We start from the raw sequence: 72,089 nt of genomic DNA on the forward strand, positions 1-72,089 counted from the left end.
CGGAACGACTGCCGCAGAGTAAAATAGATGTGAGCAAGATCGCCTTGCCAAAAGACGTAATTTTAGCAGATCCGAGTTTCGACGAACCGGCCGAAATTGATCTACTCATCGGTTCTGAACTTTACTGGAAGATACTCTGCGGAGCACCGAGAAATAGAGTAAGAGGCCAACCTGCATTGCAGAATACGAAGTTGGGTTGGATCATCGGTGGAGAAATGATTGAAGCTGAACCCAACTCATCGGAAATGTGTTTAACAATCACGAATGACATGTTGCATCAACAATTGGAGCGTTTCTGGACTCAAGAGGAGATCATCGAAACACAATTACAGTCAGAAGAAGAGAAAGCCTGCGAGAAGCATTTCATCGACACTTCCAAGCGAGATTCAACGGGAAGATTTATTGTGAGATTACCGACTCGAGCAAACATACAACTGGGAGAGTCAAATGAAATAGCCATGAAGCGTCTAATGTCCCTAGAGAGGCGTTTCGAGAAGGATCCGGATCTGAAAGCAGAATATATCAAGTTCATGAAGGACTACGTAGAACAAAAGCATATGTCATTGGCTGCGAACAACAAGAATAAAGGAGCTGAGTCCTACGTACTACCCCATCAAGCTGTTGTGCGATCGGAAAGCATGACAACAAAGCTCCGAGTTGTATTCGATGCATCGGCCAAGACTACGCTCGGCACTTCATTAAATGATAAGCTCATGGTGGGCCCGAATTTACAAAGTAACCTAATTGACATCATTCTTCGTTTTAGGGCCTATGAGTACGTCGTGACAGCAGACGTCGCTCAAATGTTTCATCAGATCCTTGTCGATGAGAAAGATCGACCATTGCAGCAGATACTGTGGCGAGAAAATTCAAGGGAAACGGTGAAGCGATTCGAGTTGAACACCGTCACATATGGAACGAGTTCTGCACCTTACCTGGCAATACGGTGCCTTAGACAGTTGGCAGAAGAAGGCAGCGACTTACCACTGGCAGCGAAGGCAGTCTTCGAAGACTGCTACATGGACGACGTCTTAAGCGGAGCAAAGACCATTGAAGAAGTTGCGGAATTACAGAAACAGCTGTCTCAGTTATTACGCCGAGGTCAGTTCCATCTTCGTAAATGGCGTTCAAACGATGCACGGATTTTGCGACATCTCGCTGCGCAGAGCAGGACAGACGAAGCGCTGGTCATAGAAAAGGAAGAAGCGCTTAAAACGCTAGGACTTTTGTGGAACGCTAAATCTGACAGTTTGCAGTATGAATTCAAAATAGAAGAAATACGATTGATAATGAAGAGAGTCGTACTATCGAAAATAGCTCAGGTTTTCGACCCGCTCGGCCTTGTGGCACCGGTGTTAATCAACGGAAAGTTAGTCATGCAAAGACTATGGATAGATGAGCTCGAATGGGACCAGGCGATACCTCGAGAACTTTCAATTGCATGGGAGGAGCATTACAATTCGCTGGCAAAAATCAACGCGCTTCAGATACCCCGGAACGTGGTTCCTGCAAATAAATCAAGGCAGTTCGAGATCTACGGATTCGGAGACGCCTCAGAGCGAGCATATGGAGCTTGCATATATGCGGTGAGCGAAGATAAACGAGGCGTGGTACACTCTCACATTATCTGTGCCAAGGCAAAGGTGGCACCGCTCAAAACGATTTCCAGTCCACGGTTAGAGCTAGAAGCGGCTCTCCTGCTTTCACGTCTGTGGGCTGTAGCGAAGAAGGCATATGGCGGACAAATCAGAGGCACAAGATTATGGAGCGATTCAACGGTCGTACTTGGATGGATAAAAACTCCACCCAACAAATTAAAGACGTTCGTAGCGAACCGCATCTCCAAAATTCAAGACATCACGAAGAGCATCCCTTGGTATCATGTGCCAACAAAGAGAACCCGGCGGATTTACTGTCAAGAGGAGTCAGCACCGAAGTACTAATTGACAGCGAACTATGGTGGCACGGTCCGCGTTGGCTGACGGACGGAAGTCAATGGCCGGTCAATATGAAGGAACCTGAAGCAGAATTGCCGGAGCTAAAAATGCAAACGGTGACGTTAACAGCAAGCGAAGCATCGAGTATATTAACGAGATTTTCGTCATACCAGAAACTCAAGCGAGTGATTGCCTATTGTATGAGATGGAAGCGTAACGTGCAAGAAGCTAGGATGAAAGGCCCGTTGACAGCAGAAGAACTCAACAACGCGGAAGAAATTATAGTCGGGATGGTCCAACGGGAGGCATTCTCACAGGATTATGAAGATCTAATCAAGAATAGAAATTTATCAAGTAAGAGCAAACTGCGGCCACTAGACCCCTTTCTTGACGAGAAAGGGCTGATTAGAGTCGGCGGCAGACTCCGGCATTCAAGTCTATCGGTGGAACGGAAGCACCCTATCATACTGCCAGCTAGACATTATATTACAAGCTCGCTTATGCGCGAAGAGCACAGACTTTTGCATCACTGCCCCCCGGAACAGCTTCTCAATGCAGTGCGGTATCGATTTTGGCCGCTAAGCGGACGTCGAGAGGCACGTAAGATAGTGAAAAATTGCTTAAGTTGTTTCAGACTTCATCCAACGACTCCTGGAGTTAAAATGGGAGACCTACCGGAGCTGAGAGTAATCGGGTACAAGCGACCTTTCACGAGCACCGGTGTAGACTACGCCGGTCTCCTGCAGGTGCGTGAAAGTCATCGCCGAGGAAGAATACATATATCGAAAGGATATATAGCACTCTTCACCTGTCTTGCAACACGAGCTGTGCATCTGGAGCTCGTATCGGACCTCTCAACAGCAGCATTTCTGGCAGCCTTAAGCCGCTTCACAGCGCGGCGTGGCATTTGTGCCCAGATGATGTCGGACAACGGGACGAACTTCGTAGGAGCAGCCTGAGAGTTGAAGGAACTCTATGAGTTTCTCAAGAAGAATGGAGAAATGATTCAAACCGCTCTCGCTCAACAGAAGATAGCATGGAGTTTTATACCACCCCGTGCTCCGCATTTTGGCGGTTCATGGGAGGCGGTGGTAAAAATCACGAAGCGGCACCTCTACGCAGTCACAAGAGGAAGGATACTTACCTATGAAGAGTACGCCACTCTTCTGGCCGAAATCGAGGCTATTTTAAATTCGAGGCCATTGACCCCTTTGTCCAGCGATCCAACCGACCTTTCCGTACTTACTCCTGCCCATTTCTTGATTGGAGATTCGCTTATCCTACCTGCACGAAAGGATTATCTTGAGATTTCAGAGAACCGTCTTACAAGGTGGCAGCATATCCAAAAATTGAGCCAACAATTTTGGGATCGATGGCAGGCCGAGTATCTGCAAGAGCTACAACGGAGAAATAAATGGACTGACGGCGGAGCCAACATCGAGCTAAACACGTTGGTTCTACTGAAGGAAGACCACATACCGCCGCTTCAATGGAGTCTAGGCAGAGTCACTGCCTTATTTCCCGGCCAGGATGGAGTTGTGAGGGTCGTATCCGTAAGGACCCGAGGTGGTGATGTCAAGAGATCGGTCAAAAAATTGTGCCCGATACCGATAGACGATTTAAAAGACACTGAGTAACTAATTACGAATAGTTAAGTTAAAAGGCGTAATGTGGCCAAGTTGAATTTAATTTTCTATTATTATTATAATTTTATTTTATTCTCGCCAAAGAACAATTTGTGTTATTTAGTCTTAATTTGAAATTGAGAGAATTGTTGTTTTATATTGAAAGCCTGACCTTCCAAGGGAGGCGGATAATGTTAACGAGAGCGGCTGCGCGCAGGCGGGTCGCGCCACGACCGGAAAAAGAAAGACGCGAGTGCCTCTGGGGCAATGCTCGCCGTCGAGAATTAACGCGAGATTGACGTGTGCAATGTTCGGATAAAAATAAAGCAAATTATTTGTGAAAGGTGCATACTAGCGATTTAACTACTATCCTAAACAGTAGTAGACTTCCGAAAAGTTCACGATTTAACTATAGGCGACTCATTCCTTCTGCCTAATATTACCGATATATTGGACCAGTTAGGGAACGCCAAATATTTTACGACGCTTGATCTAGCATCAGGATATCACCAGATACCGATGGCCGAACGCGATAAAAATAAAACCGCCTTTTCAACCCCCTATGGACACTACGAGTTCAACCGAATGCCGTTTGGATTAAAAAACGCGCCTGCGACTTTCCAAAGATTGATGAATTCGGTACTAACAGGGACACAAGGGTTCAGATGTCTCGTTTATCTCGACATCGTTATATACGGATCCAGCTTAGAGGATCATAACAGAAGACTCGCGGAAGTACTACAGAGATTACGAAAACATAATTTAAAATTGCAACCAAAAAAGTGCGAATTTTTACGTAAAGAAGTAATATACTTAGGGCATATTATTTCCAAGAACTGCATATTACCCGATCCGTCGAAACTAGACGCGGTCGAAAAATTTCCCGACGCCATGAAAAGTAAAAGACATAAAATCGTTTATCGGACTAGCGGGCTACTATCGCAAATTCATTGAAGATTTCTCGCGAATCGCGAAACCGTTAACAAAAGTAACAAGAAAGACGGAAGTTTTCGTATGGGGAAACGAACAACAAATCGCGTTCGACGCCCTAAAAGAAAAATTAATGACCGCGCCAGTGTTAAAATATCTGGACTTCAACGAAGAATTCAACGTGACCACCGATACCTCTGACTATGCAATCGGAGCCGTGCTGTCACAGGGACCGGTAGGCAATGACCGACCTATCGCTTACGCCAGCCGAGTGTTATCTCGCGCGGAGTAAAATTATAATACGACCGAAAAAGAATTGTTAGCGATCATATGGGCAGTTAAACATTTTCGACCGTATGTCTATGGAACATAATTTAAAATAATAACCGACCATAAACCTCTAATTTGGCTATTTAACGTCACGGACCCCGGATCAAGACTCATCCGCTGGAGATTAGAATTAGAAGAGTATGATTACGAGATAATTCACAAGGCCGGACGGGCAAACGCGAACGCCGACGTGCTAAGCCGACACGTAACTCGAGATGTCACCGAGGGAAGAAAGAGAGAAATCTTCAAAGTAGAAGAAGAGGAAGACGAGGAAGAAGAAAAACTCGCCGATAACGTAAGAATATATACTGAAGAGGAGAAGCAACAAATACTCTACGAATATCACGATGCGCCCACAGGAGGACATCAGGGTATCGAACGTACAATAAAAAGAATTCGATTAAATCATAACTGGCCAGGGTTGACAAGAGATGTCAAAAAATATATCTCGAAATGCGAATCTTGCCAGAAAAATAAATTATCGCGACGAGTAAAAGCACTCCTCATTATTACGGACACGCCGAGTAAACCATTCGAGAAATGCGCGCTAGATATAGTCGGACCGTTAACAATTACTAATAACGGAAATAAATATTTACTAACTTTTCAAGATAATTTAACCAAATTTAGCAAAGCGATACCGATCTCAAACCAAGAAGCTAACACGATCGCGAAAGAATTTGCCACGAAAATAATTTTTGAATACGGGATTCCCGAAAAAATTCTAACCGACCAAGGAACAAAGTAAGTGAAATATTTAAAAATACATGCAAATTATTTAAAATAGATAAAATTCAGACAACAGCTTATCACCCCGAAAGCAACGGAGCATTAGAGCGTTCACACCGTACTTTAGCCGAATATTTAAGACACTATATAAATGCCGACCAGACAGACTGGGACGAGTGGATTCCCTACGCAATGTTTACGTATAATACGATCCCACACACGGCTACGGGGTATACACCCTTCGAATTAGTATATGGACATTAAACGGACCTACCGACAGCCCTAGCGAGACCGCCTAAACTAACATATAGTTACGATGACTACTCGCAAGAATTAAAACAGAGAATAGGGGCGACAAACCAGCTCGCGAAAGAAAATATTAAAGAAGAAAAAATAAAAGCCAAAGAGTACTACGATAAATCCGCAAAGAAACAAAATTTAAGATAGGCGACAAAGTACTCGTATACAACGAGACGCTCCGACGGGGACGATCGAAAAAATTAGACGCGCTATGGACATGACCGTACGTAATAACCGGAAAGAATTCCGACGTAAACTACACAGTAAAAAAGGGAAGAAAAGCAGCGCGCATGCATACGAATAGATTAAAGCTATTTATAGAAAACTAATACTTACTTAATCGTCCTCCTCACCAGCGTCATGGCGGTAGTCGATGACTTTGACATACCAAGATCAATATTTAAAAAAAGTCAAAGTACTAGATTTTAGGAATAAAAAACGATTATAATACTATAGTGTAAACGGGAATTATAATTGTACGTAGTATTAGAAATAATTTTAACGTAAAATAAAAAAGAAAGCGAAAAACTTCGTACCTCCGTTTTTCTTTTTTTTACGGGGGAGGGATGTTATAGCCCGAACTATAACCAATATTAAAATAGTATTAGAACTAAGAATTTATTATAAAGTATTATAAAATATTTTTACTTATAAAAGAGCGCTCTCGCCAAACGCTCGTCGCGCGAAAACGCTAACGCAGCGAGACGCGCGAAGCACCAGAAATCGCGAGATGCAAGCGAAGACCTGCAACTTCGACCTGCTTCGCTTGCACTTAGACCAAAAACGCGTGAATATTATTAACCAATCAGAGACCTGTTTCCAAGGGCCTCTCCCAAAAGAAATCCCAGAAACAAAGAATATATAAGACCGAGAGTCAACCCGCGAGGGCAGTTGCTAACAGACTTAGCATCTAAAAGACTAAGACGAAGAAACGCTAGGAAAGACCTACGCTTGTTAATTAATCACCGATTATTATATATCTATTTAACTGGAAAGAAGAATCAATAAAGTGTAAACCTGTTCAACTCAAATAAAAGTGTATTTTAAAAGAACAAGAAGAGTACACTCCTAACTTCCTACGAAGTCCTGCACGACCCGAGAGTCCCTATCCTTAAATTCGGCGCAACCCCAGTGCCGTTACGCGGCACACAACAATATATACATCGCGGAATACAAGATTTCCTTCGCCGAAATAACAAATATCGTCTTCGAGCAACGACACAGTGGTGCCATTATCGTACGACGTTTCACAGTCGTATCCTATAAGAGCGTCGCTGAAACAAGCCAGGAGGATGAAACAAATTGGAAGAAGCATCTGTAACAAAGGAGGTATCATCCTGGTTCGCTATAGTACGCTTTTCTTATTTTATTCGTGTGTACAACTTTTATCGAATTTCCTATTTGAATTTTTTTTGACATTTCCGTTTTCGAGATTGTTATATGTTTATCAAGTGGTTTCGCAGACGGTCGTTCTCGTGGAACTGTAAAGATTTCTTCCGATGTATCAGAGTTTTCGTCTGGATCTTCGCAATGTAGTGCGGAAAGATTGCTCGTCGAAATCTTCAGTGGCGGTTCGAGAGCTTCTTCGTCGGTTTCTTCGTCAAAATCTTCGAACATTCCAGTTTCGAATAGGATTCGGGATCGTTTCTCGACAGTACATATTGAAAGATAAGTAACGTTATCTATCGGGTTTCGTGATAAGGCATCTGCGTTTTTATTAGAGTTGCCTGTTTTGTATATCACTGTGTAACAGGGTTGGCATGTTTTAAACAATTTGTTTAAAACTGTTTGATTAAAACATGTTTAAAACAGTGGACACTGTTTTAAACATTTTTGTTTTAAACAGTTTTAAACTACTGTTTAAAACTGTTTAAAACATTGCAATTAAAACATATGATTATTTGAAAAAGAAACTGTAAAGAAAAACAAACAAAAACTAATAGACGTGCAAAACTAATGTTGCAAAAAGGTTTTTGTTTTAATTTTTTTAGTTTTTTATCTATATTTATATGTAATATATAGATATAAAAATATAAATATAAATAATGAAATAAAAATAATAAGATAAGTATTATTTTAACAGAATATTTATTTTTGGATATTAAATATATTAAGTAACAATCAATATTAGATTAGAAACGTTTATTGCTGCCCCACTTGAGGATTACAAGGCGCTTTTTTCCTTAAGGAGCGGTCCCAAACCTTTACAAACTCTTTACTTCCACTTATAATCTATCCTTAACCTATGACTTAGCCTAAAATATACAGAAAAACACAACGCCACGCAACCCCGCCTTACTCTCGCCCTATCTCTTCGCACCATTTACCTCTCTTTCATCTCTCTCTTTACGCTCTCACTACCCCTACACACACACTCTCACCCTCCCTCTCCTATCTTACTCAATCCTATTATTATCTTAGTCTAATGTGGGACCTCCGCTTCCGGCTCCTTCCGTCTTTCCTCCTCCACTTTCTCTCTCTCTTTCTCTCTCTCTCTCTCCCTCCCTCTCTCTCTCTCTCTCTCTCTCTCTCTCTCTCTCTCTCTCTCTCTCTCTCTCTCTCTCTCTCTCTCTCTCTCTCTCTCTCTCTCTCTCTCTCTCTCTCATTACATCCTCCCATCTATCTTCTACCTTTCCTATTACATTAACATTTCTCATTTCTCAATACATCATTTCCACACTCCTCTTCTTCTCTCTTCTCCTCTCCCGTCCTCCTTCCTTCCTTCCTTCCTGTCTCCCTGCCTCTGCTTCTTTCTCCTTCTCCTCTCCACCCTTCTTCTCTCCCTCACACTTTTTACAATTTTCTCACTTCCCTATCCTGGCCAATTATAGACCTCACAATAATCTAACCTGACCTCCCACCCTCTTCCCCCTCTCCCCTTACTCCACTTCCTCTTTCTCCCCCCTCCGTTCCTCTCTCCCTCACTCTTACACAATTTTCCATTCCCCTAACCTGGCCAATTTGAGACCTCACAATACTCTAACCTGACCACCCACACCCTTTTCCCTCTCCCTCTTACCCATCTATCTTCGACCTTTTTTATTTACCAATCTCTTTCCTCACCATACATCATACCTCCACCCTCTTCTTCTTCTCTCTTCTCCTCTCCTGTCTTCCTTCCTTCCTTCCTTCCTGTCTCCCTGGCCTCTATTTCTTCCTCCCTCTCCTCTCCTCTCCCCCTTCCCTTTTTACAATTTTCTTAATCCCCTAACCTGGCCAATTAAAGACCTCACAATAATCTATCCTGACCTCCCGCACCCTTTCCCCTCTCCCCTTACTCCACTTCCACTTTACCCCCCCTCCGTTCCTCTCTCCCACCCCCTTTTATACAATTTTTCATTCCCCTAACCTGTCCAATTGGAGACCTCACAATACTCTAACCTGCCTCCCACACCCTTTTCTCTCCCCTCTTCCTCCTCACCCCTTCCACCTCCTCCTCCTCCCCCCTCCCGCCCTTCTCTAACCTTCCTACCTCTCCCTCCTCTCATCTTATCGCCTCCCTGCCTCCCTACATTTATCTTTTAACCCACTCTCCTCCCTCGCTATCCCACCCCCATTCCTCCCCATCTATTTCTATTTTCCTGTTTCATACCCTAACCTCCTTCCCTTTCCTTTCTTCCTCTCTCGCCCATTCTAACAATTTCCATCTTACTCTCCTCTCCTCCATCGTCAAATCCTCGTCTATGCCTACTCCCCACCTTCTCCTAAAATCCCACCTTCTCTCTAACAACTTTTCCCTGTCCTTCTCCTCTTCCAATTCCACTATAAGCACTTTCTTCCCCCTTTCCCCCGTTCTCTCCCTAACCCCCCTCACCCTCACCTCCTTTCCTAATGCCCATGCCATCAACCATTCCATCATCAGTCTTCTTTCTTCCTCATCTTCCCCCTCTATCCCTCTCCAAACTATATTCCTTTCCCTACTTCTTCTCCTCTCTATTTCCTCTTTCCTCTCTCTCTCCTCTCTTTCTCTCCCCCCTCCCTCTAATCTCTTCCCTCTTTCTACCGCTATCCCTTCCCATTTCCTCCCTATCCTATCCTCCTTTCCACCCTCCTCCCCCCTCCTTTCCCTTCTTTTTTCTCTCCAACTTCCCTCCTTACCTCTTTCCCCCCCTATCCTTTCCCCTATCCTCATCATCCTCTTCCACCAACTTCCACCACCATTCCCTTCTATTTCCCTCCGTATTACCCCCCGCCCCTTTCTCTACTCTTACTTCCCTCCTTTCCTCCCTCCCGCTTCTTTCCTTCTCCCTACTATCCCTACTATCCCTTTCTGTTTTACCCCTCTCATTCCCCCCTTCATTCCCCTTCATCAATTTCCCTTCCCCCTTCATCTTCCTCCCTCTCATCACCTCCCTCACCCCCCGTCCAGTGCTCTCTCTCCTCCTTTCTCCTCGACCCCCCTTACCTCATCTCTCTTCCCTTTTCTCATCTTCCCGCCCGCGCTCTCTTTCTTCTCTCTTCCTCCGCTCTCCTCCTTCCCCTGCATATCTCCACCACTCTGTCCTTTACTCACACATCCTTCTCCTACCGCCATCTCTTCCCTCCGCTGCACTGCCTCCTTTTTGCCGTCTTCCATCCGCTCTCCTCCAAATCTTCTCCCGTCCTCTCCCGCAGCTCCTTTCCATTCTTCCACTCTTTCCTCACCTTCCTCCTCTTTCCTCCGCTCTCCTTTCACCACCTCGCTCCACCTCCTGTCAACTCCTTTCTCCAACTCTTTCTCCCCGCACTCTTTCCTCTCTCTTCTCCTTTCTTCTTCTCTACTCTCCACCCCTAGCATGCTCATTTTCCATAACCTCTCACTCTCCTCCATTCTCTCTAACCTTTTCTCAATACCTTTTCTCCTTTCCTCCTCCTCACTCTCTCTTTCCTTGTTCCTCTCCATCAACTTTAACATCCTCTCCATCATCCTCCTTATCTCCTTTATATCACTTATACCGTCCTTTATCCACTCCATCATTCCGTTTCTATTTCTATCCTCTCTGCTATACTTTTATTACGTACACGTGCCACTGTTCTAACCACCTGTTTCCGTTCTTTCTGCCGCTATCATAGCGCCCTCGGTCCTGCACGTGCTTCTCCTTTCCCTATCCAGCGCCCTCTCTGACAACGCCTCTTCTCCAAACTACCTCTCTCTTCTTTATCCTCCTTTTACCGACGTTTCTCCTTTTCCGCCACGTCATCCTTCCTCATCCCGTTCCTATCCTTCCTTCCTTTCCACGCTCCAATTTTCCTTTCGCCAGTGCACCTTCGCCTTATGCTCCTTTTCTTTCCCTTCGCGGCCACTCACACCATTTTTCTCACACCATCTCCTCCACACCCAATCTCCTCCTCAGCCCTTCTACAACTCCACCACCTTTCACCTAAACTCGGAGCACCGATCGACTCCTGTCACTACTCTCGCGGCCATCTTTCTCCTCCGTAACAATCAATATAATTGAATATATTAAAGACTACTTATAAATTATAAAATTATCTGCACAAACTATTAAAATCTAAATTATAACACATTGCATTTTACATTTTATCTATTGCAAATAATTAAATAATGTTATTCCTTTAACTAAAAAAATAATAAACATTTAAGTACGAAAAAATGAACGGTAACAATAACATATTGAAATTGGGAATTGCATTGCAGTCATTGCATATTGGGTATTTTTTTAATACCTACTTTTATAAATTTAATTAAAATTAATAACTCAAAATAAAATAAAGAATATATAATTTTATATATTAATAAAGAATTATTACTCAACTAACAATAAGTCAAACGTTACAGTATTAACATTTTCTTTTAACGCAAGCCACCATGTTATCGGTTTAACATTTTTAATGGATTCCTCAGAAAAAAGACGCGAGTGGTCGAACATTACATTACGATTGCGGTTACATTACATTACGATTACACAGATCAAAGCTATCAAGTGTTTTTTTTACTTGTTTAAAACATGTTTTTTTTGTTTAAAACATGTTTTTTTCTTACTTTACTTAAAAACACGTATAAAATAAAAAAAACATGTTTTAAACAAAAAAATCAATGTTTTTTGTTTAAAATGAAAAAAACAAGTTTTTTGCCAACCCTGCTGTGTAATCATATTCTTCTAATTTCAGACGCCATCTCATGAATCGAGAAGTAGGATCTTTAACTCTGTGTATCCAAGTGAGAGGTTGGTGATTCGCGACAAGAGTAAATCTGCGCTCATGTAGGTATGGTTGAAAATGACTAACGCTGTATACTATAGCGAGAAGTTCTTTTTCTATAGTCGAATAATTTTTTTCAGCTACATTGAGTACTCTTAATACACCGGCTATTGCATAATCAGATGCGTCTGTGGTAAGCACAAAATCTTTATTAAAATCGGGGAACTGCAATATTGGTTCCTTGCATAATAATTCTCGTAAAGTCGAATGCGATTTGTGTTCTTTCGGTCCATATAAATTTCTTGTCCCTTTTCAGAAAATCTGATAGTGGCTTGGCGATCCTTGAAAAGTCTGGGATAAAGCGTCGATAGTATCCAGCTAAGAAATTGTCGTACGTTCTTCAAGTTGCGTGGAACGGGAAAGTTCTTGACTGAAGTAATTTTCTGCGGGTCTGGTCGATCTCCGTCATCCGTGATTATGTGTCCGAGGGAAGCGACTTCGTGTCGTAAGAATTCGCATTTATCTGGTTGTAGAGTTAAATTAGCTACTCTGAGTCGTTGCATTAATTTTCCCATTTTAATGTCATGTTCGCGTAAGGAGCTTGCATATATGACAATGTCATCCATGTAAACTAATAATTCTGTTCCTTCCAGGCCGGTCAGTATTTGATCCATCAATCGTTGGAACGTCGCGGGTGCGTTTCTGAGACTGTTAGAGCATGCACTACTGTGCCGTGGACTGATATAATGCCGTTACTGCGTAATGAATGAGACAAATAATCCGTGAATATGCGTTCTTTATTCTCACGTGTACATTAACTAACTAGACAGACTCTTGTCATGATACGGAAGTAAAAAAATGCGCTCACACGCCATCTGTATGCGCGAAGCACGCACGTAGGCCATCTATAGGACGCGCGTATAGGCATGAAGCCCGAGTATTAACATATCTGCCCCCCTTGAAGGACTTAAAGTAGTCTTTCAATCAATACAAGGAGGTAAAGATAAAGAATAATAATGAAAATAAGAAATAATGAGAAAGAAAGAAAAAAAAAATTAATTATAACTGCCTGAGTTTGGCCTCTTACGAATCTATTATTGCGTTCTTATATTTACTTAGCATATATTATATTTTAACTTATTTAGATATAATATCACCGTGTTCGACATTTACTCTATTGGGAGAATGCATATTTTTGACAATGCTCGCTTAGTTAGTCCTAACTTGGTGCGTATGGTGATTACACGAATAATTCCATCCGCTCCGGGATGTACTTCGCAGACGCGACCCAACGGCCAGGTCATCGGAGGAGTATTTTCATTTTTTATAAGAACCATGGTGCCTTCCTTTAAATTTATATCATTGTACGATTTCCATTTGAAGCGCTGTTGCAGCTGTGACAAATACTCCTTCGACCACCTATTCCAGAAATGCTGTCTTAGCTGTGTTAACAATTGATAACATGTCAAACGGTTTACAGGTACATTAGTAAGGTTGGAATCAGGAATTGCATTAATAGCATCGCCTATAATAAAGTGACCCGGAGTCAACGCCTGCAAATCTGTTGCATCAGATAAGGGTGTGATCGGTCTTGAATTTAGACACGCTTCAATTTGTCATTATAGTATGAAGCTCTTCGAAGCTTAATATATTTACGCCGATAATTTTTCGCATATGTGTTTTCGCGGACTTTACCGCGACTTCCCATATTCCGCCTATGTGTGATGAATACGGGGGAATGAAATTCCATTCTATATACTGCTCTGATAGATATTCGTGAATTTGTTGTTGTGTTGTTTCCTTCGCTAAATACTTTTTCAAGTCTATTAATCGGTTATTAGCGCCGGTAAATGTTGTGCTGTTATCGGAGTACAATGTGGCACATTTTCCTCTTCGAGATATAAATCTTTTCAACGCATTAAGAAAGGCAGTCGAACTTAACTCGGTTACTAATTCGAAATGGACAGCTTTGGTTGTTAAACAAATAAAAATAGCTAAGTAAGCTTTACCTGTCTTATTACGTGATATTTTTATATTAAACGGGCCCGCGTAATCTATGCCCGTATTGAGAAATGGCCTGGCTTGCGTTGTCCGAACTGCTGGTAAGCTCCCCATTAATTGGTTTACGCTAACTGGTTTTGTGCGAAAACACACGATACAATTCCTCAGTACTTGGCGAACCGAACCTTTGCCAGCTATTGGCCAATAATCATTACGCAATATAGCTAAAACCGCTTGGGGTCCTGTAAATTTCGGTAATGTACGTCTCTGATTATTAATTTTGTAAGATGATGCTTATTTGGTAAAACAATAGGGTGTTTTTGCGAGTACTCTAAAGGCGCGTGATACAGTCTTCCCCCCACACGAATGACGCCACTGCTATCTAAAAATGGATGCAAGGTTATGAGTCTGCTTTTAGGATCTATTTGTGTTTTATTATGAAGACTATGCAACTCCTTCGGAAATTCACTAGATTGACAGTTTTTATTATCGCCGTTATAGCTTGATTTATTTCTTGTACTGTCAATGGACCATTAAGGCGTGTAGCTTGTTTTGACGAATTATTCTTGAGTCGTAGGCAGTAGGCCACAACGCGCTTCAATCTAGTAAAGGATGAGAACCTTTCAATAATAGTCGAATCGAGTGAAGTAGTTGAAACGTGTGTGTTCAAGATTGTGGTTCGAGCTTCTGGTGTTTGTTCTTCTGCGCGTTGCCTCTCATATGGTTGTAGCTTTAGATGATCTTGCAAGAATCTTGGTCCTGCCCACCATATATTTGTGTTCTCCAGTTTGTCAGGGCTGAGTCCTCTTGACAACAGGTCTGCTGGATTGTCTTCTGATTTGACGTGATACCACGATGTCTTGTTAGTAATGCGTTGAATCTCAGCAACTCTGTTTGCCACGAATGTTTTCCATTTATTGGGTTCGTTATTGATCCACGCTAGGGTTATCGTAGAATCGCTCCAGTAATATATGTCATTTATTGGAACATCCAACGCCTGAGTTACCTTCTTGGTTAAAAGCGATAATAGAACTACTCTGCACAACTCTAATCTGGGCAGCGATAATTTTTTCAGTGGCGCTATCCGTGATTTAGCGCATAGGAGTTTGACTGTGTACTCTTCATTAGGTGAAATGCTGCGCATATATAAACAAGCGCCGTATGCTGCTTCAGATGCATCACAGAATCCGTGTATCTCTATCCTTGTCCAGTCGTTGCAGATTACTCTTCTTGGGATACTTATAGATTGGATATGTGATATTCGAGAGCTCCAATGTGCCCACATTTCGCGCACCTCGCCGTTGATTTCCACGTCCCAATCTTGATTCATTTGCCAAAGACGTTGTAATATTAATTTTGCTTGAACTATGACAGGTCCCAGCCAACCGATAGGATCGTATATTTGTGCTACCCGCATCAAAATATTGCGTTTGGTGACCTTTCCCTTTAAGTCCTGTATTTTTAGGCCGTAACGAAACGTGTCGTCTGTTGTGTTCCATAATAGACCTAGAACCTTTGTGGTTTCCCCAAGGGCCACATTATTTTCAGTTTTATTGTCAGCTCCCTGAAGCATTGGCGTATTAGAATTCCATTTTCTGAGTATGAACCTCGCATTAGCCAGTACTTCGCTGATGTTTCGTTTCAGTTGCTGGAGTGCTTCTATGGTAGGAGCTCCTGTCAATAGGTCATCCACGTAGAAATCCTTCATGATTGCTTTGCTAGCCTCGGGATAATCTTTTTGCATTTGTCTTGCTATTTCCTGCATGCATCTGATTGCTAAAAAAGATGAACTTGACATGCCATATGTAACAGTGTTTAGGTTAAATATACGTATAGGCTCGCACTTATTCCATCTCCATAAAATACGTTGTAAATCACGATGCTCATCTGCTATGTTGACTTGCCTGTACATTTTGGCAACGTCTGCTGACATGGCATACTTGTGTTGTCGCAAACGTATTATGATGTCAAATAAATCGTCTTGTATGGTAGGTCCTACCAGCAGGCAGTCATTTAGCGATGTACCTGACGATGTTTTGCATGAAGCATCGAACACGACCCTGGTCTTGGTCGTGTCACTACTTTCTTTGATTACCGCATGGTGTGGGATATAGTAGGATCCTTTGGTCGCTTGCTTGTCGGGCGGAACTTCTTGCATGTGATGTAGGTGAAGATATTCATTCATAAATTCATGATAACGTTGCTTTAATTCGGGTTGTCTGTCTAATTTTCGTTCTAGAGACCTTAAACGTTTCTCTGCTATGTTGTAAGATTCACCCAGTTTTTCTATCTTATCATTGAGGGGTAGTTTCACTATGAAACGACCATCACCGTCGCGAGCGTGTGTAGAGATGAAATGCCCTTCGCACTGTGATTCTTCCTGGGAGTGTGTTGAATCTTGCTCTAATTCTTCCACGTGCCAGAATTTTTCAAGTTGTTTATGCAAAATGCTGTTTGTAGATATACCGCAATATGATTTGCCTTGAAACTGCGATTTATTATATGGAATTACTCCTGATATAATCCATCCAAACTGCGTTTCTTGGAGTATGGGTGATCGTCTTGATTGCTTGATTTGTTTACTGCATAGAAGTTCCCAAAATACAGAGGCTCCTAATAACATATCTATGTCTCCAGGTGTGTAATAATTTGGGTCTGCTAATTGTATTTCGTGCGGGATATTTAATATTTCCTTGTTCATTTTAAGAGTCGGCAGTTGCTCTGTTATTCTATCAATAATCAAAAAGGGAAGCTTGATTTGATACGTCTTGACTCGTGATTGAATGGTCGCTTGAACTTGTTGAATGGCGTTTATTGATGTATCGCTGATGTCTGTGATAGTAGTGTTGATGGACTCTCGGTCGAGATTTAATTTTTTACTAAGCTTTCGCGTAATGAAATTAGATTGCGATGCGCTATCAAGCAATGCTCGGCACTCGTGTGAAGTTCCATCACGATCACGCACCAATATAACAGCTGTAGAGAGAAGGACCTGAAGAGATCCCTTAATGCTACAATGATTTAGAGTGGAGGCCGAGCTCGAATCTAAAGCAACAGCAGATTGTGCAGTCACAGAAGAATTATTGTTTACAGTTTTTTCATTGTTATTTGTTTTAAACTCTTTATTACTGCAAGATTCCGTAGCTGATATTTTGTCTCTGTGCAAAGTTGTGTGGTGATAGCCCTTGCATTGCTTGCAACCGGGGGCCTTACAGTTTCGTCCATGAAAACTTCTAAGACATTTGATACATAGACGCTTTCTTTTTATTTCTGCATGTCTGTCCTCTACCGACATATTTGTAAATGCATTACAATTAAAAATTTCATACTCACCGGAACATATAGAACAACTCGATTTACTCGAAGCAATGTAGGATTGCGACGTATTTTTACCGGAAGCTTGCATAGCTTTACTGCTGTTGCGAAAGTCGTTCGAATTCTGCGATACACGATTTACGCGTGACAATGTTTCTAAAAAAGAACTGCGATTCGCAAGAAAATCCGTGAATTCCTTTAACGTAGGAAATTCGTCTAAAGATGATCTTTTCAGCTCTCTACGCGACCCTTTATCAATCTTAGGTAAAATTATATGAATAAGTATAGTGCCCCAATTGTCGGTAGGTTGCCCTAATTTTGATAACGTTTGCACATATTGCGAAACATTGTCTACCAATATTCTTAATTCATTGCAAGATTCTCTAGTAACCGCAGGTAAGTCAAACAACATTTGTATAAGATATTGTACTATTAATTTTTTGTTTTCATATCTTTGTTTTAATAGGTCCCACGCAACCTCATAATTGTCGTTGGTAATTTCTAATGATGCTATTACCTTTGCGGCATCTCCACTTAATGACACTCTTAAATAGTGTAGTTTCTGTACCAAAGAAAGAGCTACATATGCTGCAATGAGAGACTCAAATAGGTCTCGAAAGGGAATCCAACGTTCGTAGCTTCCGTCGAATTTCGGCAGATCAATGTTTGGTAATTTTACAAGAGGCCAGTAGTGTTATTGTTTAACGTAACCTGCTGTACACCACCAGTCTGTGGTACTTGGGAAGCGGCAAGTCGAAGAGTCTGAGATTGAGCCTCATGTTCCTTGTTTGCCATGAGTAGTCGAGCCTTAGTGATTTGCGCGTGATATGTGTCCTCGAATGCAAGTCGATATTCCAAATGATCCTCCGATTCGTCAATATCTTCTATTTCGTTCTCAATTGAGTCAAATTCAGACCATAGAGCTTCTCTATTCGACTTAACAGCTCTATTTGTCTTGCAGGATCATTTTCTAGGGATGAAATAAAATTTTCGAAGGTAGTAAGTCTAGCCTTGAGTCGGCCTCTTTGTTTGACTAGCTGCGACAATTCAGACATTTTGTCGCAAAAGATCACACACGAACAAAAAGTAAATAAGTAAAAAGAAAATTGTGAATATAGAAATTCAGAGGGATTTAAAATTGTTTGTAATTGGTGCTTACCTTATGATCGTAAAAAAAAAGAAACTTACGCTATCGTTGTATATATGAATACGACCCTTATAACCTTACGACTCTGTTTATGTTCGTAATATGTGCTGAAATCCGTCGTGTTAATTATTGAGAATCCTTCAGCCGTCGTAAATCAATGCGTCCCTTCATGAAAATTCCACAGACTCGTATTCCAGCCTTCAGTCCTTGGAAGGTCCCGACAATGTTCACTGCGCGTGAGATTTGTCGCCGTGATACAAGGGGGAGAGGGGAATCCTGTGTGAGAGAGGCAGCAAATCTTGCGAGAGAGAGGCGGCAATTCTTGCGAGAGAGAGAGGCGACAATTCTCGTGAGAGAGAGAGGCGACAATTCTCGCGAGAGAGAGGCGGCAATTCTTGCGATGGAGAGGCCGTGAGTCTCGCATATAATTGATAGTGTGCCGTTGATGACCGCCAAATATTCCCTCTTATCGGGTCGCCATATTGCTACGTCGCAGCTAACACGTTGCAATTTCTTGAACACGTTGTAAATCTTAAAATTTACTCTTACTTGTCTATTTGCAGTGCTTATCCGGCTCGAAGGACCATATGTTAGAGCATGCACTACTGTGCCGTGGACTGATATAATGCCGTTACTGCGTAATGAATGAGACAAATAATCCGTGAATATGCGTTCTTTATTCTCACGTGTACATTAACTAACTAGACAGACTCTTGTCATGATGCGGAAGTAAAAAAATGCGCTCACACGCCATCTGTACGCGCGAAGCACGCACGTAGGCCATCTAGAGGACGCGCGTATAGGCATGAAGCCCGAGTATTAACAGAGACCAAACGGCATTTTTAAGAATTGATAGTGACCATGTGGCGTTGAAAATGCTGTCTTGTGAGCATCGGCTGGATCCATTGGTATTTGATGAAATCCACTGGCGAGATCGAGTACCGAAAAATATTTCGCTCCACCAAGTTGATCCAATATGTCGTAGATATTTAGTAGAGGGTAAGCATCTCCTAAAGATTTTTTGTTTACTTTTCTATAGTCAATAACCATGCGCCACTTTTTGTTTCCCATTGAATCTGATTTTTTTGGAACAACCCATACAGGTGAATTATACGGCGATGTCGATGGTTCCACAATCTTCTTCTGGAGAAGTTCATCTACTTATTTAGTTATTTCTTGACGATGTATCGGAGGAAATCGATACTGCTTCGTGTGTATCGGCACTCCGTAGCTGGTAATTATTTTATGTTTTATCGCGGTTGTTTCTCCCAAGTACTCGTCTGATAAGTAGAATCTATCGCTATTTTCTTTTACTAATGTAATGATATAATTTTTCTCTATAGCATTATGATGGTCGAGTCGTAATAATTGTAAGATTTTGTCTATTCTTTTGATATTACAATTTTCACCGGGATCTAAATTGTGTTTCGTGATTACAGTTTTTTTATCATGTAGATTATTACAATACTCGTTAGCCTTGATTGGTTTTATAATTTGTTCGTCATATGTATCGTTACTAAATAGCGGTTCGCTGAAATTATTAATATTATTATTATTATCGTTACTGTCATTTTGCAAAATTTCTTGATAATTACATGCATTGATATATTTATTTTTATTTTTATTTACTAAGATATTATCACCCTTTTTGCTGGCGGTAATATTTGTTTGATGTTGATTAATTTTCGATTCGTTTTCGACGATCGTTTCTGAAAAGGTTTGCAAATTCTCATTAATTATATTAGACTGATTTCCTTTTTTGTTTGCAGCCACATATGAAAAGGAATAGTTCGCGATTGCGAGTAGAGGGAGAGAGTGAAAAGAATAATTAATAAGAGAAGGAATGCCTGGATTCATCAGGTCATCACCTTGAAAAAGAGTTTGCACCAGAGCGAGTACGTCGGCGTCGTCTGCTGGCGTGATAGGGGGTGCCTTTTGCGGCGATAATTTGTGAAGAAATAGTAAGAATAGAGGAAGATTTGTTTGCATGTGTGGAGACAATTGTTGATTTGGAAATCATTTTTGTTTCAGGAGAGGATACGAGGAGTGGAGAGGTATTTTTGGGATGTGGATCTGAATCGACGACGCACCTTAATGCGGCAAAAGAAAAGCAGTGCTCCTGCCCGTGAAGATGCTGATCTAAATCAGCGGCTCGCGTTTGCGCGCCAAAAGGAGTAAGGTTACAATTGCATTTATTATTTAGTGTTTGGTTTTTGGTGCGTGATTGTTTAGAATTATTTTTATAGTTATTTTTATAATTGTTTTTAGGTCGATTGGACATGGTTTGCGTATTTGTAGCGGATTCAGCGTATTTGTGTGCAGTCTCTGCTACGGATTGAAATAAATTCTCTGAATTTTTATTATTATCATTATTATTATTATTATTATTATTATTATTATTATTATTATTAGGCGGATTTTTTTAGATTTCCGCAATTTCTAAAATTGTAATTGTTGGTATGAAAAATTTAATTGGATCATCTAGAGTATTGATGACTCTAATGTATGCTTTATACAGATTACAACCGATTCTCCGGCATAAACTCCATCACGATTTATTTTTAGTCGAGGGATGTAACCAGTTTTGATCTCTGAGTTCGAAATACGAATTGTAACTCTTGAATTTGTACGCGGAGGTACAATTACTGATTCTTTATTCTTAAATTCAAAAGAGCAATTGTGCCATGTAATTGATTACCGTAATTTATACATGCATTATGTTCTGCAAAAAAATGTTGATTCTAGAATTCCTTGTGTTATTATAGGAAATTCATCGGGTATAACGTGGAACGTCACCGATGCGTAAGAGATATGTGCTACTATGGAGCCTAAAGTATTGACAACATTTTCAGTGATACCGTTGAATTATATCTTTATTATTGATATAAACTTCTGGGTTAATACACCCTTTTTTTATTATATTAGACTGTGCTCCTGTGTCGAGTATAAAGGCAAAGAGTCCTCTAAAGGATGGAGATTCGAGTTCGACAGCGGGTACTGTTTCGTCGTCTCCCCTGAGGATATGGAGGGACCTGGGTTGCTCTCCATGTAATGCGTTGACAGGGCTTTGCCAAGGTCTCGGAGTGCCCTGTTGTCCGAAACCTCTGAGCGGTTTCCCGTATTTCGCGGAGGTGCGTTATAATGATCATTATTATTGTTGTAATTATTATAATTATTATTATTTCTATGATTACACTGGTCAACACTAATTTTGTCACAAAAGGAATGACAGGTGATTTCGATAGGATTTTTCCCGTAGATTACAAATCTGAAACCTAAAATGTTCCATCATGTCACGTTTTTGAAAAAAACGTGGTCAAAGTGTCAAAAGAACTCGTTTTTGACACTTTTTGAACCTCTGTCACAAAGAAACGGCACGTGATAGAATACTTTTTGTGGGCTCAAATTAAAGCTTGAACCTTAAACTTTAATATTATAAAGCAAAAAACATGTGACAATACTGTGAAGTTATGTAGCACAGGTTTTTTTGACTGGGCGCACACCAATTTTGATCTCGTAAGTAAGTAGAGTCCTAGTATGCTGGCTGACTACTGTTAGCTGACATTACCTTATTTTCCCCTTAAAATAATGCAATTTTTATTTGAAACATTTTTTTCTAGAAACAATATTTTTGGAAATAAAAATTTGTAACGTTTTATTTCGAACACCCGGTATATATTAAAAAGTATTAATATGTAGGATCGGAATTATTTTAAATTATAATATATCGCGTGAATAATTTTTCTTTAGAAAACGAATCGATAATAAAAGTATTTGTTTCGACCGTTATATTTACTCGAGACAAACTATTATGATAAGGACGCAAACAAAACAGTGTAAGTCGACTCGGATTGTTTCGTGAGACAGCTAAGTAAAAACAATATCTCCGATTATCTTGACGAGGTCGTAAGATAAAGTAATAACCGAAAATCCAAGAATTATCTAGAAGTCTAAGCGAAATAAATAAATACAGCCGATTAACTGTCGGAAGGGACAGTCCTCGCTCGAATTTAATACCGTTGATTGCCAAATTCTATTGTATCTTGAGCCAAATATATTCTATCTTATTTTTCACTGAGGGACTTAGAACAATTTCTTTACTGCCGTTCATGTGATCCTACAATTTTGGGGGGCTCGTCCGGGATATGACGTGAGTTGACGCTGCGAAGGGCAGTGAACGGCTGCGACGCGAAATCGATAATTGATAATTGTTCAACAAGTATTGATTTTTCGCGATTGTTGTGAAAATTGGCTGACGAGAGAGAATGGCAAGCACCGAGAAAGACGCAAACAATTTCACCGTCAACGAACTTAAAACGATACTGCGAGAGAAGGGCCTGGCGACTACTGGCGCGAAAAATGAATTAATAGGCAGACTTTTTGAGAGAGATCCAGCGGGAGGATGGATGTCGCGGGTGCCGAGTGAGGAGGAGGAGAGACAGGAGGAGAGTAACGAGGAAGTAGACGAACCGAGCGTGATCGACACTGAGGTCGAATATCTGCGACGAGAAATGGAGCTGTGTCGGAGAGATAATTAATTGATGGAGCGCGAGCTGCAGTTAATGCGGCGAGAGAATGACTTATTAAGACGCACCCAAAATGCAAATATTGACGGAGGCGAGTCGAGAAATGAAACGATAGCAAGGAGTCCGACGACCTCCCATGAAATAGGCGCAACCAACATCAACGCCATTGCGGGTCTATTAGGATATTTCGAGGGCGACGGCAGCACGTTTGAGTCCTGGATGAAGCGTGTGGGATCCCTGAGAAGTGCATATAATCTGACAGACGATCTAACGAGAATTTTGATCGGAGCACGCCTGAAAGGCAAGGCGCAAGAATGGTTTCATTCCAATTCGACGTACACCGAGATCGCTGTTGACGAGCTGTTACTCGAGTTGAAGAATATGTTCTTCCACGAGCCGGGAAGAGTGCATATGAGGAAGCAGTTCGAGCAGCGTGTCTGGCGAAGGGATGAGACGTTCAACGAATACTTGCATCACAAAGTAATTCTCGGAAACCGAATTAAAATTGAGGAAGACGAAATGGTCGAATATGTTATTGAGGGAATTCCGGATCCAGTATTACGAGACCAGGCACGAGTGCAGCGGCTGCGAACGAGGAGGGCGTTACTTGAGGCGTTCGAGAGAGTGTCGCTGCGAGGGAGAGAGCAGCCGGGAGCCCGTGGAAGCACGGAAGAGCGGCGCGCCCAGGGACGTCCCGAGAGAGAGGACTCAGTGGCGACAAAGAGTGTGACGCGGTGCCATAATTGCGGGGCGCAGGGACATCGTGCAGCGAACTGTCCTTCTAAAGCAAAAGGTACACGATGCTTCGAATGTAAAGAATTTGGCCATATTGCGGCGAATTGCGAGAAAAAGAAAATTAAAATTAATGAAGTTAAAAGTGCGTGTGATATCGCGAAAACGGAGCGTAAATATCTTAAAGACGTAAAAATCGATAACGAGAATTTAGTCGCGTTAATTGATACGGGCAGCGATTTGTCATTAATTCGCGAGGATCAATATTTAAATATAGTCATCGAATTTGACCCATCGAGAAATTGTGTTTCGCGGTATAGGCGCACAAAACTTTAAAACTAAGGGAAAATTCGACATTGAAATTAAAATTGATGACGACTATTTCTTAACAAGCCTATCGGTAGTGCCGAACGAATTGCTGCAATATGACTTGATTTTAGGAACCGATTTAATAAACAAAATTAATTTATATGTCGAAGAAGGGAAAATTACGGTGCGAAAACCTAGTGCGGAGATCCGAGCGGCGAACAGACTCCCTGAAATTTTTAAAATTGAATTAACGAGCGAGTCTAGCGATGTCGATTTATCTCATTTGACGAGCGAGCATGAAAATAATGTAAGTGACATAATTAATAAATATAATCCCACCCAAAAATGCGAGACCGAATATAAAATGACTATTGTACTTCGCGACGATGAACCGGTTTATCAAAGGCCGAGGCGTTTGTCTCCGTCGGAGAAAGAAAAAGTTAGCGCACATGTAAACGAATGGTTGACCGCGGGTATTATTCAACCTTCGCTTTCAGACTACGCGAGTCCAGTAGTCCTAGTAAAAAAAAGACGGGAGAAACGAGATTGTGTGTCGATTATCGGCAATTGAATAAAAAAATAATTAAAGATCGATACCCACTCCCATTAATTGATGATCAATTAGATACGTTGCAGGGGGCGTCGGTATTCAGTACAATCGATTTAAGAAACGGATTCTTTCACGTGCCGGTAGAAAAAGAGAGTAGGAAGTACACCTCCTTCGTAGTTCCGGATGGACAATACGAGTTTCTCTACGCGCCTTTCGGTTTATGCAATTCTCCGGCAGTATTCCGGAGATTCATAAACCAGATCTTTCGAGAACTGATTAGGGACGGCGTGGTTTTAACCTACGTGGATGACATAATTGTCCCGTCTGCGAATTTTGAAGCCGCGCTATCGGGCCTTGAGAAGGTTTTGTGCGTTGCTGAGAGATTCGGGTTAGATATCAATTGGAGGAAATGTAAATTTTTGCAAACTAGAGTTGAGTTTTTGGGCCTAATTATTGAAAATGGTTCGACGCGCCCAACCGAACATAAGACGGAAGCCGTGATGAAATTCCCGCAGCCGAAAACGATAAAACAAATACAGAGTTTTTTGGGACTGACCGGATACTTCCGGAAATTTATTAAAAATTATGCGCTAATAACCAGACCTTTGAGCAATTTGTTAAAATTGAATGTGAAATTTGAGTTCGGCGCGAAAGAAAAAGAAGCCTTTGATAAATTGAAATTTATAGGGGTGAAAAGTGGCCCCGCATACTCAGTAACTGGCTGGTATGCGGAAGGTCCCGGGTTCGAATCTTATTCGAACCAACACACCCCATATGCCTGCTTGGAACTGGTGGAAGAAAAAGGAGATACGGAGTCGATGAGGAGAGGGGGAGCAGGATGAGCTAAGGGAGTGGAGGAAGGAGGAAGAAGGAGAAGGGAGGTCGGACGAGTGACGAGGGAGGATAGGAGAGGAATCGGGATAGAGGTGTTCAGGAGGATGATGGAAGGAGGAAAAGGGAGGATGCAAGGAGTATGGAGGAAAGGGAAAAGAGGCGGAAGACGGTTAATGTGTATTGATTACTGTTACTGTAATGGATAAGTGGTATATGTATGATATGGTAAAGAGAAGGGGAGATTGTAAGAGGTTTGGGAACGCTCCTCGGAAAAAAGCGCCTTGTAATCCTCAATTGAGGCAGCAATAAAATTATAAAAAAAAAAAAATTGAAATTTATATTGAGCGAAAAACCGCTGTTGAGATTGTATAAGCAAAAAGCGGAAACGGAATTACACACCGACGCATCGATGTACGGTTTCGGCGCTATATTGTTCCAGAAGTGCGATAACGATGGTGCTTTGCACCCGATATACTATGCGAGCGGAAAAACTACGGACGCCGAGGCGAAATATACAAGTTACCAGTTAGAAACTCTAGCAATAATAAAGGCTCTGCGAAAATTTAGAGTCTATTTGTTGGGGATTAATTTTAAAATTGTGACAGATTGTCAAGCATTTGCGTTAACAATGAACAAAAAAGATGTGTGCGTCTGTGCGTTCGCGTCGCTAGATGGGCTTTACTATTAGAAGAATTCAGTTACACTATTGTACATCGTCCGGGTAAGAATATGATTCACGTGGATACCTTGAGTCGAAACCCGTTACCTCATAGTATGTTAATAAGTGAATCAGAAGAGAGTATTGTTGCGAGAGTTCGGAGGGCCCAGCGAGAGGACGTAAAGGACCCCGCACAAATCTTATGGAAAATGGGTCCCAGTCGAATTGGCTGAAATTTTAGTAGTATAATGTAGTTCATTGCATCCTGATGAAAAGTGTCCATGGGCACAAGGTCGAAAAATGGACAGTTTTCGAGTTATAGAGCGTCAAAGATCGGAAAAATGGGTTTATTTGCTCTTGGTAGTTTTTTTTTTTTTTTTTTCTTTTTTTGTTTGATTATTTGATTGATTCAGACGATTGATTGAGGAGAGAGAGAGATAAGAGAAAATTATTTGATTAATGTTAACTAATGGTTTACCTTTTATTATGAAAGATATAAACATCTTAGAATTCAATCGATTAAAACGGAATTTAAACATCTTAGAATTCAATCGATTAAAACGGAATTTTGCATATCTCTATCCACGCACGCACGCACACACGCACGCCAAAACACACTACCATAACACTATCATGACCGTACGCATTAAGACTACCAAGAGCAGATGAACCCATTTTTCCGATCTTTGACGCTCTATAACTCGAAAACTGTCCATTTTTCGACCTTATGCCCATGGACACTTTTCATCAGGATGCAATGAACTACATTATACTAAAATTTCAGCCAATTCGACTGGGACCTATTTTTCATAAGATTTGTGCGGGGTCCTTTGCGAGATATTTACACATTAGCTAATAAAGGAGAGAGAGACGGTTATGTAGTGAGAGGCGGACTGTTGTATAAAGAAAACGAGGGCGACCTACAAGTAATTGTCCCGAAATGTTTACAAGCGCAGGTAGCTCGACACGCGCATGAAAACGGTCACTTTGAGGCTGAAAAAACCGAAGCGTTGATTAAGCGAAATTATTGGTTCCCCAACATGCGTAAAATCGTCAAAACTATAATTCAGAATTGCGTAAATTGTATTTTAGCAAACAAAAAGACAGGTAAATTAGATGGGTATCTAAATCCGATATCTAAAGGTCATGTACCTCTTGAAACATATCATATCGACTACCTAGGACCGCTTCCTTCGACGAAAAAAAGATATCACCACATTTTCGTTGTCGTAGATGCATTCTCTAAATTCGTATGGCTTTTCGGAACGCGATCGACTAATACAGCGGAAGTAATAGATAAGCTTGATAAATTGGCGGTTAATTTCGGAAACCCGAGAAGAATCATTTCGGATCGAGGAACGGCCTTCACTTCGAATGAATTTCATGAGTATTGTCGAAAAAAAAATATCGAACACATATTAATTACGACAGGCGTTCCTCGGGCGAGCGGGCAAGTAGAAAGAATAAATCGAACATTGATACCGGTATTGACAAAATTGACCGCTCCTAAATCAGACGAATGGTACAAACATTTGAGTCAAACTCAGCAATATTTAAACGCGGTATCGAGTCGAAGCACGGGTAAAACTCCATTTCAAGTAATGTTCGGTACGCATATGAGAGATAATCCGCAATTGAGAGAATTAATTGAAGAGGAAATGGAAGCGATGTTCAGTATTGGTCGAGATGAGTTAAGAGAGCAGGCGCGAAAACGTATAATGCGCACACAAGACGAGAATAGGCGAAATTATAATAAGCGCCGTAAAAAAGCGAAGCAGTATCGCGAGGACGATTTGGTAGTTATTAAGAGAACACAGGCCGGACCAGGTTTAAAATGCGCCGCTAAATTTTTAGGACCATATCAGATAGTTAACATTTTGCGCAACGATAGATATGTCGTTAGAAAAATCGGCGACCACGAAGGACCGATCGAAACTTCAACAGCCGCCGACCACATAAAACCATGGCTAGGAAACGACTCTTGCGATGACGATAATAATCATGACGAAATCTGAGGACAGATTTAATTGTCAAAACGGCCGAATGTAGGATCGGAATTATTTTAAATTATAATATTATATCGCGTGAATAATTTTTCTTTAGAAAGCGAATCGATAATAAAAGTATTTGTCTCGACCGTTATATTTACTCGAGACAAACTCGGTATTATGATAAGGACGCAAACAAAACAGTGTAACAAAGTAAAAGATTCAAACGCCAGTACTTATAAAACAAGGTTAAAGAAATTTTTAAACGACCAACTGGCTAGTGATAATGCGTTTATTTATCGTTACGTTTCGACCCTATATCGGATCCTCTTCAGACTTACAATCTGCAATTTCTATAGATATAATGTGTCAGTATGTGAAATGACCGTACGTGAGTGGAAATTCCGTCATCATTTTACACAGTGACTAGAAAAGTCTAACGTAAGCTGGTGTAAAATAGTGTAAGTCGACTCGGATTGTTTCGTGAGACAGCTAAGTGAAAACAATATCTCCGATTACCTTGACGAGGTCGTAAGACAAAGTAATAACCGAAAATCCAAGAATTATCTAGAAGTCTAAGCGAAATAAATAAATACAGCCGATTAACTGTCGGAAGGGACAGTCCTCGCTCGAATTTAATACCGTTGACATTGCCAAATTCTATTGTATCTTGAGCCAAATATATTCTATCTTATTTTTCACTGAGGGACTTAGAACAATTTCTTTACTGCCGTTCATGTGATCCTACAAATATAACGAGCTAATTAAATTATAAAAATTAGAATAGCAATATGTTATAATACATTTGCCTCGATTATTATTTTTTAACAGAAATCAGCTGATTAAAACGTTAATTTGTTAATTAAATTTAAAAATAATAGTATGTAATAAAAATTATAAAATAAAAATATGCTTTAAATAAAATATTATAGTACTTTAAACTTGATTAATATTTTTTGACAGTTATCAGCTAATTTCTGTCAAAAAATATTATTCGAATTTATAGTATTATAACCCCCCCGATGGGTTCCCACCTTGACGAAGTCCCTCGACTGATGGGGGGGAGGGGTCCGAGGTGGAAGGATATCACCCGCTCAGGGGTGTGACCGACCGCAGCCTCGGGCCCCCCTCGCTCGTCCAGTCGTAGGGACGGGTGGAGGAGCTTGAGGGGGCACGCGGGAGCCGCTCGTTCAGGAGATGGCAATCGTGTGCATCGGACAAAGCGGAACCCCCCAAGCAAAGGTGTGTGCAACCGTGCCGAGGGCTGCGTGGTGTAAGGGGAGTTACGTTGCTAACGGTGCCTCTCGGATACCGGGCGACCTCCGAGAGTATCGAGCCAAGCCCTGGGCATCGCGGCTCTGCCCGGGTGAAACCGCGCGACCGCAGTACTCGTGGGAACAAAATGAACATTGAAAATAAAACACACTTTTCGGAAGTCCTACAGGGCGTGGCCACCTTAGGTGACGAACGACCTGAAGGAGAATGCCCGGGCAGTTCGGGGGCGGAGCCAACTAAGGCCCAGCCACCAAACGTTCGGGTTCGGTATAGCGGAGCGGCAACGCTATAAAAAACAAAAGCAGATGGAGGCGAAGGGGGAAGCTGCAAGGCCTACTCCAGAACCGACACCTGCTTTAACAGTTACTCCAAGGACGGGGGAGCGAGCTACTACTGGGGCGGTAAAACAACTCAGGTCAGAGCATAGCACACCCAGTCCTTCCAGTAACACTCAGTTGGGCAAAAGGCCGAAAGTCGTAACTGACCAAAGGACTTTTGGTCTCATCAGGGTTGCCTTGGTTCCCATGGCATACCCGGATAGAAGACTGGAAAAAGACGAGGCATCGCTTCTGAAAGAAATGGTGAGAAAGCGTATCCTTTGCCTAGCAAAGGGTACCAAAGCGCCTACTTTCAGAGGCACCTCGGATAGGGACGGGGCAGTTGTCTTCAACTGCACCGATAAAGAGACTGAGGGGTGGCTTAGAAGCCTAACCTCAGAAGTTAAGTTAAATGGGATCGAACTGCGTGCACTGCGGGTCGATGAGCTCCCTAGGAGACATCGAATCGTAGTGCACGTAGAGGATCCCACGATACCTGTCAAGGAAGCGCTGGAGCTACTTGACAGGCAAAACGAAGGCATCCAGTCATCGGACTGGGTGATAGTAGGGCGAGAGTAGGGACGCCACGAGCACCCACTTCGCTGCCCTTGTGGGGGATGGGGCGTTGAGGGCGCTAAGAGCTCTCAATTTTAAACCCTACTGCGGACTCGGGCAGGCGACGGTTAGGTTGCCTGCTGGAGACAGCGGTAAGGAAAGCGCAAAGGAAAAAGCACCGGGCCCGTCAGAATAAATATGGCGGACCGTGTTTACTTTACGCAGATTAACTTGCATCACAGCAAAAGCGCCTCGGCTGTACTAGCCAGGTGCGCAGCTGTGATGCACACAAGTAGATATATATTTTTAATACAGGAACCATGGATTATCAAGGGACATATCAGAGGACTTGGTAGCTGTGGAAAATTATTCTGGGCAGGTAACACGGACCGACCGAGAGCCTGCATCATGGTGAAAGGACTAGACGTCTGTCTACTGCCACAATTCAGCGATGGTGACCTAGTCGCCATCAGACTGAAGATAAAGCTGACTAGTAGGGGAGTCAGGGATCTGATAATAGGGTCAGTATACATGCCCTATGATTTGGATAACTTACTCCCCCATGAAAATGTAATCAAACTCACGACCTATGCGAAGCAGAAGGGGCTGGAGATACTCCTGGGCTGCGATGCCAACTCACACCACTTGGTGTGGGGAAGCACCGATATAAATCCCAGGGGAGAAAGCCTATTCAACTTTGTGGTAGGTACAGAGTTGCACATCCTCAACAGAGGAACAGAACCTACCTTCCTGGACTCTAGAAGACAGGAAGTGATAGACATAACCATATGCTCTGGTGGAGTACTGGATCTGGTGAGGGGATGGAGGGTCTCTGATGAGCCCTCAGGATCAGACCACAGATAGATCCGCTTCACCATGGAGCGGACACAAAGCCAAGGGATATGGAAGAGAAATCCCAAGAAAACGAATTGGAGGGGGTTCGAGGAAGATCTTGAGAGTCGACTCAAGGATACTCCCAATTCCACCAAATTCCACACCAAAGAAAATTTGGAAATGGCGGCGGACTATCTGAATGATCCCATCAAATACTCTTATGAGATGAACTGCCCATTAGAGACGAAAGATCCTACAGCCAGAACACCATGGTGGAACAAGGAGCTAGCTAAGCTCAGGACTGAGGGGAGAAGACTCTTTAACAGGGCTAGAAATGTAAATACACCGAGATCCTGGGAGGAGTACAGGAAATCTCAAAGAATCTACAAAAGAGCGATAGTAAAAGCTAAAAGGAAAGGAGAAGTTTTTGCTCAAGTATCGAGAGTGCTTCTGAAGCATCTAGACTGAGCAAAATACTCTGTAAAGAAAACCAATCACAATGGAGCTGCCTTAAGCTTCCCAGTGGAGAGTATACAGAAACTGCGGAGGAAACCCTACAGCATCTTATGGAAATTCATTTTCCGGGCTTTAGGGGAGACTCCACAGTCAATGACAAGCAGAGACCCATGACCGTTCATAAACCGAGAGCATGGAGACTGGCAGCCAAAGTGGTATACCCGCAAGCAGTGGAATGGGCTGTCGGCTCCTTTGAGCCTTTAAAGGCTCCAGGACCTGACGGCATATACCCAATCCTACTGCAGAAAGGGCTCAGCAACCTGCTAGGCCCACTGACGAAAATCTATAGGGCAAGCATTGCCCTTAGATACGTCCCTCAAAAGTGGAGAGAGACTAAAGTGGTCTTTATACCAAAACCTGGCAAGAATGGTCATGTCAGAGCCAAAGATTATAGACCAATAAGCCTTGTCCTTCGTACTGAAGACCTTAGAGAGGCTGGTGGACAGATTCCTCAAGTCCAACCCTCTAATACACCATCCTCTAGCTAGCGCCCAATATGCTTACAGGGAGGGCAGGTCTACCGAGACCGCCCTACACCACCTGACAGGCAAAATTGAAGGGCAGCTAGAGGCAAAAGGCTATGCTATCGGAATTTTCCTGGACATTGAGGGACCTTTTGATAGCACCTCACATGCAGTTATCAGGGAAGCACTGATCAGACATGGAGTTCAAGAACCGCTGGTGGACTGGATAGAAGATATGCTAGCGGACAGATGCCTGTTGAGTGCCAAGACATCTCCGTCAGAGGAAAACCAACAAGAGGCTGCCCACAGGGAGGAGTCCTATCTCCGCTGCTGTGGTGCCTGGTGATAGACGACCTACTAAAGGAATTACAGAGGAAAGGTTTCTCGACCTTTGGTTATGCTGATGACGTGGCCATCGTGGTAAGAGGATCATTTCTAAATACATTAAGGGACCAAGCAAAGGATACCTTAAGAATTGTGCAAAACTGGTGTGAGAACAGAGGTCTATCGGTAAATCCGAGCAAGACAAACATCATGGTCTTCACCAGAAAATATAAACCGGAACCTATAGAGCCGTTAAAACTCTGGGGGAAGGAAATACCTTTTACAGACTCAGTAAAATACCTGGGGTTAATACTAGATCCCAAGCTTAGCTGGGGAAAACATTTAACAGAACGAAGAAAAAAGTTCTACGCATCCATGTGGATGTGCAGAAAAGCAATGAGCAAGTCGTGGGGCATCAGCGCTAGTGCAGCAATGTGGCTGTATGGGGCGGTTCTGCTGCCGCGACTGCTCTATGCATCAGTTGTCTGGTGGACGAGAACAAGCAAGAGGGAGGCAGAGAAACTGCTGAGAAGCCTGCAAGGTAGCTACCTAAGGGCTGCAGTAGGGGCCATGAGAACCACACCCACAGAGGCGCTTGAAATAGCCCTCAATGTTACGCCACTAGACCTGGCCGTAGTCAAAACAGCCAACACCACGGCATACCGCCTAAAATGTCAGGGTGAATGGAGAGACACTGGACTAGGACACACTAGGCTGGGTCTACTCCGAAAGAAACCTATCGAGGGCAAACAAGACAGAATAACAAGGAAATACCAGCTGGTAAAACATTTTAAATTATGGATATCAGAAAGAAACGAATGGCTGAATCCGGGGGGAATCACGAACACAAATGTGGACCGGTGGTTCACGGACGGATCAGGCATAAACAACTGCTTCGGAGCGGGAGTATATGGACCTAGGGAAAACTATAGGGAAAGCATTCCTATGGGAGGCGACTGTACGGTCTTTATGGCCGAGATGCTTGCCATCCTCAGGTGCACCGAACACATCCTAGCTAAAGGAACAAAACGCAGAAAAATATATATCTGCTCGGATAGCCGGGCAGCTCTTTTGGCGTTGGCAAAGACAACCACTGAATCACACTTGGTTTGGGACTGCATGCTAGCGCTGGAGGAGCTGAGCGGATCAAATAAGGTAACTCTAGTCTGGGTACCTGGGCACCAAGGTATACCAGGGAACGAAATAGCAGACTCTCTGGCTAGGGAAGGGACCAGTAAGGCACCAACTAGTCAGGAGGTAGGATTACCTTTCGCGGTGGGCAAAAACTCCATCAGGGAAAGCATAAACAAACAGCATAAGGCCAGGTGGGAGAAGTTGGAAACCTGCCGCCAGGCCAAGTTCCTGATAAAAGACATCAGTGGTGTCATGACCAAAGAACTACTTGCACTGAATAGGCAGAGACTGAGGGTGGGGATAGGACTACTTACAGGACACTCCCCAATACTTAAAGCTCACCTATTCAACATCAGACTTGCAGATAGGAAGGAGTGTCGACTATGTGGGGAGGAGAAAGAGGACAGCATACATATACTGTGCCAATGCCCGGCTCTTGCTCGCAAGAGGTTTACGACCTGGGGGCAAGGTTTTCTTAAATCCCAAGACTTAAGCGAAACAAGGGTGACGGAACTCATAAGCCTAGTGGAAAATTCTAGGCTGAGATCCCAACACCCAGTTTGAAAAAGAGTGAGGAGACACAATGGAACTCTTTTTGTTCTGAGTGCCGTCGGGGGCCGTATGGAACCACTCACTTTCCTCTACTACTACTACTACTACTATAGTATTATAACATATTATTTATAATATTATTTTAATTTTTATAACATTTTTATTTTAAAATTTAATTAGCAAATTAATGCTTTAATCAGTTAATTTCTGTCAAAAAATATTAATCATGTTTAAACAAACTTTATATAAAAATATCATTTTTTTAATATAAAATCGAAAAATGGCGCGCGCCTAGCGCGCGCTTGTGTTGTTCTAGTACGTACAAAAAGTGCGGTGTCCTTTATTATTGCAATGTTCTTCACGTAGGAAATAACAAATAATTAAAGACTGAAACAGTGAATAGATCATCAAAACAATTTTACGAAAAGGATTTACATTTTATACATTTACTACGTTTACGCGAGTGCTACTTCTGTAGAAACTTACTCAAATTATCGTAACTTACGATAATTCACTTCGCGTCATGAAGTACAGACTAGACCCCCATTTACACGAAGTGAATTATCGTAAGTTACGATAATTTAAGTTACTACAGAAGTAACATTCGCGTAAACGTAGTATAATTATATTATAAACACTTACCTGTTATAAGTTACAGATTGCAGTTCTTGCTACTATTTCACTATAATTATCGATTACGAGTGAATATCTGTCAAATGTCTTTCTGGCTCAAAGTCTCTCAGACGACTAATTCGAGATTTTTGTTTACATTGCTGAACGTGTGGATTAATTGGAGAATAATGTTGTGAATGTTTTGATGCTCAAGCGGTACGGTAGTAATTGCAATGTCATGCGGTCACGCAATGATGATAAACCTCCCAAAGCACATCTTTTAATTCAAAACATTCAATTAAAAATTAAATGTTTTATTACATTAAAATTTTAATTATTTACTCACAATCCTGCGCGACGGTGCAACTCTTAACTCTCCTTCAGTGTCCGCCTATACTCTTATCTCACTACTGCCGCTACATTAGTTGAGTTCGCTCCTTATTGCATGATTCTCTTAACCTGTAAATAACCACAAGTTCAGACTGCTATATAGAGGAAATAATTATTATATAAAGAACTTTTTTATACTTATCTAATTATAATCCAGTCTGTTAATAATTTTATCCATCTACGCGCGCCTCTCACAGGGTGTCGTACTGCTCCAATCCATTAGAGCGCCTCCGAAAGGGCGAGCGATCCTTGACATTCTCTCCTGCTCTATACCCAACTCTCGGGAAGCGCCTCTATAAGGGTGAGCCTCCGCCTATCCTCAAGGTCACGTCTCGCTCAGGGCGCAACGCACTTGCTTCTCTACCTGCAATTAATAAAAGACAACTAATTATATACTAATAAATAAAGTCAGTAAATACACACACACACACATATATATATATATATCTTACATCAATTTAGCATTATTTCTTACCACAAGCAATAACATAGTATATAAGAGGTCTCGTATTTATTACTTACACTTCCTTCCATTGCAATCATACACGCACCCATACTTCAGCGTGCGTATTAATTTTCACTCAAGAATAAATATGTCGTCCTGGCACGTCGCGTTCTCCACTGTTAAGACATCTTCATTTCATTTCTCAGTTTCGTTCTATGTAATTTAATTTGCACTTATTTTGCGACCGTCGGGCATCGGTCCTTAAACGAAACGTGTTTACTTTTTTTTTCGCGTCTCGTGCGCTATCCCGCGCCTCTTTCCGCGCGTCTTTCCGGGCCACGCACCCGTCAAATCAGCTGTTCGACACGATAATGTTCAAGCCGTCAGACCTTGACACATATATTCGAATATAAGTCAGTCAGCTGTTACCTGCTTGTCAGTAAACATCGCTCACATTTCGCTTTCCTTTCGACTGTCTGTATCGCGCGAGTTACGTCTCTGTCCTCTCGAATCGAATTCATATTCGAATAAGAATAAACGAAGTTTTTGTTCTCCAGTGCTCCTCTAATCATTTTAGTGCTTCCGCTTAATTCTTCCTCCTTACTCACAGCTAAATCTCTTAACATAAATTGGTCCTTCGAGTTGGATTAACGGAAGTTTACGACTTCACAATTTCATCGACAGCTTACAAGACTCGGCATTACGTTCACTCGCGTATTGCATTCGCAGACGCTCTCGCGCTTCATTCTTGCAAGTTCGCTCTCTCTCGTAGTGACAAAGTAAAGTGCCGTCTCTCTCAATTGCATTCGCATCTCTCAAGCGCATAATCGCCGTGTGAACGTTATAATTTTCAAAGGTGAACAAAGTGCTCGTGACCTTCTCGAAAGTTCTGCAAGATGTCAACAATCGGATCGATCGTCGAAAAACAAAATCATCTTTTCGGCATTATTGCTTGAGCCTTCGAAAACACCAAGAAGCTAGGAAAAACTCAACCGATTCAACCTTGAAGCTCGAATTCAATCTCTTGAGGCGAATTGGGACAAGTTCCAAAGCAATCATGACAAGCTTGTTGGAAGCCTCACTGACGAGATGCGTAAGCTTTCCTATTTTACGGATGAGTTATATGCCAAATGCGAAGAAGCGTACTTCGAATCAAAGTCCAGTCTCTTGATGACTCGCGAGCCATTGATCGAACACAATGACGATGCGAATGAATCCATTACGCAAAAAAAGGTGCATTCAGGCTCGTGTCGCGCGCTTCCAAAGATCAGTTTACCGAAATTCTCTGGTGATTACCATGAGTGGCCTTTGTTCCGCGATCTATTTCATTCGATGGTCGGGTCGAGCAGGGACATTTCGTGCGTCGAAAAGATGCACTATCTCAAGGCGCAGACGATCGGAGAAGCATCTCGGTATCTCGCGAACATTCCTGTGACAGCTGAGAATTTCTCGCGCGCGTGGCAAGCTCTAACTTCTCGGTACGAGAATAGACGCATCTTAGTCTCAACATATCTCGATCGCATCTTCAACTTGAAACCGTTGACACAAAAATCAAGTTCAGATCTCAAGATTCTGCTTTCAACAGTCAAGGAATCATTTGGCGCTTTACAGTCTCTCGGTGCGCCTACCGAATATTGGGACATCCTAATCGTTTACGTCGTCACTCGGCGGCTCGACGCTCAGACGTTGGAAGCCTGGGAACTCGAGCAAGGAAATTCGAACGACCTCACCACCTTCAAGCAGCTCGAACTCTTTCTTGAAGGACGTATTCGGGCGCTAGAGACAGTTCTGTCTCGCAGTTTAAAGAGATCGGTCACCGCATCAAGATCCAACGCAAAGACGAAATCAGCAGCTCGCTCATGTCGCTGTGACAAATGGATCTCAATGCACGTTCTGCAGTGCATCTCATTACATCGCGTCGTGTTCGGAGTTTGCATCGAAACCTCTAACCGAACGGCAGGCCTTCGTCCAACGTAAGAACCTGTGCTTTAACTGTCTCGGATCTCATCGGCTCAGCGAATGCCGCACTGTAAAGAGATGTCGTCTATCCAAAGGTCAGCATCACACACTTCTTCATCGCGAGGTCGCAGCTTCACCCGACGCCTCCTCTTCCACGGATACTTCGAAAGCCATCAGCGCTTCCTCGCCGAGCACAACCACCGCTACGGCTGTTCACTCGCATCACGCTGCAGTTCACTTCGAACGTCCTCAAGTTCTTCTTGCAACCGCCAGCATGACTCTGGTCGCCTCGCGAAACGAGAGCATAAAAATCCGTGCGCTACTTGATCAAGGATCGGAAGTCTCTCTCATTCAAGAGTCCTTGGTGCAACTACTTTGTCTTCCACGCGGCCGCGCGACCGTGCCGATTATCACCGTTGGCTCTCACAAGGTCGGCTCAACTCGCGGAGTAGTCTCTCTGCGACTTCGATCAAACATCGATCCATCAAACGAGGTCAACATCTCCGCGTTCGTTCTTCCTCGGGTCGCAGGCCGCATTCCGGCACAAAAGGTACTGACGTCAAATTGGAACCACCTCGTCGACTTGCCACTGGCTGATTCAGATTTCGCATTGCCCGGCGCTATCGACCTCATATTGGGCGCTGATGTATATGGGTCATTGCTTTGCGGAGCAATTAAACAAGGAGCTCCAAATGCTCCCGTCGCTCAAGAAATGGCGTTCGGCTGGATCATTTCCGGACCCGTGGGCTCTTCTGCATCAGCTTCTCATTCGACATCTCTCTCCATTCGCACGGATGATGTCAATCTTCACGAACAGCTACAGAAGTTCTGGACTCAAGAAGAGGTCTCTGCTTCACCGCATCAGAATCTCACTCCGGATGAGCTAGCTTGCGAGAGACATTTTCAGCAAACTCACTCCCGAGACAACCTCGGACGATACGTCGTTCGTTTGCCGTTTCGATCAACGCATTCGCTACTCGGAGAATCTCGATCGTTTGCTGCTCGTCTCCTCACAACCGTTCAGAGTCGGATTCATCGCCAGACGTCGTTTGGAAGGTTGTACGTCGACTTCATGACGGAGTACGAAGACTTGAATCACATGCAACGAACGTCGTTAACCAGCATCGTTCCTCCGGTTTATCTTCCGCACCATGGAGTTTTTCGCGATTCCAGCTCCACGACAAAACTGAGAGTGGTGTTCAACGGCTCATCTAAAACTTCTTCTGGCATTTCACTCAACGAATGTCTTCACGCCGGACCGAAATTGCAGCTCGACTTGGATGTCGTCCTTCTTCGCTGGCGCACCCTTTGTCTTCGCCGCTGATATCGTCAAGATGTATCGGCAGATCTTGGTCGACCAGGAGGATCGAGACTTCCAGCGCATTCTATGGAGTAAATCTTGAGAGCCTAAAGACTTTCGCTTAAATACCGTGACATACGGTCTCACTTGCGCGCCTTACCTCGCGCTTCGCGTTCTGCAACAGCTCGCCGCAGACGAAGAACACATGTTTCCACAAGCCGCCAAGATCTTACGACGGGAGGTGTATGTCGACGACATCCTTTCAGGTGCCGACACTCCGCTGAAAGCTCAACATAAAGCTCGTCAAATTTTTTTAAATGGAAATATTTAGGGTAATTCCATTTAAAAAAATCAAGTTGACCTTAAAATAACCTTGAAAACCATCTTCTACAAACATTTCTATAACATCAACTTATCTCGCCCTTGAAATAACAAACAACTTTTATTTGAAACATTTTTTTCTAAAAACAATATTTTTGGAGATAAAAATTTGCTTGCTTTATTTTGAACACCCGGTATATATATATATATAACTACCTTTATATATATTGTTACGTCCGTATTGCGATACGTCCCTGTATCCGTCTAAGATCATCGAATCTTCCGTGAGATCGAGGAACATCGCGTTGTCAAGGCGTCGCTATGGATTGTTTGTCAGCAGCTGTCTTCTGCTGAGTCCGAGTTCCGCGGCTGTCATGAGCGGACGTATTCGGTTCTCTCGGTCTAATATTTCCCAATTCCCATTTATTATATTTCTTCATATCGTTTCTATAATAAAGGTCTTTCCTTTATAAACGAGAGCACGTTTATTTCACGGTGTACGAGTGAACGGCGGTTGCGTGTCGCGGTCGATAGCGATCTTACGCGGATTCGGTCCCGCGGACCGAACAATATATACATATACCTTTAATACATTTGAATCTTCTATAAATTCGTGTTTTCTTTATTTTTATTGTAAAATATTATAATCTTAATAAACTTGTTCAGAGTATAAATAATTATTTCGAAATTTAATATTTAATAAATAATTTTTAATGTCAATATTTATTAGTTTGTTTAGAAATTCAATATTAGATTTATTTTACATTTTAAAGTGAGTTTCTCGCGAGTGCTTTACGCTGGTACAGTTAGTACCGCCATTGTACCGCGAGATGGCTCCGCGGCAAACAATCTGTGGAGTTTGTTCGTAAATGATAGAGACTTTTGTAATTTAGATATATGTATTTAAACAACTTAATAATGTCTTTACAGGACTGTAAGCAAACAAAGAATGAATATATAATATGAATTATGTTTTCAATAAATAAGAAAATCGTTGCCAATCAATATTAAATCAATAAAACAATGAATTGTATAAATGTATAATGACGGTAAATAAAACTGAATCGGTAAAATCGATAAGTGTGATTTCTTCATTAACGGTAAAGTTGCCACAGTACTCCCCTTCGAGCGACGTCTTACAACGTTGCGAAATGAATCCTTTTCTTTGAACGGGCATAAGTCCGAAGAGGCACAGTAGTTGTAGGCATAGTGGTTGCAGGCACAGTTGTTGCAGGAACAGTTGTTGAAGGAACAGCAGGAATATTGAGTGCCGTTTAAGAAGAAGAAGAAGGTGACATAGCAGAAGAATCAGGTGAATCAGCAATAACTTCTTTGGGTAAGAATGCTAGTTTAAGACGCTCAGTGGAAACATTAACAATTTTACCTGAAACTTCAATAGCAAAAAGATTATCATTAATTCTGTTAACAATAGGAAATGGTCCTGAATAAGGAGGTTGAAGAGATTTCCGAACAGCATCTTCACGAATCCATACATGTGAGCAATTATATAAATTTTTATGGACAAAAGGTGTCTTCTTATTTGATGTGAAGTAGGTCTTGATTTAATATCTCTCATATGAATTCTGTGTTTTTCAAGGAAAATTTCTGGGTCTTGCGGAAAATCTTCTTCAATAAAAAATTCTCCTGAGATCCGAAGAGTGGATCCATAAAGCATCTCTGCTGGCGAAGCGCATAAATCTTCTTTAAAGCAGGTGCGTAGTCCTAATAAGACCGTAGGTAGAACTTCAATCCAATTTCCTTTTGAATGACACATTATAGAACCTTTAAGTGTGCGATGCCATCTTTCCAGAATTCCGTTCGAGGCTGGGTGATAAGCAGAAGTCCTGATCCGCTCGCAACCAATAAGGTTGGTGAGAGCTTTGAAGATTGTTGCTTCAAATTGAGGACCTTGATCCGTGGTAATGATATGTGGAGCACCATATCTTGCTACCCAGTGTGTATAGAAGGCAGTCGCAACTGTATCGGCAGAAATTCCCATTAAAGGAATTGCCTCTGGCCATCTTGAAAATCTGTCAATCATCGTAAGACAGTATCGATAATTCTGACAAGGAGGCATAGGACCAATCAAATCTAAGTGAACGTGTTGAAAACGTTGTTCAGGTACTGTAATCTTCTGAGGCATATTCTTTGTATGTTTGCTGATCTTAGCTCGTTGACACGATAAACAAGTTCGAGATCACTCTTTAATATTTTTCCTCATGGTAAGCCATATAAATTTCTGTTGTATTAATTTGCAGGTTGCACGACCACTAGGATGTGCTAGACCATGCACAACGTCAAAAATCTTTCTTCGAAGAAGCTGAGGAATGTAAGGACGAATATTGACTGTTGAACAATCACAGAAAATTGGAGCAGTTAAACCTGTAAGTATTAATTTCTGTAGTTTAAGAGAAGAATTTGTAAGCAATGATTTTAATTCTTCGTCATCTTTTTGAAATATAGCCAAGTCTTCAAGTGAAACTATAACTGGCATAGAGACAGATTCGATCCTTGAAAATGCATCGGCAACAACATTCTCCTTACCAGAGATATATTCTAAATCAGTGGAAAATTGTGCAATAAAATCCAGTTGACGAATTTGTCTGGGAGAGGCTTTATCCAACTTCTGGCGAAAAGCATAAATCAAGGGTTTATGATCAGTACGGATAAGTAATTGACGTCCCTCGAGTAAATACCAAAAATGCTTAATGGCTAAATAAATACCAAGAAGTTCTCGATCGTAAGTGCTATAATTCTTCTGAGTATTATCTAATTTCCTGGAGAAAAATGCTATTGGTCTATCAAGACCATTTACAACTTGTTCTAGAGAGGCACCTACCGCAAAATCAGAGGCACTAATTAGAATAAGAGGAACTGTAGAAGCAGGATGTGATAAAATAGTGGCATTCAAAAGCTCATCCTTGCAATTCTTGAAAGCTGCTTCGGCTTCAGGAGTCCAGGTAACTAACTTCTTATTTTTACGTTTGCTATCCTTCAAATAGTCTGTTAAAACAGCTTGATGTGCTGCGGCATTCTTAAGACTTCTGCGATAAAAATTGATGATGCCTAAAAATCTTCTTAAATCATGTATAGTTTGTGGTTTTTTGTAACAATCGCTTGAACTTTATCTGTTAAAGGTTTAATTCCTTGTTTGGAAACTAGAAATCTAAGAAAAGGAATTTCCTCTTGACCAAAAAGACATGGAAAGATTAATGGTTAAGCCATATTGTTTCAAGCGAGATAAAACAGTACAAAGATGTTGAAAATGTTCTTTTTCATCGGAGGATGCAATACGTATGTCATCAAGATAGCAGAAGTAAAAGTCAAGTCCAGAAAGAATGATGTTCATCAGCCGCTGGAAAGTTTGAGCTGCATTTCTTAAACCAAATGGCATAACCAAAAATTCAAATAAGCCAAAAGGAGTAGTTACAGCCGTCTTGGGTATGTCCTCTTCTGCAACAGGTACTTGATAATAAGCCTTGACTAAATCTATTTTAGAAAATATGTCTTTATTATAAAAACCAGCCGTAAAATCTTGAATATGAGGAAGCGGACATCTATCTGGGATAGTGACTGCATTGAGGGCTCTGTAATCTCCACAAAGTCTCCATGAATTGGGACCATTTTTCGGAACCATATGAAGCGGAGCTGCCCAGGTACTACTCGAAGGACGACAAATTCCTTGTTCCACCATGAATTTAAATTAATCTCGAGCAAATTTTAATTTTTCTAAATTTTATATGATGTTCCATTTGATGTATCTTCTTCGTTGAAATGGGAGAAAAACGAGTCAATTCAGGAAATTCTGTCAAAATCCTGTGAAATGGTGAGTCAGAAGAGGTGGTGCAGATGGAAAAATGATGGATTTTTGATAGTTTCCCTTTATTTGAAAGTCCAGTAACACTATCTAAAAATCGTTTATTTTTAATATCTACAAGCAAACCATAATGACTCAGAAAGTCAGTTCCAATAATTGGACGTTAAATGTAGGCTATGTAAAATTTCCATTTAAATTACTGTCGTAGACTAAGATTAAGAATAAATGTTTTTAATCCATAGGTGTTAATAGTTGTTCCGTTGGCAGCAAAAAGCTTCAAGGATGAAGATTTAGCACATCGAACAAGTCTTCTGGGAATCAAAGATATATCAGCTCCTATATCTACAAGGAAATTGAGACCAGAGGACTTATCCGTAACTATGAGACGATTGTTGGGTGAACCGTTGTCAGCCGTCTCAATACTTAACGGTGTGTTCAGTTTTCCGGCTTTTCTGTGAGGGATTTGGACATTGTACAAGGTATTGTACATTTCTTAGCTTTATCGCCAAATTTCTTGTGGTAAAAACAAATTTGATCTTTATCTTTATAATTTTTATTCCTTGAAGATGACCTATATCTTCTTTGTGATCCATTTCTAAACTTAGATCTATCGCGTTTATGTTTAATTTCTAATGCCGCGATTCTTTTTTCCAGATCATCAAAATTTTAAGAAGTTGACGCAACAGGAGAAGTTATTGTTGCCACTTGAAGTTCTGAATCGCGATCCATTATTTTATCTGCTAATTCAGCTAACTTAACTAAAGGAGATTCTTCAACAACAGCTAAGGTGGCTTGAATACGTGAAAGTAAACGTTGTAACCAAATTGAATGTAAAAGATTTTCAGAAATTGATTCTCCTGCTAATTGTCTAATTTCTCTTAATAATTCAGATGGTTTTCTATCGTTAAGTTCAATTCCCGCTAACAATTGTCGTAATCTTTTCTCTTCCGAGTCAGTAAAACGATGGATTAGCAAATCTTTTAAATGTACATATTTATCTCTTTCAGGAGGGTTTTCAATGATCTCCGAAACGGCAACAAGAGCTTGCTCATCAAGATGTCTTATAACAGAGTTATATTTAATATCATCTGATCGTATGCGAAAAACAAGAAATTCACTCTCTATTTGAGCGAACCAGAGTTTCGGTTGCTTGTGCCAAAAGATAGGTAACTTTAAGAGTCTGAATTCATTAGAGTTGATTTCTCTCGACTCACCTTGATGTTGAAGATCATCATTATTAAAATTTAACATTCCTGTGTTCGCAGGCTGCTGAATAGCGTTTTCAAAAGAAACCGTCGCTGGAGTTGGTGTAGAAAGCGGAGATCTCTCGGTGGGCATTTTTGATCCTTGAAAAGGAGCTGTACTAAAGTCCTGAAGTTCGAAGAAGTCTCAGCGACGTGAAGAACTTGATACAGCAAGAATTGTCGTCTCTTCTAACTGTTTATTACAACAGTATCTAGAGCTTGCGATAACTCCAATTTAAATTTTCGTATGATTAAAAATCACGTCGGGGTCACCAGTTGTGGAGTTTGTTCGTAAATGATAGAGACTTGTAATTTAGATATATGTATTTAAACAACTTAATAACATGTCTTTACAGAACTGTAAGCAAACAAAGAATGAATATATAATATGAATTATGTTTTCAATAAATAAGAAAATCGTTGCCAATCAATATTAAATCAATAAAACAATGAATTGTATAAATGTATAATGACGGTAAATAAAACTGAATCGATAAAATCGATAAGTGTGATTTCTTCATTAACGGTAAAGTTGCCACAAATCTTTCCGTAGTAAGAAGTTGGCGAAGAAAGTATATAAGGCGATGAAACTATTGAACTGATGGCTTGATGTTCGAGGCTTTTCAAGAATGTTGGCCACACTTTTATCTTCGATATCTCTGTTACAATATCGTTTCTATTCTCGTTAAAGTGTTTAAATTTGAAAACGTGATTACATTAACTGAATTTTGTAACCAAACTAATATTTTAGAAACATCTTTAAACACACATATTTATTGCATATTATTCTATTTATAAGACAGATAGAGAACAGATTTAAATTATTTTGTAACTTGTGAAAACGTGAAAAGAGGAGAGCAATAATAAAATGATATAGAAAATAATTCCTAAAACTTAATCTACTTAACATTATATCTATTGGATGAATATTCTGATCATCCAATTTTATTGCAATTCGTTATGGATATCGTCTGCTACCCATACAGCACAAAATATTATAAATGTTTTCAAAAAATATTTCTAAATATTTCTATAAAAATATTGCAAGAAACATTTTAAAATGGTTTTAGGAATATTTTAAAATAATTTAAAAATTTTTTGTGGTAACATTTTTTAGTATATTTTAAAAATCTTTTAGAAATATTTTTTAAAATGTTCTTCTTTATCACTCAGATAATATTTTCTTAAATATTTGATACATATTTTTGAAATATTAATAAATTATATATTTATTATTTTATAATCTTGTTCCAAAATATTTAAAAATAGTAGTAGTAGTAGTAGTAGATATTTTATTGATTCCCCAGAGGGATACAATTTCGCTTACAAAAAACCTTACATACTAACTTATCCTCTATCTCTAATTCTAAAACCTAAAATTACTCTTCGCCTCTTCCTTCGAGTGTGGACGCAGATGGTTCGCTTGCTACGCTCCCCATCCTCGAATCGTCCACATACATACACACACACACACACACACACCTCTCTCGCCTGGGACTTCCGTTTCCTCTTGCCTTCAATCCATGTTTCCGTTGACTCTATTCTTTACTGTCTATTTCTTTTCCCTTCCTTTATGTTTCGACCCTTTCACCTACTCACTCTTCCTCCTACTTCCTCTCTCTCTCACTTCCTCTCTCTCTCTCACTCTCTCTCTCTCTCTCCCTCTCCCTCTCTCTCTCCCTCTCTCCTTTCCTCCCCTCTCTTCTTTCTCTCCTCTTCCACTTCTCTCATCCACCACTCCCCCTTACCTTCTTCTCCTAAAACCCAACCTACCATCTCTTGCCAACTACCTCCTTCCGTCTTCCACTTCTTACATCCCTCCCATAGATGTTCCCACGTCTCCTCCTCCACCCCACATAATCTGCACTTCTTATCTTTTTCCTCCTCCCAGTATCTTCCCCCCCTTACTTCATTCCCTAATCTAAATCTGGCCACCCTATTCCATCTATTCTCCCCCCACCCTTTCTTTAAATATTCTGGGATTCCTTTGCCCTTGATTCCCTTATACCATTTATTATACCTCGAATCTGCTATCCTCTCCTCCCTCTCTTTCCCTTGCAATTCTGTTTCTCTTCTAATTAACTCCCCTACCAGTGTCTCTCCTTCTTCTCTCCTTCTTTCTACCTCCTCCCTCTTTAACCCTCTACCTTCAAAGAAATCCTTCCTCTCCTTCTCCCACTCCGAGCCTGTTCTGTCTCTCTCTCTCATCTCCTCCAAACATCTCCTCGCTAATTCACTTCCCCTCCCCTCTCTCAGTCTTTCCTCAAACCCCCACGCTCTCCTCCCTGCTCTTCCTCACAGCTTCTCCCTTTGTAGTTCTTCCCTTACTAGGTAACTCGGTGTCCTTCTTTCCACCCCTAACATCCATCTCGGATATCTCTCCTCCAACCTCTCCGTGCCCTCTCTCTCCCTCCTCATATCTCTACGCCATAACCTAGGACTGTCCACACTAACTTATCAAACAGCCATAGTCTTCTTCCTCAATCCTTTCCAAACCTTCTCTTCCCGATCCCCCATATACATCCCATCACTACCGCTGCCTTCTTAATCCTCTCCTTCACATGTGCTTCCTGCTTACCATTCCTCTGTAATGTATACCCCAGATATCTGAACTCACTTCTTCCAACTTTCTCCCTTTCCATCTCTAATCCCTTTTGCTCCTTCTTCCTCTACCCTTATCGAATCTCATTACCTTTGTTTTTTCCGCATTTAACTCCAACCTTTTCCCGTCTAAATACTCTTCCAACCTCTCAATCATACTTCTCATTTCGTCCTCATTCTCTGCCATCAACACCGTGTCATCTGCGTATATATCCTGCCAGCGTGTATACCCTATCTTTCCCTAACTTGACACCCCTCCCATTTTACCCTGCTCATCTTCCCCTCTAGGTCTGCTAGCACCAAATTGAACAACAGGGGGCTTATCGGGCATCTGTCTCACTCCTCTTGCTGTCCAAAAGCTCTCTCCCATTTCCTCCCCTGCCCTCACTTTACTCTTCGTTTCCCTCAGCATCTCCTCCACCCTCCTAACTAGGCTTTCCCTGACTCCTCCCTCCCTCATAGCCTCGATTAGAATTTCTCTGTCCACTGAGTCGAATGCCGCCTTGAGATCAATAAATAACGCCACTAACTTTCCTCCTTTTCTCCCCAGCTGCCTATTCACCAGATAATTCAGGACATACACATTGTCTAGAGTGCCCATCCCTTTCCTAAACCCTGTCTGATTATGCGGTATAATTCCTCTATCTCCTTCCTTAACCTCTCTGTCATCATAGTCATATATATCTTATATAGTGTTGGCATCAAGGTTACCCCCCTATATTCCTCTGCGACCCTCCCCTCTCCTTTTTTCACTATCGGAATAATCACCCCCTCTTTCTATCCCTCCGGCCATCCTTCTCCCCTCCATACCCTATTACAAAAATTCCAAGCCCATTCTTCCACTTCCTTTCCCCCGTATTTCCACACCTCCCCTGGGATTTCATCTCCTCCTGCTGCCTTCCCGTCTTTCATCTTTTTTATCGCATCTGTAAACTCCTCCTTGCTTAACTCCTCTTCCCTTATACCTTCCCTCTTGTCCCTAGACTCCCCCTTTACCACTCTGCTTTCCACACCTCCTAGCAGCCTCTCAAAATACTCTTTCCATTCCTTCATTCCAATATCTTCGTTCAATCTCTTTCTCCTCCTCCTTTCTCTGTTTATTACATCCCAAACATCTCCTTCCCTTTTCGCCTCCACCACTTGCTTTTCCCACCTCTCATTCTCATTTTTCTTTTTCCACTCACATAGCTCCCTATACTCCTACCTTTTCCTAGTGTAGCTCGCTCTTTCCCCTTCCCTCTTTCTCCATTTCCTTAACTCCTTTCTAACTTCCTCCTTCTTCCTCAAGCACTGTTCGTCCCACCATCCTTTCCTCTTAACTCCCTCTTTACCTACTTCCTTCTCAGTTTCTTCCAAAGCTGCTTTCAGCCTTCCCTCCATCTTCTCCCATTCCTCCTTCAATTGCCTTTCTCCTATCCTCATCTTCCCTAACTTTTCCTTGAATAATCTTCTTCCTCCTTCATTCCACACTCCTCTTCTCCCTCTTATTCCTTTCTTCTCTCCCCTCCATCTAACCTCTTTCCCTTTTATCCTCACCTCTACTGGATGATGATCCGAATCTATCCTATCCCCTATTTCTAGCCTGTCTATTTTCTCCATCACTTCACCCTCTCCTATTACATAATCGATCACTGTGCAACCTTTTCCTCCAGTGTAGGTGTATTCTCCTTCCTCGTCCCCCTTTATGTTTCCGTTAAAAATGCACCATCCCTTTTCACTCAGAAAGTGTATTAGTCTTTTTCCCTCCCTGTTTATTACTTCATCCTTTGAACACCTTCCTGTCTCCACTCCTTCTCCCTCCCCGCCCATATCTTCCTTTATTCTTCCCCCCTCTCTTCCCGTTCTGGCGTTAAAATCTCCCCCTACCAGCGTCTTGACTCCTTCTTCTCTTTTCTCTGCCCATCTCTTTATATACCCCAGCGTCTTATCTATCCCTCACGTATACACCTACAATTCTCCATCTATCCTTTCCTAATTTTATTCTCCCCACCATTATTCCCTCCTCTTCTATCTCCTTTCTCGCCTCGTTATCCACTAATTCCTTTCTAATCCCCATGATCATCCCCCCCATTGCTCTTCCTCTTCTATTTACTCTACTCGCCCATTGTACCTCCCACACGTATCCCTTCGGCAATCTTTCCCTTACTTTCTCCCCTTCTTTTTCCTCCACCCATGTTTCTAACAGTACTATAATCTCCCACCTTTGCAGCCCCTCCCAAAAGTTCCTATCCTTATTCCTCAGTCCTGCCACGTTCCAGAAAACTACTTTTTCTCCTTTTACTTTCTCGCGACCTCTCTTCCCGTAGTTCCCCTCACCTTCTCCTTTTCCTCCCTTTCCTTCTATTTCGTTTCTGCCTCCTTTCCTTCCCCCCAGCTCACCTCTCTCCAGTTTCCCGAATCATCTCTTAATCTGTTTTCCGTCTCTTCCCACCTCCACCATTTCTCCTCTATCCTAATTCTTCCACTGCTAATCCATACCCTCTTTCGGTTTCTCTCTTCCATCCTTGCTATCTCTTCTAATTTCCACCTTATTCTCCTCTCCCCCCCATGATAGATCCTCAAAAATCCTTTCCTTCCTTCCCTTCAGAGTCTTTTTCTTCAATAAGACCTCCTTTCTCTGCTCTTCATTTTCTAACCTCACTAACAACATTTCCCTTCCTTTCTCTTCATTCTCTCTGTATCCACCTATTCTTCTTATCTCTTCTATTTCCACTAACGCCCCTATATCTCTGAGTATACCTTCTACCGCCTCTCTTTTCTTCCCTTCTACTACCTTCACCCGCTTTATCACTATATTTCTTCTTCGGACCTCCTTTTCCTTTCTCTCTAAAATTCTCTCTATTTCCGTCACCTTTTTTCCTAGTCCTTCTTTCCCCCCTTCCCTTCCCCTTCCATCTCCACCCTTACCGCCCCTCTTCCTTCCAATAATTCCACTCTTTTCTCTAACTCCTTAATCGTTTTTCCCATCTCCTCCTTCTCTTTACTCCACCTCCTCATGTGCTCTCTCAACTCTTTTCTTGCTTCCTCCCATTCCTCCTTCATCACTTTCCCCTGCTCCCTAAATGCTTCTCCCACTTCCTCCGCCATCTTTCTAAAGTCAAATCTCAGCCCTTCCATTTGCCCTCTCCATCCCCCCTCTTCACTTGCTTCCCCCCTTTTCGGTGACCAAGAATTCTTTTTACTCGCTCTGAGTGCTTGTTCCTCTTTCTCCCCGCTTATATCCCTTTCCTCCCTCTTTCTTTTCCACATCTCCTCGATATTCCCCAAACTGCCTCCCCTTTCCCTCCCTTTTATACTATCCTTTCCTTCTAACACTTTCTTCATCTTGTACCCCTTAACTTTCTAATCAGGTATTCCCTCTCTGCTATCGCCGCTCCTATTCTATGCCTTAAACTTTCCTCCGTTGACTTCCCTCTCTATACTTCCTGCTCCTAGGCTTAGATCCTCGCTTCTTTGAGCGCCCCCTCTATATCCTTCTACTCTATGCTCCGACCTCTATCCGCGTTTCCTTTCTCATCCTTCTGTATTCCGTGACTCAAGTTTCTATCTACCTGTCACTTACATATACCCTCACAACCTTTATTCTCGACTCTCCTGTAGCCTCCACCTTCACCACCACACTCTCACACGTCAACTCTCTCCTCCACCCACACCCACACTTCTACTACCTTTCTCTCTTCACTCTTTCACCGTCCTAAACACGCTTGCCACTCGCCCACGTGTCACTTTCCCACGCACCGGAAACGGAAGTCAAATATTTAAAAATATTATTTTACATTTATTTATTATTGATTTTATAATAGATTATATATTTTCCCACAGTTACAAAGTTAATATCAATATATTTTTAAAAATGATCTTTATATATTCTACTATATTCAATTATTATTCTTGAAAATATTTTGAGGAACTTATTAAATTTTTGAAAATCTTTTTCTCTCTGATATGAATGGTTTTATAAATATTTTATTTTTTATGGAAATATATCTGGAAATTGTTTTTTCACATACGTATGTATATGAAATTTGCAGCAATCAAAATTTACAATTTTTTGTATTTACCGCGATGTGACACCATCATCTTGACAAAAATGTCGCGCAGACTCTGAATTCTTTACTGAAATATATATTAATTTCAGTGGGAAACGACTCTATTCCCCGACTATTCTCGATCTCTAACTGCAGGCGCGTTATATATAGCCTTATATATTGTTGTTGTGTGTATATATTGATCTTCGTATAAAACACTAAGTATTAACGTTCGTAAAAAGGTAGGTATTACAAGCTAAAAAAAGACATATAATTCGTGAAAGATAGATGCCAAAAAAGAAGAAAAGACGAGTTTAGGTAAGATATATTCAATGTATTCGTTTTCAATTTCAGTTTTCCTTATTTTTGCCCCTTTTTGTTACATTTGTTTCTTTTTGTGTCCGGGTGTCGTTTCAATCTGTTCTAGGTTAAGTATTATTTTTCAATCTGTTCTAGGTTAGGTTAAATATTATTTTTAAGGTGCTGATATATATATTATATACAGAAAAGAAGATTTAATTCATAAGAATAAAGCAGGTGCCACACCAAAACAAGAAAAAAACGAGTTTAGTGAAAGGTAAGATATTCAATTTAATTGTTTTCAATTTGTTTTGTTTATTTTTGCCCTTTTTGTTTCTTTTTGTGTTCTTATATACCGAGTGTAAGGGTTATTTCATATTTCATTCTAGTATTACAAATAATAATATTATTATTATATTATAGATGAGTGCGCATAATTTTTGAATAAGTAAAAGAATAATGTCTCATATATGTTTATTTTCTGCTAGCAGTTGGTATATATACAATTACGTTGTTACTTTGAATATGCGTAATCTTATATACATATATCTCGCTTCTTTTGTAGTTTGTTTAATTTTCTTACAACAATGTCTAATAAACGAAAAAAGGCTGAAGACATATATTACAGTAAAAGGCACATTCGTCGTATAATTCGTCAGCAAACATTAAATGACAAACGAAATTCATAGACGGATTTTTAGTAAAGATAATTTTAAATTAAGAAAAATCTTTTTATCGGCTCTCAGTATTTAATAACTAAAATGTGATTCTTAAAATCGGCCACAGAGCCAAGCCCGAAAATTAATTCCAATTTTTCGGCACGGTATCTCGAATTGAGATTACAACGTTCCATCAAATTAATAATCCTCGACTTATTACAACGGGAACATAGGCGAGAAAAATATTGGTCCGAAAAGTCGCTGAAGCGGGAATTGAACCCGCGTCTTTCGCTTGCCGGGCGACTGCTCTTACCACTAAGCTATTCAGACCCTTTCGATCCTATATTTTTCATTTGCCTTCTAATGAATGTTAGTAAATAGCGCCATGAGTTAGGCCGAGACGCGTTTAAAATTAAGAAAAATCTTTTTATCGGCTCTCAGTATTTAATAACTAAAATGTGATTCTTAAAATCGGCCACAGAGCCAAGCCCGAAAATTAATTCCAATTAATTAACATAATTTTAAATAATAATAATATATATTTTTTAAAAAATAATAATATATATATTTTTTAAAAATTCGCCAGTCGTAAAGAATATAGAAGGAGGTTTGTATTGACGACCAAAAACTGGACTAATTTGAATCACATTTGATAATGACCTAAACCTAAGGTCGAAACGTTATGAATTTTATCTAAGAAATTAATTCAAATTAGTCCAGTTTTTGGTCGTCAATACAAACCTCCTTCTATATTCTTTACGACTGGCGAATTTTTAAAAAATATATATATTATTATTTTTTAAAAAATATATATTATTATTATTTAATTTAACACCTCGACCTAATGATGGTGTACACACATATCAATGGCTTTTACCAATGGATTTCAACAACATTTGGCAACCACAATACTTACTTATTGAAAACATGGTTGAACACAAGAAAGAAGATCTATATAGTGAGACAACAATTAATATTTCTAATAAGATGCAGAAAATACGATCTACTACCACCACATATTAATAATCTAAAAATTAATTCCAACTTTTATAGTAATAGTGTGAACAAGAAATTTAATAATAAGTTAACACGATTTAAATTTCAAATATTGAATTTCGAAATCAAAGATAAGAATTTTAACTTGAATTTTTTACAAAAATTAATTTATTCTACTGAAGAAAGACTCTTTGAAGCTTTACTTGCTGATGTTGTAAACAGATTCATTACATTCAACAAACACAAGATTTCTTACCTTAATTACAATAAAAAGATTACTTTGATTAATAAATTCAATAACTTAGTACTAAAAAGAAGAATACCTCACAATCCTTTGGTGAATATTGACAAATCTAAATGGCTGGTGAATATTAGCAACAAAACCATCCCACAATCTGTTAATGAATTTTTATGTCTAGGCGAAAATTTTGGTTTACCAATTAACATTAGAGATAATAAAGATCGGGTTACTTCTTTATTAGAGATTGTTAAAAACGTAGAAGCTAACTATCAAAAAATACCTACACAAGTGATTGACCACACGAAACAATATAACTAACGCGATTCACAAATCTCTTTGTAATAACAAACACATTAATTACCTAGATAGATTTCTCACGAATAGATACTCACATTGTCAAACTTTTTTGCGTAAAAATAATGATTTATTTATAACTAGGGCTGACAAAGGCCAAATTACGGTAATAATGAGTAAAAGTGACTATAGTGATAAAATGTATTTAGCATTAAATGACCAGACGACTTATAATAAGGTCAAGAAGGACCCCATCCAACGTATTTCTTCTAAAATTAACACTGTTATTAAATCTTGGCGTGATAATAAACTCATAGATGACTTCACCTATAAACAACTGAATTGCACGAATGGAAACCTGCCGAGATGTTACGGGTTACCTAAGATACATAAAGAGAACGCCCCACTCCGAATCATAGTATCTTCTCTCGGTAGCCCGACATACAATATAGCGTACTACATCCATAAAATCTTATATAATTCTATTAAAAAACCCAGATCTTACATTAAAGATGGTTGGTCCTTTGCTAAAATCATTAACAACACAAAAATCAAAGAAAACGAATTATTAATGTCGTTAGATGTGTCGTCATTATTCACCAACATCCCAAAAAATCTCGTCATTGAAGCTGTTGAGAAACGCTGGAGCGACATTTGTAAAAACACAAAATTCAGTCTGTCTCAGTTCATATATGCTATTGAAATAATCTTAGACTCGACAAGTTTTTCTTTCAATGGAGATTTCTATGAACAAATTTTTGGTAGCCCCATGGGGTCGCCTCTGTCTCTCATACTAGCTGATATGGTTATGGATGACCTCGAAACACAATGCCTTAAAGAGTTAGATTTCGATACTTCAATTTATTTCAGATATGTAGATGATATTTTATTAGTGACTCCTAGAGATAAAATCAATACTATTCTTCATACCTTCAATAAATACCATGATCGATTAAAATTCACACATGAAATTGAAAACAATAACAGGATTAACTTTTTAAATACAACAATCATAAGAATGAATGAATCTTTAATTACTAACTGGTATCGTAAACCGACCTTTTCAGGCAGATATATTAATTATCTTTCGAGTCATCCACACAATTATAAAATTAATACGATTATTAATTTGGTTGACCAAGCAATTTTACTGTCCAACGAACAATTTCACAATGACAATATAGAATTAGTTAAAAAAATCCTAGTCAACAATTGTTTCCCTTCTAATTTAATTAACCGAATTATTAAAAAACGACTAAGATACTTATACTTACATAAAAACAATGACGAACCAAAAAAGACAAACAAAATAGATTCGACATCACTTCGTGTATCACTTTACCTTATATAAAGCACTTCAGTGAAAATATAAAATATTCCCTTCTTAAAGTAGGCTTAAATGTAGTATATTCGATCCCGAAGAAATTAAACTCTATTATTAAACGCGGTAAAGATAAGATCCCAAAATTAAAGAAAACTGAAGTCGTATACAAGATCAATTGTAAAGAGTGTGAATTTTCATATATTGGACAAACTAAGAGACATCTCAATATCCGCTTAAAAGAACATAAAAATAATATAAAATTGCATGAGAGCAATTATTCAGTAGTGAGTAAACATAGAGTTGAATTTAATCACGATTTCGATTGGGATAACCCGATTATTTTGCATAATGAAAAACACACCAGAAAAAGAGAAATAGCTGAGATGTTTTATATAAAAAAGTTTAATAATACCCTTAACCTACATAGAGACACAGAGAATTTAAACATTATATACGATAAGGTTATTAAAGTCGTTTAATGTTTGTTGCTTTAGGACTTAAATATTCACAGTTACGGATTAGTCATGTCATAAGACACACGTATTATATTTATTATTAACCATCCTTACATCGCATATACCATTTATATAATGGCATTTCATTTGACACCGTAATTAATACATCTGACTGTAAGTTCGTCTATACTTTTGTATCCAATCATAACCATGCCATAATATTGTATGTTTAAAATATTGTAATAACTGTTTCAGTTCACATTTGATAATGACCTAAACCTAAGGTCGAAAAGATAATTTTGCCGAATCTTCTACAAATGCTGATACATATTATAATGGTGCTCAAGTCTGTGACAGTAATGTACAGCTCGCAGATTTTACAAATTCTTCGTCGCCAAATGACAATGTTGATCAAGCAGATGATTTGGATATATCTAATGTATCTTATATCAAATACATTAACCAATTCAGTGAGAAACAGTTTGAATCGGATGCAGAAAGTCAGGATGATGACGATAACGATGAATGTGTTGTAGTTAAAGACATAGAAAATGAACAAATTGTTGGGACGAATTTATTTGAATATACTTATTCAGAACAGCAAGAAGAGAAATTACAACAAAAACTATGCTTTTGGGCTCAACAATTTAAAATACCATTGAATGCTACATCCTCTTTGTTACGTATGCTAAATGAAATTTCAGATATTACTTTACCTGTGGATGCTCGTACTTTATTCCGTACTCCACGATCTACTGATGTTGTTGTCATGGGGCATGGGCATTATTGTCATTTTGGGTTAACTATTGCAGTAAAAAAATTATTGAACAACATCTTAAAATGCAGCATATCTTTGATACTTTACAGTTAATAATAAATATTGACGGAGCCTCTGTAGGAGAATCCACAAGTAAAAGTCTATGGCTTATTTTATGCGCTGATTCTACAGTAAACGTCGTACATCCTATTGGAATTTTTTGCGGAGTAGGAAAGCCTGAAAATTGTAATGAATATCTACAATGTTTTGTCAAAGAAGCCATGATTTTAATTAATAACGGATTTTATTACAATAATAAGACTTACATTATAAGAATTGTTGCGTTTGTATGTGATTCTCCAGCTAAGTCTTACATTCTGAATGTTAAGTATCACAGTGGTTATAATAGTTGCATTAAATGTAAAATCGAAGGTGAATGCATTAATGGCGTAATATGTTTCCCCGGATCAATCGATCATTTAAGAACAGATAATGAATTCAAACAATTAGCTTACATAGATGATTACCAACGTGAAGAGACGATACTAAATAAATTACCTTTGGTAGGTTTAGTATCAAATGTTGTTTTAGATCCCATGCACTTAGTTTTTATCTAGGTGTGATGCATACATTAATACGGCTGTGGTTATCAGGTCCTCTCAGTATTAGATTATTAGCAAATGAAGTCAATCAAATTTCTAATAAATTATTGAATTTAAGAAAATACAAACCGACAGAATTTGTTAGATGTCCTAGACATTTGAAAGAATGGAGGAAATGGAAAGCTACGGAATTTAGACAATTTTTATTATATTGGGGTCCTTTAGTGCTACAAAATATATTAAAAGACGATTTATATGACAATTTTTTAACTTTACACGTGGCTGTGACGATACTTGCAAATCCTGGTCTAATAAAAGAATCAAATAACATCATTTACGCAGGGACACTTCTACAACATTTTGTACATGCTTTGAAGCTACCTACGGAAAAAGATATGTAACGTTTAACGTCCATAATCTGTTCTATGCATCTATCGGCAGATGTACAAAAATTCGGGGCATTAGAGACCTTCAGTGCATTTGTCTTCGAAAATTATTTGAAATCGCTAAAATGTTTACTTACAAGGGACATGTCACAACTGTCCGGAACCGATTTGATTCTTCTTCAAATATGTTGTTAAATACACAAATCTAAAAGACACGTATTTTTTTATATGTGCGGATATTGAGTTTTAAGGGGTGAAACACCCCTTTAAAGAAAAACGGTATTTTTCTTTAGGATCGAATATCTGGTAAACTATAAGAGGTAGAAAAAAAAGACGTACAACCAATTTTAATGGCTTGAAGAGTACTTTAAAGTTATATGAACAAAATTTTTTTATTTTGAAAAAAAAATTAAGTGATGGGGGTATTTAAAAAAAATAAAAATAAAAAAATGTTGTTCATATAACTTTAAAGTACTCTTCAAGCCATTAAAATTTGTTGTACGTCTTTTTTTTCTACCTCTTATAGTTTACCAGATATTCGATCCTAAAGAAAAATACCGTTTTTCTTTAAAAGGGTGTTTCACCTCTTAAAACTCAATATCCGCACATATAAAAAAATACGTGTCTTTTAGATTTGTGTATTTAACAACATATTTGAAGAAGAATCAAATCGGTTCCGGACAGTTGTGACATGTCTCTTGTTAGAAAAGGAGAGAAATCACTTCAGCAGATTAGTAGAAGAATTTCTGAATCAGATTATATAAGTCATCAATATATACAAATTGACTTCAACAAATGTAATAAAATTCGTTACATAGACGATGTTTACTTAAAGCAAGCTCATAATACAGGCCCAGTAATTTATAATCTGAATTTTGAATTTCAATATAAGATATTACAAATAGATAATTTAGTCATAAATTCTACTGATGATCGAAATAATTGCGTACAACTTACGAATGGGATTATTGTTGAAATTTATAACTTTGCCATATCACAAAATAAATTATATATAATAGGCAAACAATTAGAAGAGAAAAATAAACAATTATATACAAAACCATCCTCTTCAACATCTATTAATATAAAAATTGTTACTAATTCTAATTATAAATCGGTTGAAGCATGGGTATATAAAGGCATATTCTACAAAATGTACAAAATGCCATATCGCAATCATATAATTCTGTTTCCTATTATTCATATATATATACACAAAATGTTTAAATTTATGTTGCTAATTTTTAGTAAATATAAAATATATAATCAGATGTTAACCATTTTTTATTAAAATTTTTGTATTTGTACATTTTGCAATGTGGACCTCTTTATTTATTTAATAAAATCCTCAATATTGTATATGGATCGTTTTACCAAAATTTGCAATTAATAAGCCGTCCGACTTCACATTCTTAAATTTTTAAAATAATTTTTGTTGCACTTTCTCATGTGTTGTTAATTTTTATTCATTTTTAAGAGTTATAATGAGAACGAAAAATATTGTAAATTGAAACAAATTTTTTCATTTATCGAAAAAGCGCCATTTTTTTATTTTAATAAAGTTGTAAACAAAAGAAATAGAAAAATGATTCTAAATTGTAAGTTCAATAGGAAAGTCGGCAAAAATTTTCATAAATTTTAAGATTTTTTCGCAGCTTTTGTTTCTCCTTTTTTTACATAGTAAACTGAAAAGTCGACAACATAAAGATGTGACTAATGTTACAATGAACCAATTTCACTGAGATTTTTTTTGTAGAAAACATTTATTTGCTTGGGTTTCGAGATAAAAATTCTTACAGTGACTTTTATTCAGTTTCGTGAAATGTTAATTACAATATAATGATTTATTTATTTGTATGTTAGAAAATGTTCTCTATAGTGCAATTTGAAGAAGGACTTGATGTCGTACCGACCATATGGCTTAATAAGGACAAGATGATTTCGAAATGGCCTCCGTTCTCTTTGAGAGAATCGTATAAAATTGTTAAAGCAAAACAAAAATTATCAATCCCGACAGAACAATGGTATGAATATGGCGTTCGTGCGATCATCAAAACAGCAGGTGAGCCAGAAAATTTATTATTATTTATTAATAACAATTGTTGCTATATTAAAGTGTTTATTCAAGAAATGTTAAGAATTCTATACAGACATATAATTTTTCTACACCAAGTATCTATTAGTGACTCTAGTTCGGATTTTGATTCATTTTTTTATAAGAAAATCGTTGCTTAAAAAACAGAAATATTTCGAAACTTGTTATTACTGTTAATCGTAAAAAATACATAATGTATAAAATAATTGTTTTCATAACAATTATTTTAGAATTTGATTTATAATATAATTGAATTTTTGCTTTTAATTAGATATTTGTTTCTTTTTAAAAATTTGATGTTAAATTTTACATTTGTTTAAAATTTTTTAAGCATACATATATCAGTTAATTCATTTTATTCGCAATATTTTTAGTATTCACTGAATGAATTTGGCATTCACACAAATATATTTTTCGAAATTTTGAAGACACTTTAAACTTTTTAAAGGTTCAAAGCTTCGAATCTTCGAAGTTATCAAAAATATTAGCCTTAGGCTATATTGCAATTAATATTTCTAATATTTTAACAATTTTAACATTCTATTCTTATATTATTTCTGTTTATTCTAATATAGACATAATAAAATAATTTTAATGTCATTTGGAAGCATGTTAAAAATGTATCTTTATAAAATATGTTACAGAAAATATGTTCAACAAATATTTTGGAATTAAATATATAATGAATTTATATATATATGAGTCATTCCACGTCAACCGGGCCACCTCTCTGCCCAGAACAGATTGCAAGTATAAAAATTTTTTAGGGGTGCAAAATTTACTTAAAAATATACTCTTTCGAATGCCGTGTGATAAAAATTGTGATACATAATGGCGAAACCAATATGGCGAATTTAAGGTGTCCGTACGGACGCACATTTATAACAGTGAGATATATTGCACAGAAATATACTTAATGTCTTTATAAAAATATAATTTAATGTCTTCTAAGTAATTTCTAATAAAAATTGGACGGATTAAAGGTTGGTTATTGACTTAGCATGTGTGATAAGCGTTAATAATACTTTTATTTAACTTTTTTTCTATAAAATTTCAATATTTTTGATTTCTTTATGCTAATCATGAAAGAAAAGAACACCTTCTGTTGCAGAAGAATTGAGTCGTTCGGAAAGTTCGTAGCGTTTTTTTACGAAATTTAAAGACTTTGTTTAAATTTAGGTTCTGTGAATGTTTATATACGATACTGTACAATGTTTTTCGATGGTGTTTACATTATACGAATAGTTACGCGTGTGTTCGCTAATTTAAATACGAGGCGCATTTTTAAAGTAAGGTCCGTTTTGAAGTTAGCGCTGGTTGTTGTTAGAAAGCGGGATCCTAGCAACCCGTTTCCTAGCAACCCGCTTCCCAACAACAACCAGCGCTAACTTTAAAACGGACCTTACTTTATGTGCTTCGTATAATCATTCTTATCAGAGCTACTTTTTGAAACAGTTTTTTTTAGAGCTACTTTTTCAATCGGTCCTTATAAGTGCTATTTTCAATCGGTTTTTATAAGTGCTATTTTCATTCAGTTCTTTTTAGAATTACTTCTTTAGTCAGTCCTTATCAGTCACTTTCAATAAACTCTTATTCTTTTGCATCTCTTACAAATTGAGAAGCTTCAATATCAAAATGACGAACATAAAAGAATTGTTAAGTACGAAAAAATGCATTAATCCTTTTAAAAAAGTTGGCGAAAAAGGACACGTCGGAGATTTAAGACCTATATTCCTGAAGCTTTAAAAAATAAATATCAATTACCGGCATATGCAAGAATATGTTCGCAATGTCGAAAGCAAGCTTATGCTAGTAATAAAACAGCTTCAAGTGAAAATATGCAATAATTTATTAATAATTTTAATATTTGAAACATGTTAAAAATGTCTTGTGTCTTTGTAAAATACATTAGAGCAGAGCATCCAACTATTTTGGAATTAAATGTGTAATGAATTTATTGAATCTTTTAAGTTTGTTTTTTTTATTTATTTTTATTATAAAAATTTATAACTTTAATAAGTTCGTTTAGAGTTATAATTAATTATTTCCAATTCTACATTTAATAAATCCTTTTTGAAGTTAATCTTCAATATTTTGTTTAAAAATTTAATATCAGATTTATTTTGCATTTTAATTTATGTTTAATATTTTAGATTGCTTACTATTTAAGTAAATCTGTCTGGACCCACGGCAATTATTTGTCAAGTATTTAGAATGAGTTTCTCGCGAGTGCTTTACACTGGCACAGTTAGTACCGTTATTACCGCGAGATGGCTCCGCAGCGAATAGTCTTTCCGTAGTAAGAAAACAGGTGAAGAGAGTATATAAGGCGATCAAACTGTTAAATTGATGCCTTGATGTTCAAGGTTTTTATAAAAGAACGTTGATTTCATTTTTATTTTCATGCATCTGGTTTTAATATTTCTGTTCTCGTCAAAGTGGAAATTAGTATTTAAATATGTGTGATTACATGTTTTAACTGAATATTAAAACATTTTTTTTAAGAAATTGCTTTATACACAATCATATTTATAGCAAATTATGGTGTTTATTATAAACTTTACAGATAGAGAACTTAAGTTATAAAAGTAACGTGTTTAAAAAGAGGAAAGAAAAATAATAAACGACATAAAATTGTTCCCATTTAATGTATATAAAATTATCTTTTTTTGATGAATCTCTTCTGATGACCTAATTTTATTACAATTTATAATACATATTATCTAGAATTTATTGCACTGAAATATATAAATGTCTCAGTTTAATAAATTTTAAAGTCAAACACTTTTTCAAAAGAATTGTTTTAAAATAAAAATTTTAATGTTTTAATAATTGGTACATAAGTGAACGTACAAGTTGAAGGTACCGTTTTAAATTCTTAATTGTGAGAATTTAAAAATATTGATAGTTTGTGTGCCAACAAATAACGTTCGACTCATCTACATTATCCAAATTTTTTTTAATATATAGGATTGACAAGTTGAGATATACTGATATACATTGCAATATTTTATCAATTGTTGAATCAGGTATCCTAAAAGAATATGAATTTTGTATAAAAATCAACAAACTATCATTAAATTCATCTTCAGAAGTATCAGAAAGATTTATATGATCTGCACAATAATTTATATTAAAATCCTTATTAGTGTTTATATTCGACTCAATATTATTATTGGTATTTAAATCTTTATCAATGTTATAAATACAATTATTAGGAAAAATCTCTGTCGAATTATTTGAATTATCTATAGCACTGACTTTTTCAATATTTAACTTACATTTAGCTAAATGTTTTCTAAATTCTGAATAAGTTTTGAGCACGGAAGAATAGTTTGAAAAATAACATTGTAAGTTTAATTGTGAACCTTCATAAAACGAATGAATCATTATTGTCGACATAATTAATTGAACTTCCGATATAAAAAGTACAATTTGTACACATTTCAAGGCATGTTTTAAAAATATCTTAATCACCAAAATAGTTTAATCACTAAAATATCCTAATCACTAAAAATAGCTTAATCACTAAAATATCTTTTTACCACTAAAGAAATTATTAAAAACAGTAATCAATATTATATGAATGTAACAAATTATAATACTGAATAATAATGTAATCTCACAAAATAGCAAGATTATTACTTTAACAGTACAAGTAGATTCTGATAACAATCTGAGATTATCGCAAAAGTATATTGCGATAATCTGAGAACAATCGCATTACGTACTGCGATTGACGAAGTACTTCCTACGAATTCATATATTTAAGAGGCCAACTTTTCGAGCCATTATTAGGGTGTTATATTAAACTCAAGTTTATTCAATTTATTATACAAAACATAATAAAATATAAATGGAAAGTATAAACGTTTCAACTGCACGCAGTCTTCTTCAGTATTATAAAAATTCTTACAAACAACTTAATCTTAAACATTGGCAGTAATAAAATTACTATGAAACGAGCAATTTAGTGAAAATTTATGCGTATTATAATGTGTCATATTCGAATTGTCGTACGTGTATTCGTTGTGATATGATCAATCTCAGAGATGATAAATGAATCCCGTAAAATTTCATCGTTGATATGCGAGAAATTGTTACTAGTAGAAAGCACTGTGAGTGATGAATAAAGATTAATTAAAAGGTCAATTGTTATAAAAAAACCAATACGGAATTGGCACGCTTGCTTACGTATCGCTCTTCTTGACATATCCTTAGACAGACCGGTATGGTAAGACCGCTCATTTCCAACTGTAATTTTGTCTCAATTTGTATATATTTTTATGTGTTCGGTTAAATATGCCTGAAATAATATTTGACCTATTTGTCTGTATATTTATTTGTTTGTTAATTTTTCTAAAATATAATACGAATCATTTAGTAACTCAGTATCTTTATTTAAGTTTAACCCGTTTATTTGTTCCTTAATGTGCAACATCTCAGAAATGAGTCTTTTATGATAATTACTTTCGCTGTCTAAAATCTTCACGTTGTCCCAGTCGAAAGTATGATGTTCTTTGATTATGTGTTCAGAAATTACCGTATGTTTATTCGAATCTAATCTAATATTGTATCTGTGTTCTTTCATTCTAGTTTGTAATTGTCTCTTCGTTTAACCTACGTAGGATGCATTACAATCATTGCAATTGATCCTATACACAACATTTGAGATACATGGGTGTTCATTTTTATCTTTATGTGTCTTAATGATTTTATCAAGTTTATTGAAACATCTATATCCTATTATGAAGTCCGAGGTTTTAAACGATGAGACCACCATTTCTGAGATCCTATTAATATAACAAATAATTTTTTTGTTACTGATTCCTTGTCTGTCTCTTTTATTTTTCTTGAGTTGATTTGTTTGTTTATAATGCTTTTTTTGGAAATGAGATGTCCTACCCGGTGATTAATTCTAATTCTGCTTCCTACGAACTTCCTACGAACATTCGAATGTCCGCTTTCTCCCATAGAATTTCTCCGCGAATGTCTACAGCTTGAGGGCAATTTCAAAAAATGATGAAAATGAGAAGGTTTCAGTCGATCACTTATATGCACGCACACATATGCAGCCAGACGCATGCGCTCACATATAGATGAGGTTAGGTTGTGATCGGACACTGACTCGACGAGAACTACAGAGTAGTTAAATATAGGTTTCTCTTACCTTAGATAAACGGTCGCCAGTTCATTTATCCTCCAATGAACAAGGAATGCCTTTGTTTCAGATACTGCGCACTGGTCCTTTGTCTCCATCCAACATCTGTCAAGATGGCCGCCGTAACTACGCAGTTCCTTTGTGTTGACCACCGTTTCCAAGATGGCCGTCTCGACACGTTCGCACAAGTCTGGATGACGCAATTATCTCACCCAGCTAAGTATGCTAATTTTCACCTCCCTTTATCACCTTCCCGTTTTTAATTAGTACCTTTTCTTTTGTTTCCGGTCTTCGCGGGATACCAGGATCACCAAGGACACCAAGAAAATTTATGGACTTCCAGGATCGCGGGATTTCGCCAGGGTAAGTAAATTTCACAGCACTGATATTTTTTATAACAATAATAAAAAATATAAATATATGTAAAATTAAATAATATAACTAAAGGCTCCCGATAATTAAAATTAAAATTAAAATTAAATAGAGGAAAGGGCTTAGAGCCAATGCTGGATGTACGTGCAGAAAATCTTTATTACTTCAAATTCTTTGAAATTCAAACGTTTCGGCCTGCATCAGGCCACCTTCAGTGACAAATCAAGCATGATATCTCCATGGCAATATCCATTAAACTATATGTTTTACAATACAAAATTATAAAAATTTAAAAACGATTAATATACAATATCCATTAAACTATATGTATTACAATACAAAATTATAAAAATTTAAAAACGATTAATATACAATATCCATTAAACTATATGTATTACAATACAAAATTATAAAAATTTAAAAACGATTAATATACAATATATCAATGTGTTATTAAGCTTGTTATTTTTACGTACGTGATAAAAAGAATCAACATCCTGAGGACGAATTATGTCGACATTATCATGGTTATGTGAACGCTTTAGAGCCAAATTTAAGACTGTCTTTTCAACGTGACCGACATAACAATATATTGTCTAGTAAGAAAAGAGGGGTAGGGGGAGAGGGTAAGCATTAAGTGAGTTTAGGAAGTGGGAAGGGAGTTAAGAATAGGGAGATAGGAATCAGGAAGAAGTTCTGTGTCACTCTGTTTATTGAGAGCATCTGTTTGCCGTTTTATATGCACCATTTCCGAAATCAGTCTCTTATTGTAACAGGCTTCCTGATCTAAAATGCGTATATTGTCCCAATCGAAATTATGGTTGTGATCTAGTCGATGTTGAGAAATTACCGATGGAATCTGATTATTTTTGTTAATATCCTTGCGATGTTCGTTAATTCTAGTTTTTAGTTGTCTTTTGGTTTGTCCGACGTAAGACACTTCACAATCTAGACAAGAGATTTTATATACGACATCACAATGTGATGTAGGATCTAATGAATCTTTGCCCGTAGTAATAAATTTTTTTAGAGAATGAGAACTTGAAAAGGCTAAGGAATATTCTTGTTTGGTGACAACATTAGTAAATCTTTCCGAAATATTTTTAACATACGGAATAGTGAAAAACTTTCTTTCTTTAATTTCCGCGGAGTTATCCTCATTGCCACTTTTTTTATTTTTGTAGAAAAGGCATTTGAGTCTTTTATTTATAGTATTAAAAATGAAAGAAAGTGGATAACTATTTTCCAACAATATTTTTATCGCCAACTCTACATTTTTTTGTTGAAAACGAGGATGGGAAATTGTTAGGACTTTGTCTATTAAGCTGTAAATAACGCCTCTTTTTTGCGTTAATGGATTCTGGGAATGAAAATTAAGGTAACGTCCCGAAAATGTAGGTTTATGATACCAGTCAAATATAATTTTGTTTTGGTCAATAATGACTGTGGTATCTAAAAAATTGAGTCTGTTATTTTCACCTATTTCTATTGTGAATTGTAGTCTGTCATGGAAAGAATTGAAAATGTCAGTAATATGAGTCATGTGATTAGCAGGAGCAGTCATAATAATGTCATCAACGTATCTAAAATAAAAATGTGGTTTAAAAAGTAGTCTGTTTAAGGCTCTCTCCTCAATATCCTGTAAGACTAAATCCGCCAGAATTGGAGATAGTGGTGAACCCATGGGGATTCCGAAAATTTGTTTATATATTCGGTCGTTGAAAGAAAAAACCTTGAATTTAATATTAGGTTTATGGCAATAAGAAACTCGTCCTCAGGTATAGTGGTACCCTTAGAAACATCATTCCATCTTTTTGAGACACTAGTAATTACTAAATCCGAAGGTACGTTGGTAAAGAGTGAAACGGCGTCAAGGGAAATCAATTGGAAATTTGAATCCACCGACAAATCCTTCAATTTTTTTACCAATTGAAAACTGTTTTTTAAAAAACTATGTGGAAATTTGACGTTTTTGTATATGATTTTATGTAAAAAATTTGCGAGTTTGTATAATGGGCTATTTAATGAAGAAATGATAATTCTAAGAGGACACCCGTGTTTATGGATTTTGGGTAACCCATATGCTCTTGGAAGGATACCGTCAGTGGACAACAACTTTTTATACAATATATCACTAATATATTTTCTCGTTTTCCATCTATTAAGCATCCTTCTAAGATCGTTAGTAATTTTTTTGGTGGGTTCTTTCTCCAATTTGACATACGTATTGTCATCCAATAACATATCCTCCATACCACTAACATATTCGCTTCTGTTTAAAGCAACCGTGGTATTTCCTTTATCCGCTCGAGTAAACAATATGTTAGGATTGTCTTTGATAAACTTTTTTGTGATTTTTAGCCAGAACAACAAAATTTTATCTATATGGTTACGTTTGATTTTGTGACTATAAAAATTATTTATGATGTCCACGTTTCGGTTTCTAATCGCTTGTTTATTTGTTTTATCGCTCTTCTCAATGTTTCTCTCTATATGTTTGATAAACTCAACTACCATCTCACCCTTGCCCTTCTCCGTAACCGGGACATTGAAACAATCTCCCAGTTGTAAAAGGCAACTGACTTCAATCGGGATCTGTGTTTGTGTCATGTTAATAAACCATTTGTCATGTAATTTTTCAAACGGTTCCTCCATTGGGAAAGAAACCGGACTTATGTTAATATTGTAACTTTTATCTTGTAACGGGTCACTTTCGCGAGCTCGGACAGGTCAGTCGGGATCAGGGCTCGAGAGAGGGTGAGACACGAACGCGGCGTGTGTATAATGAACAACAGTCTTTATTGTATAATTGTGGATGTGTTATTTACAAGTGTGCGTGTGAGTGTATGTTCGACGCGGTAAAAAGTGAGCGGTGAAATCGCGCTCAAAGTCGCCCCAATCACGCCACTCTTCGCGTGTATTTCGGTACCATAATAAAACGTCGCCTCATAATAATTCGGGTAACGCCTTTAGTAATTGCCGCCCGGTGTAGCCGTATCCGGCGTTTAATTCGCTAACTCGCTCGAGGAAGGCGACGGGATCGCGCCCATCATAGTGACACCCCCATTTCCGAATTTGGTTGATGGTTTTCGCATCATCAGGCGGAGCGGGCCCCGTGCGACCGCCCCTCGGGGGCGGCGTCGGCGGTATTATGCGCATCGCGGGCGGGAGTTCGCCCCCTTTGTCTTCAGGGGACGGGAACTCGTCGGGGTGTTCATCGATATGACGACTCATCCGTCTGCGTAACTCGTCCAGAGTACCGGTAGCGTCAAGGCCGACCGATGCAATAATAGCGCTAAGTTGCGCTTTCGGTAATGTATAGATCCACGATTTCGGCATCGTGCGTTTTCCGGTCGCGAGAAAAGGTTCGTGTCTCCCAGCGGTCGGAACGGTCCCTGTTCGGGCGCCAAATGTAACGGGTCACTTTCGCGAGCTCGGACAGGTCAGTCGGGATCAGGGGTCGAGAGAGGGTGAGACACGAACGCGGCGTGTGTATAATGAACAACAGTCTTTATTGTATAATTGTGGGTGTGTTATTTACAAGTGTGCATGTGGGTGAGTATATGTTCGCATGTGTAGTGGAGTGAATGTATATGTATGTTCGCTTGTGTGTGTTGGTGTGTACGTATATGTATAATTGTTCGCTATGTGTGTGTGCGCAATAATCTGTATAATTGTTCGCACGGTGCATCGGTCGGCGCGGCAGGTCGGCGCGTGATAGAGCGGGCGCGCGTGATCGCGGAACGCGAGAGAGCGGCCGCTCTCTTCGATATATATCGAAGAGAGCGCGGCACGTTCGGAAATACGGCGCGGCGCGTTCGTAGATATTATGCCGCGGTGCAACGGGTGCAGAATCGCAATAAATCGGCGTGTCACGGCCGTCCGTACAACATGCGTATCGAGAGAGGTGGGGAACGCGCCGGTCGTCGAGTCAACTCGACCAAGACGGCGGAGCTCCGTCTCCTTGACCGACGCGCTGATTGCGTGCGAACGGATTTCGGTACGTTCCCGAGAGAATCTCGGGAGAGGAATCGTCTGCCTCGGAAGTACCGTTTAGGATTTGGATGTTCGGAGAGCAGGCTGCGGAGATTATCTCCGTAGAGGCAGCGGAAATCGTCTACCTCGAGACTGCTGTACTCCGATCGGACTGGCTCGGCGAGGTTTCAGGAAGCTTTGCGGAGTCGGAACGGAATGTCTGTCTAGGCCCGGGATCTATCCTTTTATTCGGATAGATCCAGGTCTAGTTTCGACGTCGGAGTGGGGGAAGCGGAATTCGGAGATTTCCGACGTACGTCGGAGATCCTCGGGGCCGACTTGCTCCCGCGTGCAAAAGCCGTTGTTAGCGGCGATAATTTGATAATGTGGCGCTCGGCGCCTGCTGCACTGCCCGGCCGATGTTCGCCGGGCGCAGCCTTCCGACGGATAACGTGTCGGGAACGGGGGGATCGTTACAATCTTGAGACAGGCGCGTCCCAGTCTCAGCTCCCGTATTTTGTATGCCAGACGAGGAGACAGTATAAACTATGGGTTTAATATTAAATTTTGTATTGAGATTGTGTTTTTGTTTTAACCACTCAATTTTTTTGTCAATTCTCCGACATTCTTTTACCCAACGTTTACTGTTATCATCCTGGCGCAAGAAAAGAACATTGAGAATAGAGCATGGTACAAAATAATACAGTTGTTTGGTAATATTGTGAATTCTGTTTATCACGCTATGTAAATGTTTATAAGAGTCGCTCATTTCTAAACGCAAAATATTATAGACATATTTAAGGTGAACGTTATTAAATTTTACATATGAACTATGTTGAAAGAAATGAATTCTTTTACAAGCATTCTGATGTAAAACATATAGTTTAATGGATATTGCCATGGAGATATCATGCTTGATTTGTCACTGAAAATGGCCTGATGCAGGCCGAAACGTTTGAATTTCAAAGAATTTGAAGTAATAAAGATTTTCTGCACGTACATCCAGCATTGGCTCTAAGCCCTTTCCTCTATTTAATTTTAATAAATATATTTAAATATTTCAGGCTACACTCGGAATCTTTAGATTCTCGCTATTACATATTTAGTTTACGCAATTTGGCTGCGTGACTGCGCACTTCGCGATATCTCAGATATTCTAAGATTGTTAATTTCGCGCACGCTGTAACACGTTCGAACCTTAATCGCGTCGCGATCTTATTTCTCGCTTACAATGGACCACGCCCGTGTTTATTCACGACAATTAATCGATCGGACGTTTTACACAAGTCCACGGACTTCCGTTCGCGATGCCTCTAACTTCGAAGCGTTTGGTTGGTTCTCACCGCCGCAAGACGAAAAGCCTCTCTCTGTCTAGAGAGCCTCCGTATATACTTGTTCCCCCACCATCGGGTTTCTCCCAATGCGCGTGCCTTCGGCGGCTCGACGCATGCGCCCTTTGCGCCGCTTACTTCGCTGGAGTTACAAGTAAACAGTCTTACAAAATAATATAAATACGCTGCTCTTAGGTTTTCTACCCTCGCTGCTTGACAAATAAACAAAATATAACTTTTCGCAACTGAAAATAAATAACTAATAATGTTATTGGCGAAAGTGTAGGAAAGTGTCGATCCTACAAGAGTCGGGAGTGCAGTTGCGCTGCACTTTTTTGCACTTATCGCGTTTTCGCTTGCGCCTTCGCTATTGCCGCTAAGTATAACGCGTTTTGGCCCTTTCTGGCCTGCCTGTCATAATCTAATAAGTCCCATAAAATAATAAGAAATAATAATTAACATAATTAAACCTTCGCTTATTCGCGATCCGTTTACATGCATTTTCTATACGCGCTCAGACGCCTTTCCGACTGTTCGCGCGTTTACGCAATATAATATAACTAATATATTTATCAAAACAAAAACGACTTTTGGCTCGCTGCCCTTTAAGTACACTTTTATGTTGTACTTTTATGTCTTAACTCTAATATTTACATTTTTTTACAGGGGCTCCGCTCCGCTGACGTCGCCTCCTTCCTCCCGCCTGCAGCTCCCCAGGATCGCCACCTTGGAAGAACTTCCGCTGTCGTCCTCCCGGTGCTCGGTTCTGACAATTTTGAGCCTCTGGACCACCTTCGGTGTAGATGTTTCCGGGCCTTTTTTTTTTTTTTTTTTTTGCGCTGTGGAAACCTCATGGTACCACTCACCCCCCGGGTAGGGGATAAGGGTTATGTGGGACTCCTTGTCCCCCATCATCGATTTACATGTGGATCGACGATGGGGTCCAAGACCTACCTCACTAAAACCACAGCGGGTGCCTTCGCTGGCGTTTATGGGGATGGCAAGGAACTGCCGAGCATGACTTCTTGCCATCCCCTGGCCTTACCTATCTCAGGAGAGCATCCTCCCCGAGAGGAGGATACTCTCCCCCGCGAATTGGTCGTGCGGTCCTTTCCCGGTTGTGACGCAGCGGGGCACCGCCCCCACGTCACGCCCTCCCAAAGAGTTTGGGGGGCAGGATCATGGCTCGAGTGTTCCCGCTCGAGCCGCCACCCCCGCCCCCGGAGCGGGGCTCCCTCTCTCTCCCTAAAGGGACGGGAAATTCGGCCAACGCTCCGGGAGCTCTTCTCCTGAGGACTCCCCCCAGAAGGGGGAGTCCTCACCGCAGGCAGTGGTGCCCTCCCACCGGCGCTCTATGGCACCGGAGAGAGGGCCGCCGCTGCCGCGTCCCTTCCCGGGGGGACCACGTGCAATGGGACCCAGTTTGTTTCTGGGCCCCTGTGATCCCCCGTGCCCCCAGGCCGCGGTTCCCTCCCTTTACGGGATTCGACCATCGGCCTGGGGCACCGCCGAGGCCCTCCCCTGGGGGAGGAATTTGGCAAGGGGGGGGCGGCGGCGGGGTCGGATGCCGCCTGACCTCCGGCCGCAGGGCTTACGCCGTGCGGCCGCCAGCCGGGCGACACCCGCCCCCCCCGGACTGCTCCGCCCTATCGAACCTCCTTACTTAACAACCGGCGAGGGGGGCACCGCGCCCCTCGCCCAACCTCCCGTCTATAACTCCGCCCCCTCCGGATGTCTCCGGGCCTGTCTCCACTGTCGACTCCTGGCTGCTCCTCCGCTCTGCCGTGCGTCCCGGCGAGGAATGTGGTTTTTCCTCCGGCTTCATATCCCCAGCCAAGGGGCTTTGACGAGACGTTTCGGAACGTCGAAGCGCCTTTTTTGGATTAGGCTGCTCGGGTGAGTCCCATCTGCGTTTTCTTTCTTTCACAGATGTTTCTTTATTTTGTTTTTGGACTGCTATTTCCGTTTCCAGAAATTGTTTTTTCTCCGCCGCTGTCTTCCTAGTGACTTCTTTTACTCTGTCAGCTAGATTCGCGTTCTCCTTGTTTTCGTAGCGTTCGCGTAATGTTCGCGCTTTTACGATATCTATCAGATTTACCGCAATGTCGCTTGTTATTCGCGGTTTATCTTTCTTGGACGAGTCTTGTTTTTTCTCTTCTTTGAACGGTACTGCTCGCAGGTCGAATTTCGCTTTTCCGATTCCGCCTGGTACGATTGTGTCTCCGTCGTTTATGAACACTATTTGTTGAGCCATTTGCTTGCCTTTTATCGTGTAGTTGAGATTGATTGGCTTTATAATCTCCGTGTTCGGCATTAGATTTTTTACGGAAATTAATGAGGTTACTTCCGCTACTGGCTTGTTGTTTGCGTCACTCAATTATCGACGGTCTCGTAGTTTTCT

General features: G+C 39.6%; 6 protein-coding genes across 6 annotated transcripts in view; 5 read left to right on the top strand and 1 right to left on the bottom strand.

Moving 5' to 3' along the window:
* The window catches only part of LOC145946406 (uncharacterized), a 6,707-nt gene extending 3,811 nt beyond the window's left edge, over positions 1-2,896 (top strand). The window contains exons 4-5 of the mRNA XM_083056028.1: positions 1-1,675; positions 1,723-2,896. The exon at positions 1-1,675 is cut by the window's left edge and continues 1,125 nt beyond it. Of these exons, the coding sequence (XP_082912154.1) occupies positions 1-1,675; positions 1,723-2,896 (2,849 nt within the window). The remainder of the gene's footprint in view (positions 1,676-1,722) is intronic.
* Positions 2,897-2,938: 42 nt separating this feature from the next.
* Positions 2,939-3,574, top strand: LOC145946407 (uncharacterized). Its single transcript, XM_083056029.1, has one exon. The coding sequence runs from the start codon at positions 2,939-2,941 to the stop codon at positions 3,572-3,574; it is 636 nt and encodes a 211-aa protein (XP_082912155.1).
* An 8,585-nt stretch (positions 3,575-12,159) lies between these two features.
* On the bottom strand, positions 12,160-18,363 carry LOC145946408 (uncharacterized). The gene is made up of 7 exons (XM_083056030.1): positions 18,319-18,363; positions 18,020-18,202; positions 17,327-17,432; positions 14,447-17,278; positions 14,002-14,235; positions 13,166-13,553; positions 12,160-12,730 (listed from the first exon to the last, which is right to left on the bottom strand). The coding sequence occupies exons 1-7, from the start codon at positions 18,361-18,363 to the stop codon at positions 12,160-12,162; spliced, it is 4,359 nt and encodes a 1,452-aa protein (XP_082912156.1).
* A 12,034-nt stretch (positions 18,364-30,397) lies between these two features.
* LOC145946409 (uncharacterized) lies at positions 30,398-31,063 on the top strand. Its single transcript, XM_083056032.1, has one exon. The coding sequence runs from the start codon at positions 30,398-30,400 to the stop codon at positions 31,061-31,063; it is 666 nt and encodes a 221-aa protein (XP_082912158.1).
* A 1,199-nt stretch (positions 31,064-32,262) lies between these two features.
* Positions 32,263-34,035, top strand: LOC145946410 (uncharacterized). Its single transcript, XM_083056033.1, has one exon. The coding sequence runs from the start codon at positions 32,263-32,265 to the stop codon at positions 34,033-34,035; it is 1,773 nt and encodes a 590-aa protein (XP_082912159.1).
* Positions 34,036-36,559: 2,524 nt separating this feature from the next.
* On the top strand, positions 36,560-38,753 carry LOC145946411 (uncharacterized). The gene is made up of 2 exons (XM_083056034.1): positions 36,560-37,235; positions 37,297-38,753. The coding sequence occupies exons 1-2, from the start codon at positions 36,560-36,562 to the stop codon at positions 38,751-38,753; spliced, it is 2,133 nt and encodes a 710-aa protein (XP_082912160.1).
* Positions 38,754-72,089: the final 33,336 nt, after the last annotated feature.

The sequence above is a fragment of the Prenolepis imparis genome, unplaced genomic scaffold (assembly GCF_030444845.1).
Source record: "Prenolepis imparis isolate NDT839.2.m4 unplaced genomic scaffold, iyPreImpa1.0 SCAF_16, whole genome shotgun sequence".
Lineage (NCBI taxonomy): Eukaryota > Metazoa > Arthropoda > Insecta > Hymenoptera > Formicidae > Prenolepis > Prenolepis imparis.

Coding starts and splice junctions, on each gene's coding strand:
- LOC145946407 (XM_083056029.1), top strand. CDS start 2,939: ATGATTCAAACCGCTCTCGCTCAACAGAAGATAGCATGGAGTTTTATA.
- LOC145946410 (XM_083056033.1), top strand. CDS start 32,263: ATGCCTGTTGAGTGCCAAGACATCTCCGTCAGAGGAAAACCAACAAGA.
- LOC145946408 (XM_083056030.1), bottom strand. CDS start 18,363: ATGTCTGAATTGTCGCAGCTAGTCAAACAAAGAGGCCGACTCAAG. Junction 17,279..17,326: donor GAGTTGTTCTATATGTTCCG/GTGAGTATGAAA, acceptor ATATGTCGGTAG/AGGACAGACATGCAGAAATA. Junction 13,554..14,001: donor AATATCACGTAATAAGACAG/GTAAAGCTTACT, acceptor CTGATGCAACAG/ATTTGCAGGCGTTGACTCCG.
- LOC145946411 (XM_083056034.1), top strand. CDS start 36,560: ATGCGTAAGCTTTCCTATTTTACGGATGAGTTATATGCCAAATGCGAA. Junction 37,236..37,296: donor CGAACTCTTTCTTGAAGGAC/GTATTCGGGCGC, acceptor CACCGCATCAAG/ATCCAACGCAAAGACGAAAT.
- LOC145946409 (XM_083056032.1), top strand. CDS start 30,398: ATGGCGGACCGTGTTTACTTTACGCAGATTAACTTGCATCACAGCAAA.